The sequence below is a fragment of the Ambystoma mexicanum genome, chromosome 1q (genome assembly GCF_040938575.1).
Source record: "Ambystoma mexicanum isolate Mex_15411 chromosome 1q, UKY_AmexF1_1, whole genome shotgun sequence".
In the NCBI taxonomy this organism is placed as follows: domain Eukaryota; kingdom Metazoa; phylum Chordata; class Amphibia; order Caudata; family Ambystomatidae; genus Ambystoma; species Ambystoma mexicanum.
Genome location: NC_090922.1, coordinates 720,956,833 through 721,028,921, shown reverse-complemented (window position 1 = coordinate 721,028,921; position 72,089 = coordinate 720,956,833).

Below are 72,089 nucleotides of genomic sequence, written 5' to 3'. Positions count from 1 at the left end.
AAAGCCTGGTCCCGATTACCGGGTAATCCCATGGACTTTGATGACCCAGAGAAAGCATTTCTGTCAGCTCAATTGCTGCCATATGCAGTTGAAATTCTGCTTGGAGAGGAAGTCACCATCCCAGAACAGACCCAACAATTCAATTTACACTGAAAGTAAATATTAAAAGAGGACAGAAACTGCAAAATCCTGACACATATGTTCACCTCAATGCTCATTTCCAATAGCAAGGGTTGGGGTTAAACCCAACACCAGTAGTCAATACAGAACACAACACCATTCCAATAGAGGTGGATAACAGCGACCTTAGGAGTATCACTCTGGGCGCAGGCACCATTTTTAGAATGGTGGTTGATGACAAACAGTTTTCCATAGATTTAGGTAATGAACTGGTAGGACCAATCCCCAATGACTGTTTTGACAGTGATAGCGACAATAAAACAACACCAGACAGGATCTTCACCCGGCATAGGGGGAATTTCCTTGTGTACTCTTCCTGCCCTTATGATAAGGAAGAGGTGACCTGTGACTTCAGGAGGGATGAGGTGATCTTTCAATTCCACCAGGACTGCCTTCCCCACCTGTAGCCATCAGTCCAAGTCAGTACTTTAACCAGGGACTTCTCCACCCAGCCGGAGGAGGCCGCTGAGATAGCCAAACCAAAAGTATTTCCGGGCTTTAGGCAGATGGTTGAAGAGAGAGTCAACCTAGCTAATGCCTGTGAGAATCTGGAACAGAAGCAAAAGTTGAAACACGTTTTCTTAGATTTTCAGGATCTCTTTGCGGTGGACACATGTGACTGTGGTCGTACCTAAATCCATACAACAACAATTCCCATGGACCCTGGCATGACTCCAGTGTTTGTGAAGCAATATCGCTTGACTCTCGCATCAATGGAGTCCCTTATAAAAATAATTAAGAACCTTGAGTCCCGTGGGATAATTCGTCGAGTCCACAGCACCTTCAATAATCCGGTGCTGGGGATTTTGAAACCAAACAGCCAGTGGTGATTCTGTGCTGACCTAAGGGAGCTCAACAAACGGGTCCACACTTCCCAATTGCCTCTTCCCTAAATTGACCAAGGGATGGCCCAGATACAGGGGTCAAAGGTATACACTGCCATTGACCTGACCAATGGGTACTGGACTGTACCTGTCAGTAGGGATGACCAATACAAGCTGGCTTTACCTTCGGGGGGCAACAGTACACTTGACCCGGACTCCCTTGGGATACATCAACTCCGGCAATGAATTTAATATCTTTCTGCATAAGGCCATGCCCGACATGGGTGAAAGGGGTAACCTGGCCTATGTAGACAATGTGGTAATCAAAAGCTCAACTGTGGAGGAACACATAGCAGAGATCCGTTATGTTCTGACACAGTTGAGGGCTGCAGGAGCAAAACTATCTTTCCAAAAGGCACAGTGGTACGGGACCCGTGACAACTGCTTGGGGCATGAGATAACTCCTGAGGGTCTCTGTCCCCAGGAAAAGAAAGTAGAAGCACTCCAGAGACTAAAAGACCCCACAACTCTGCACGAACTAAGGAGGCTCCTTGGACTGACTAATTACAGTAGAAAGTTAATTGAGGATTACGCAGAGATCCCAAGGCCCCTGATCCATCTGTTGAAGGGGGGAGGTCAAGTGGGAGTGGGGTCCAGAACAAGCCGAGGCAGAAAGACAATTCAAAAGAAGCCTCTCACAAGCGCCTTGCCTAGTGCACCCGGTCAAAAACAAGGAGTTCTTCTTGGAGACAGGGTTCTCAAATACATGCTTGACTGCAGTATTATACCAAAAGCATGACAAGGTCAATACAGGTCATCTCCTATGTGAGTAAGACTTTAGCCTCTGTGGAGGAAAAATTCAACGACTGTGAGAAGGCACTCCTGGCAACGGTGTGGGCATTGAAGAATTACCGCCCGTTTATCCAGGGGGAACACATCATAGTGGAGACTCCACATCAGCCTCTGCAATATCTTCACAGTGACAGAATCCATCCCGGAAATGTGAGTAATTCCCGAATTACTTCCTGAATTCTGTCAATGCAAGGCTTTCCTGTGAAGGTCACATATGGCCAAAACAAGAAGAGTCCCCTCGCGCAAGGTCTGGCTGACTTGCATGATTGTGCCAGAGAAAACTGTCTCGAGGATGAGAGTCTTAAAATCAAGGACAACATGGAGGCTTACCTTAATTCCCCACAAAAGGTCTATGAAGAAGACAAGTGTGAGGGAATGCCCACTGTCTATGTAGAAGGGTACTCCTACCATGATGACAACAACGGGGAAAAGGAACTTGTGGCCGGTGTGGGGAATGCATGGGTGAATGATGCCCCAGAACCCTCCGCTGGGTACAAAATCGGTCCCCGTAGTAGTCAAGTGGCAGAGCTGATGTCTGTGCATCAAGCAATCCTCGCTGCTGTCAAACACCATCTCCACGAACTGGTCATAATCACTGATTCAGATTATGTACTGAACGGGTTCGTGGAGTACCTGGTTAATTGGAAAACCAGAGGCATGCTATGTGCTAACAATAAACAACTAAAACCTGGAATTTTAATACAGAATATTGATGATCTGGTCACCTTGAATGGGATGACCATCTACTGGAAAAAGATTAAGGGTCATTCTAAAGTAGAGGGACCAGACAAAGCTGGAAATGACCTAGCTGATCAGCTGGCCAAAACCGGAGCCATCCAAGGGTATCTACTTGAGATCGAGTCCCTGTTGGGGGAAATCCAGGTCACTGCTATCACTAGGTCCCAGACAAATGCTCACAATGAACTCTCAACTGCCCAATGAGTTAGGAGACCCCAGGTGCTGATTTGATTACGGCTCAAAACGGGGATCCAATAATTGGTACATTTTATCAACACATTGAGGACCCTGAGAACTTTCCCCTGACAGATACCAATTGCGTTGGGAAAGAGGACCTCAGAGTGTTGATGAAATGTCCAAAAATGTTCAGAATCCAAGACAGTTTGTTGGTGAGGAGATCCATATCTGGCCATGACCAGTGAGTGGTCCCTACTTCATTCCGAAGCCTGATGCTAAGTCACGCCCATGATGCGGCCACAGCCGTTCATCAGGGTTTCATATGACATTAGCAATCTTGCGAGAATTTGCATACTGGCCACACATGGGGCAGGACCTCGACCAATACTTGAAGGGGTGTCTTGTGTGTGCACAATTTCAGCCAACATCACTCACACACTGTGCTCCCCTTCAAAAGAGGGGGATGACACTGATTTGGTCAGATTTGCAAGTCGATTTTATCAGGCCCGTGATTCGCTCCTCTAAGGGGAACAAGTACATGTTGACCGTAACATGCTTGTTTAATAAATGGGTGGAATGTCTCCCTGCCCCAAATTGTAAGGCAGAAACTGCAGCTGCCCTGATGATCAATCACATGTTCTTGCGTTTTGGACTACCCAAAGGATTGAGTCAGACAGACGTAGTCACTTCACTAGCGAAGTGATGACAAAGATGTTGGAGATACTTGGGGTAAAAAGGAAACTACACATTGCCTACTAGTGTCCTCTAGTGGTGGAGTTAAGAGGTACAATAAAACTATTGTGAGCATATTAAAAATATTTGTGGCAGATTCTGGGCCAAGTTGGGACATTTGATTACCCCTTGTCCTGATGGCCATCAGATCTACCCCTTCATCTGCAACTAAAATGTCTCAATTTCAGCTGATGACTGGACGAAGGATGGTGCTACCCTGCATCTGCTCTACAGAACCCAAGAGCAGACCTTGATAAATGCCTCCAAAACTCATGAGTATGTTGAGAATCTGAGAAAACACCTTCAACATGCTTTTGTGTATGCTCAGCTGAATCTAGAAAGATCTGCAGACAGTATGAATACCCAGTATGACCTTAAGACAACTAAAAAGGAATATCAAGTAGGACACTGGGTCTACTTGTACAATTTCCAAAGGAACCAAGCCAAAGAGCGCAAATTCCTCCCAAGTTGGCGGGGTCCTTTTGAAATTGTGGACAGAATTTCACTAGTCGCATACAGAATCTGCATCCCCAAGGGCAGTTTGACAGAGGGGGAAGACAAGTGGGTCCACATAAACCAGCTAAAAAGTTGCCACCCCAGGCATACTTTGCGGCAGATAGAAGAGCTTACCGGAAACCCAGACGGGGAAAATCCAGACAGCTAGAAAAATTATTTAATATTCATTGAGTACACCTGAGAAAATGAGTAAATGATCACTGAATATTGATGGGGCATATTGCCAATTGTAGAGAATTCAAGTGTCTTCCCACTGCTGAGATCCCCCGAAGATGTGTGGGCACAGTAGTGGGAAAATGTTCATAACTGTCTTATGTTCTGTTTTCTAGTATTGGCATTAAAATCCCAAGACTCACCAAGGAGGACCACTCGGGGACCGGGAGGAAAAACCCAGGAATCCAGATTATCATCACATCCCAATCCCAACCGGCGGGGAGAGCATGTTGCCTCAATTGCTGACGGGAGAAGCAACTGAATTTCTCCACCTGGACAGAAAAGAACATCCCAATCGCCTGACTCCCCCTCGATTAAAAGTCAAAACGAACTTGAGAGGGGTGATTTGTGGGATGTATTGACCCACTCTGATATACTATGCAGTCTCACTCTTCTATCTATGGAGCAAGAAACAGTGAAATGTAGGCAAAACCATTGTGTGCACCAAAACCTCCAAAACCGCATTTTTCAACACCCAAAAAGATGGCTTCACAACCAGCCACCCATGGTGCATGTGTGGTGGAACAGAGCACACGCTGCAGAAAAAGTGCCAGTGGGCTCCATGACAAGTAAACATGGAGTACAGAGGGAGAAGCAGCGCTTTGCCAGTGAAACGCCAAAATTTGCCTATAAATGGCATTTACCTTGCTGCTGAAACTTCAAAATGCCTGTACATAACACTTTCCAACACTCCAAATCTCGCTTGGCGCTAAAATTAATTTAATCTAATGAAGCACTGTGAATTTACAAGGTCCTGAAATGTTAAGAGCAAAACATTTTCTCAGCAATACTGGATTGCCTGTGAATGACACTTCCTGTCACAAATCTGTGTGCAGCCACACTGGGCTACCTGAGAGTGACAGCCCCTGTCAAATGGGCTCTCCTTATTAAACCTTAAAGTTTTCTAAATCTAAAGATCTGCCGGATTAGCATATATAAAAGGACTGTTGCTGAAAGGAACACTGATCTCAGCTGTTTTGATTCCACAGGTTTAAATCTAAGAATGTAATTTATCTATGTCATCTGATGCAACAAGTTTGTTTGATGCTGGATTTCAAATCAAGAAATTAAGAAATTAACTTAGGCTGGCTGGGCCTGCAAGAGGTTGAAAAACAGGTTTCAAGCCAAAAGGAGGGCATTCCGCTCAGCAGATTGTCACTGACACATGATAATTGTGGGATAGGACAAACTTTTGTCTGCAGCCAGGGTCTGAACAATGGCAGATTCTCCAGGCTAGGAAATGGACATGTGAAAAAGTTGTAAACTGGGCTTGCAGAAGGAAATCCCAAAGGTGGGGGTTGCTCTTTGCCTCCAGTGACAGACAAAAGGCTGACCATTTGCTGCTAAGGAATATGTAATGAACATTTTTAGAGACTCATAACTCGCTATCAGAAGTGGTGAAAAATATGAAAAGGGCACATTTGTTACTCTAATTTTTGGCCCTACATTTCAAAACGTGGTGGAAAGCATATTCTGAACAGGAATGGCAATATATGTGGTTTTATGGGAACTGTATTTATGCTAGAATTGTTAGACTTTGCACACACATTCCTATGGTAAACATGCATATTTGTGGAAATTTTGAGGTGTGGAAAATGTTTTCAAGGAGAAATGGAGACAATGCTGCAAAAAGGCGAAACAAGGTCTACTAGTGGCTAGGGGAGGTTTCTAAGCATTGTAAAAATCAAACCATGAACTTGACATCATCTGGCTTTGATACAATCACTTGGATGCAAGGTGGAGATGAAGATCTGATTCAATACCAGTTCACAGGGGCAACTTTAGTTAAGCCAGCCCATACACCCATTTTTATGATGTCATTGGAAAGGATAAATAGAGACAGCTGACAACAAGTAGGACACTTGCTCTTCTGATTCCAGCGAAGCACTCTGATCCAGCATTCAACATCCAGCCTTTGACATCCTTCCAGATCCAGATGCCAATCACCAGGCCAAGCAGTAGCTGAACCGTTTTCATCTAGGCCTCAATCCTTAATAATGAATCCTCAACTAATCCTTACAACCCAGTGGAGTGCTGTGGTGTGGGGAAGCATCTTGAAACTATCTGGCTTGGTACCATATTGCTTGCCTGATGAACTCGCCATCCCACTGAACTGAAATATCCAGAAACAAGAAGGACAGATCCCGTACAATTCCGGAGACCAGTCTAGCTGTTCCTGTCCCGCGCCTGATGTGTTGTCCGTCCTTGATAGACCCGAATGATTGACCAGAATTTTGACGGGCCTAAAATCTTAAATCCCAGTGGATTGTGAGTATTAATAGGACGTTAGAGAACTATTGTATACTTTGCATTATCTTGTCCCACCCTACTCTCTGAACAATCCTTAATGTCATAACCAATAACATTGTCAAAATCTCAGTGCTATCGTATTCTGTCTATTTGCTAAAGCGTCATTTTCATAGTCATTTTTATTTGTGTAACTCTCATCTAAAAATCCCACCTCGAGTGTTTGGACTGGTTCCGCCGGGTAAGGTGCTCGGGATCTGTTACTGAAGTCATGAATTAGTCTAAGAGCTTACTTCGTCCCGACCTGGTTGTCTAGTCTGCATGCTCTAGCCTTGAGTAAAAGAATAAGCCATATTTTCTGATTTTGAACTGAAGATTTTGTCCAAACGTGTGTCTTCCGAAAAACACCTCTCACTAAAACCTCAATAACTCCGTCAGTTTTAAAAATAGAAACAAAATTTCAATTCCCACTGATACCTGACATCCTCAGCTATCCCCACAGCCCAAAACAGTGAAACAGTGTAGTTGACCCGTTTTTATCGAAAATCGCATAGTAAAAGTGTTCTGTGAATTTACATATTGCAATAGTTTTACACATGTGAATTGTCTTTAAATTATTTCCCATTTTGCCTTTGAGATTCCAAATGTTGTCTTTTGATTAAATCATTGCTTTGCTTGCGTGCCTCTGTTCAAAGTGGCTCCCATAGAAATGTATAATAATGTAAACATTTTTGGACACATTTAATGTTTTTGCTCAGCCAGTTTCAAAGCAATGCTGACAGTTGAAAAGTCAAATCCGTTTTTCTCTTGTGTTTAAGGGGGGAAGGTGGGAGTGATATTCTGTTTGATGTGTAGTATTCCTGAGTACCTGCTCTCTCCTCACATCTATTTAATTTGCCTCTTGGTGGGTTGAGGGGTGTTGCAGGGGGAACTTCTAACCACAGTGCTATCTGTTCCAAACCAACCCAAAAATATTATGTTCTGTGCTGCATTCTTTTGGTGTTCATTACCTGATTCCCAGTGCATTAAAGATATTAGTCATTGTTCTGGTCACCCATTGGTGAATTTTGTCACCTATTAAAAATATATTGTGATTTTAAATTATAAATAAATAAATAAATATTTATCGTTGCGCACTAGCCTGATTCCTGGTTCATTGTGATCAGGGGGGTATTTTGAGAAGGGTGTGATATGCGTGGTATATCATTCAGAATATTGAATTTATAGACAAAAATAAATAAGGGTTTCATTTGTGTTCTACATGCTGGGCGAGACTTGGATGTGTGCCTGATTGAAATCCCTTTACAGTACGTCCTTAATAACGCCCACATTTTTGCTTGTTCTTCCTCATTCCACGCGTTCCACCCCCTTTTTAGGTGGCTGCACAGACCGGTCAGCCGTTCTCTTGGAGCCTTGCAGAGAGCATTTGTTGGCTCACAGTGACATGGTGGACCGGCGTGGATTGCTCGCAAGTCCCGGGTAAGCCCTGCGCATTGTGTTCCATGAATCGACAAATGGATTTGTCGCGCATGTACCCTATTTTCAGCGCAGATTATTCCATGAATCGGGCTCTTAGTGTAGGGCTGATTTATTCTCTGGGACAGATGCTAATGAGCAGACGGTCCACAGCGTTTTGTATTGTTTGCAGTTTCCTTAGCTGAAATGCTGGTGGATCGAGATAGAGGCAGTTTGCAGAGTCTAAGTGGGGACGGATGTTGGAGATGCTGGCAGAACAATGGGGTGAATAGTTGAGGAATGGAAGATACACCTGAGGCTTCGTAGGTGGAAGAAACCAGTTCTGAATACACAGTTGATGTGTTGGGATTGGGACAAATCCATGTCAGTGTGCATCCAAGGTGGAAGATGAAGACCAGACGAGGGGGCTAGGGAGTGACCCAGGGAATAGGTTCGGAAAGGAGCACTGTTTTCTGGCAGACTAGGATTTCTGTTTTCCCAAGATTGAGGATGAGGTGGTTGCTTATCATCCATTACTCCATATCCGAGAGGCATGATGTCAGATCTGGATGGTTGGAACCTGGCGATTTCAGGATTTTAAGGATGATCTGCGTAGTTGTAGCAGATGATAATGAGGGAGCGGATGAGTTGCAGGGAGTGGGTTCTGATAGATGTTGAAGAGGAGGGTAGATAGGGATGCTCCCTGTGGGACCTCTTTTAGTACTGGTCCAGATGTAGAGGTGAAAAGTTGGAGGAGCCTTCATGCACAGAAATGATTGCTGTGTTTTACGCTTTCTTCTTCCCCTATATGTATATGTATCATATGATGTGAGTGAACCCTGAGGAAAGTAGTGCAAGAACATATGAGAAGGGTGCCATACACAAAGTTAGCCCCTTTTGAATTGTTACTTCCTGACTGGTAGTAAAGAAAAGCACCTGGCCTATTTATGTCAGTGAACAAAAAAAGTGGCAGCCACACATGTGATGTCTTCAGTGATGTCATCAATGCGATTTGTGATGTCATCTTTGATGTCATCGCTGTTAGTCCTTGCAGTGCACACTGGGGGCGTGAGTTATGTTTGTTTAGCTTACCATAACTCCGGAATTTTGTGGTTTTTTCGGTTTTACCTGTAACCATAACGTCCCTGTAAAAACATTTTTCCATAGAAATTCAAAGGTTTTTGCTAGTGCAACTTAACCATAACGTCCCTTTAACAATGTTTTCGTTAGCGAATTTCATAGATTTTTAGTAGGGCACTGTAACCACAACATTGCTTTAGCACAGTGTTTTCTGTAAAGATGATAGCTGTTTGGAACTGCAACGGAACCGTAACATCCTGTTAACAACGTTTTGTTGCTGATTCCTTGGCTGCCCTCATGATTAACGTGTGAAAAGGCCAAATTGCCTGGTGTATGTATCCATTTGCGCTACCCCTTCCTTTTCTGAATAGTGTGGGTGTATCTTAGCAATTATAGATGTACATGGTAAATGTTGATGAGTGTTTGAGTAGTTTCTCTTTTTGTGATAAAATTCCATGGTGAATCTGTGCCGCACAGTACTGGCCGAGATGAGTACATATGAGCAATATGGACGCTTCCTAAGGAGACTGTACCTGGTCGGCATATGTGCAATCACACTACAAGTATCCGTAGGACTCCATTGGTGGCCACATGTCCGCATCGTCTAATGCAGGTTTACGTAGTTGTGGAAGCACATGTGTATCTGTTCCACATAAATACCCATGCATGGGTCACCCACTGTGTGCTGGTCACACGGTCACCAGTCCTACGGATTCATACAGTAGGCTACCACATTTCAAATACTCCTGCTGACTACGTGGTAAACCTAGCATGCCTGACTGTATGACGCCCACTGGTAAACAAGGAACAGCAACCTGCAGTGTAACGTGGGCATGTTAAATGTTGCATTCATTTGATTGATGTGCTGTGTTAGGGAGAATTCTCACCCAAGTGCTAAATTACCTCCACCTTAGAGCCCTCCAGCTCTTTTGCTATATTTTGGGACTTTGAACTTTTCATTTTTAATGTGTTTTACTATTGTGTTCTTTGGATATTGAGTTTTAAAAAGACTCCATAGGCATCATCTTTTTCTTGTGTGTCACACAGCACCTTCAGTGCAGTGGCACAAGGGTGTCTTTCAGACTCCCCAAGGTTTAAATACCGTCTCTGGAACTGACTACTGTCTCCCAGAGCATGTAAAGTTAAAATGACTTTACAAGTCTTTTTTAAATGTACAGACCCAGCACACACTATCTTCCTATAGAGTGCTGGAGGGGTTGCCTAGCATCCCCTGAGTCTAAACCCTCATGTAACAGTCAAATGTTACTCTTTTCTACTTGAAATGGCTGGTGGCAGTGGTTCTTAACAAACTACCATGATGTTTCCCGACCGTGAACACCGGTAGCTAAAAATCGGGTCAGCCATGTTCTCCAATATGATGCCCAAGACATATCTGTAAAAACAGACTCCGGTCGACTTTTTTCGCCATTTCTTTTAGAAAAGGTTCTTCTTGTGTTTAACTCTGCGTACCAAACCAGGTTTGGTCCCTATGTTCGTTGGCCTTTGGCGTGCTTCAGTCCTGAAGCCCTCCTCTGGCACCTGAGTGTTTGGGGTGGACAGGATGTGAGGGAGGTGCCCGAAACTCCTTGTGCTTAGTCTCCTAGGAGACCTGAATGCACTTTGGCATGATTGGCTGACTGGCTGTCCAGCAAGGACAGCCACCCTGTTGTGTGAGTGACAGCCAGGCTGGAATAAATGGGGGAAAACTGTTTAAAAGCAGGCCTCCGGGACTTGGAATGGAGAGTCGACCACTGGAACGAAAGAACCGAAGACGAGCTGAAGGAAGACAACTGCTGCAACTCCTGGTCCAGTTTGTGGTCTTTAAGGCACTCATACCTTAAAACCGACGTTTTGCCAAGCTTGTGGCCTCTTCCCTGGGCAGTGCAGGAATCTCCCGACGTCCTCCTTCTTGTAACCATGACTGATGCTCAGGAACAGAGAGATCTGCAGGAACTGCCAGGAACAACTGCCTTAGCTACAGCTCTTCTTCATTTAAAAGGTACTGTGTAAGTGCGTTGCAGAATTCCCTTCGGCCGTGGTGAAAGTTTGTGAAACTTTCCCAACTTTGAAGGCTTGTCCTTCCCATAACCAACATCTAACTTTTCGTCTGACCAACTACTTCTAAAAAACGTGCCAAAGAATTAACTGTTTACTACCAGAACTGTGCTATCCTATACAAGACTCTGAACCATTGACTTTGGCCCAGGCCTATTGAATTGAATTGCTGGTTGTAGTGAAATTAAACTTGTTGCCCTACCTCTGAAAGTATTTTTGCTTTGATTCTTCTTAACCTTATCTTTTTACCCCTTTTAAAGTAACTGAAGTGCCATTTTGCTCCCACTTCAGGGGAGCTGAACTTGTTCAGAAACTGATTGGTTGTGTATTGTAGCATGTTAGATTGTGATATTGAGCTGCTCTTACTAGTGGAATGTTTCCCAGCTGACTGTGTAAATAAATGTATATTTTTTTACCAATAAACCTTGACTAAGTGTGTGTTTGAATCACTGTGATTGCTAGTCCTTTGTGTAACATCTTGTACTGCTCACTTGCTCTTGAGATAAGTCTAGCTGCTCAGCCACTGCTACAACACTACTGTGTAGTACAGGCTTGCACCAAAGGTGAAATTGTAATGACACGTGTAGGCTTAATTGTGTGTAGTGTTCCCAAAGGGTACTGCATGTGATTTTGCCTAACATGCTGCTTGCCTTTCCTATAACCCGTAAAAATAAACACATCTTGTTTGCACTGAGCAGTGTGATGGAAAGTGTCAAGAGGTTGCCTGCGGTTCGTACAGTTGAAGAAAGCATGTAACTGCAGGTGGGACAATTTTTAGTGAGACTGCAAAATGACAAACCTGCTGCAACTTGGTCACACACATACCAGTGCATGTAAAGGCAAGTAAGCAAACAGTACAATATGCATAGCACAAACAATCTTAGCGGTGGTTAGAAAAGTACTGTTGCTGAATGGGCCGCACACAATACATGGCTTCCTATTCCACATAATGAAGCTGTGTTTCGCCTTGTTGCAAACATTCTTGAATTCAACAATGTAAACATTTTGCGCGACACTTACTACAAAAATGTTTCCCTACTTTCAAGAAGGGCACCAAGGCAATTTGAATGGGGTGTGCAGATATCAGGATGGAAGGAATAGTAAAATGAATGGTATAGCTGGGGAAAACAGTTTGTACTGTGAAACGTCATATTCCCATGTGTGAAGTAGGCCATTGGGACATGTCGTACAAAGGCACAAATACACTTCTTCGCAATGTACCGCACTTTCTTCATTTGCGAATCAAATAGAAAATGACGTAGCCACCTCAGTGTTTGCAGAATGCGATAGAAAGTTATGCAAGAGGTGGGAAACAAACGCATGACCTGGGCAAGTGCCTCCTTCACCGCAAACGGCACTGAAACTCATGTAACATAATTTTCCCTCCACAATGAACAACAGTAATATCAGCATGATTGCGTGTCACCAAAGTGTCACACAGATAAACCAAAAACAGTCACTTCGTTGAAGGGACAGCATATCACTACACATCCACATGATAGATTCCAAAATGAGTAGCAACTGCACAGTGTTTTCCATTCATTTTCAGCCAATATATTTCAAACTCCCCTAAAACCTGCACGCTGTGGCTCGTGAAACACACAGCCATAACTGCACCCCCTGCATTTATGTTGAGAAATACACTGTGTACCACAGTCTGTGCATACACACCACGCCCACAAACCGTATTGACCAATCCCGTAGCCTGTACAGGCTCATTTGTATTGGCGCCATCTGCAAAAGGGGCGTATCTACCATGTGTCACCCTGCAACTGTCGTATTATTTGATGACTTTTCGTGCTGTGCGTGCCCGGGAGTGGGGGAATAACTTTCAACCAGGGTAGGGGACGTTTTTTAGTTGTGGCAGCTCTTAAAAGAGCCTTTGTTTGTTCTTTTTTTGTTTTTTTGAAGGTGCTTCCATAGAAACAACTTTGTTTGCATTTTTATAAGTATTTCTGTGTTTTCAATGTCAGCGCACATTCTTACAATAGGGTCTTCACTGCAGCCTGTAGATTGTGAAAGAAAATGTCATTACTACTGGTCGACAAAGACATGCCATGTCCATTGAAAAGGTGTATATATCGATAACAAATGTTGTCATTCCCACCGGAGAACATCCCATTAGCACTCAAGAAGTCACACATGCTTCTGTTGATGAGACCCCTTCCGACTTCCCGACTTCTGGCTGGCAACAGGAAGCATTGGAATAGTTCCACACTATTCTCGGGGGTATACATGAAAAAAGCACCCTGGCAGTGGAAAAAATGTGCTGCACAGCTTTCCTCATCTTCTTCAGTTGACGATACACAAGGGAACAAGGCATGGAACCCAAAAAGAAGACTCCAAAGTGCACGACCACAACATATACAGGTCCGTAACTGGCCATGCATTGATATTCTACAAGCACTCCGCCGAAACAGCACACTTCTACACTGCGCCACAAAGGTTCCACTCCCTCCAAACCGAAATTGCCAAGAAAGCCTTCTTGGAGGGCATTCACAACCAGATCTTCCACAAAGGCATCACCTACGACAAAAACTGTGTGTCCTGCCATGTTTGCCAGCCACACTACACGAAGTAATGGAAGAAATTAATGTTGCCCTTTCCTGTGATGTACACCCTGAGCACCTGATTGGCCAAAGGCCATAGTCCCATTTCCATTTGCCAGCATGGTGAGAAGCGCAAAATGTGGCAAGTGCCTTTCCCCAACTAGAGTGAGGGCCGCAGCCCTGGAAAGCTGGAGGATTCCTTCATCCTATTGGCACGCTTTCCTGTGATGCACACCCTGAACATCTGATAGGGTAATCCCTACAATACCATTTTGATAGGACAGCATGGTGAGAAGCGCCCAATGTGGCAAATGTAGTTCCCCAAGTATGGTGAGGGCCTTGCCCGAGTGAAGCAGGAGTCCTTCTTCCTATTGCCGCACACCCTAAGCAGCTGATTGGACAATCCCCACAGTCCCATTTCCACGACAGCCACCGGCAAAATCCCTGGATGTGGCTTTCGTGCTGCGTGCAGGCTTGGGGGAATAACTTGCAACCAGGGTAGGGGGAGATCGTGGTAAGGTGCGGCTCTTAAAAGAGTCTTTTCTTTTTAGATGCTTCTACAAAAACAACTTTTTTCATTTTTTATTTGCTAGTGTGTTTTCTTGTGCTCACATTAGTACAGTAAACTCTTCACCACATCGTGTAGAAGGGAAAACAAAACTGCATTGCCAATGGGTGACAACAAAATGTCATTTTTTTGCACAACTAATGAGGTCATTGTTGCAGAAGAAAATTGCACGAGCGGACAAAAAAGTAAACATGCTTCTGTTGATGAAACACCTTCCTGCGTCTGGCTCGGAACAACATCCATGAGCAGTGGCCCATACTCTTTGTGGTATTATGGATGAGAAAAGCACCTTGGCGGTGAGAAAAAGCATCTTCACGACATCCAGCAATCTCCTCAGTCTATGGAACAAATCTAAGCAAGGCAGGTAACCCATATGCATGCCGCAGTAGTGAATGACAATAACATCTACTGCTTGAAAAGTGGCTAGGACTTCGCAAAGTACATGCATATCGGTGAAATTGCACTCATACACAGTGTTCCACAATGCCTCCACTCCTTCCAAACCCTAATTGCTGTCAAAGTGTCTTTCCATGGCATAGTTGTGCAGATCTATGACAAAGGGATGACCTACAGTCAGCACAATGCGTTTTGCCATGTCAGCCACTCTCAGTATGCAGAGTATGATGTACAGCAGTTTCACCGCCCCTCCCTGTTAATCACACCCACAATACCTGATTGGCTAATCCCCACAGTGCCATGTCAATTGCGCAACATGGTGCGAAGGGCACATTCTGGCACGTGCGCCTCCCAAAGTACCACAAGGGCTGCACCCCTGCAAAGCTGAAGCAGTCCTTCTTCTCTGCAGCACTATCTCATTGGGTTACGTGTAAATAGGCACACACGCATCCACCAATGAAGCTGCCATCATCTAACACTGTCACTCCTGTACAACACTTCAAATGTACCATTACACATTTACAGTACAAGTGTTGTGCCATTCCAAAGCACGTCCACTACAAGGTTAAGTAAAAGTGTGCACGATTTCTCCATCCGCAGACATCCGCATGGCAACCCAGGATGTGGCACTTGTAATCCCCAAAGAACCACTGAACTTGCTAACTTTTCGTGATAGTGTTGGGATTTGGGGGGGTGGGGTTGGGGAGCCAGGCGGTGATGGGGTAAGTAATATCAAGATGGGTAAGTGATTGGTTCTTCCATCATAGATGTATAAAGGTATTTTTTTTAACGAGCCTGCAAGCAACTTTTTTTTGTTTTTTCTCTGTACATACATTTCTGTTTGCCTCTCCTCCCATTTTTACCACATTCTGGTCAATGCATCTTGCACAGTGTAAAAAAGAACTGCATTGCCAATGGCACTCAAATAAATGCCATTTCTACAGAACAACTGCATATTTTGCGTACGTACTCATAATCTCATAATGCCAGCAGTCTGCATGGAATCACGCATAATTCTGTTTATAACACACCTTCCGAACTCTGCCCGGGGACAAATTACACCGTCATGGGCCCATGCTCCTCTTGGTGTTATAACCACCCTGGCAGCAGTAGGCAAAATCTGCATCACTGTGTTCAGCAACCTCTTCAGGTGACTGATTAAAAGTCCACACGACATGTAACCCAAATGTAAACTTCCATAGTGCACCACGACAAAGTCAACGTTCGTGATGGACGCCATATATCTGCAAACGCAAACCATCCAGCCAAAACTGCTGTTGCCCTGACAGCCCCAGAAAGTGTCCACTCCTTCCAACCCAAAATTAACAGCAATGCCTCTTTGCACAAAACACCTGTGCAGATGGCACACAAAGGTATCATTGACGATAAGCACTGTGCGTCTCTCCATCTCCAAGAAACCTCACAACACAGTATTGGGACGAAATGGTACCGCCTCGGTCAACCACACCCTAAACACGTAATTGCCTATTTCCCACAATTCCATTTCCATGTCCACCATGATCATAATGGCAGAATGTGGCATGTGCGCTTTCCCATCTACACTGAGGGGAACGGCCCTGTAAAACACACACAGTACTTCTTCCCTTTGCACAGGCATTTTTGCAGCACTCCCCCACTGAGTGCTGTCAAATTTTCAAACACGCATGCTGCAATCACATACAAAACCTCTGCATTGCACACTATCATTTCTGTACACCACTCCATATGTACCATTAAACACTCTCAGTACACGTTCCGTTTGATTCCATAGCTCCTCCACCAGAAGCATCTGCTAAAGGATGCACTATTTCAGCATCCACAAAGATCCTGAGGCACACCCAGAACACCTTTGGCAATACACACAACAGTGCAGCCCTTTCCACACCCACCACAACACTATGGATCCATGAATGCGACCATGGGGGCACCTAACATTATGCACAAACGTACCATACGTAGCAGCACTTCTACCCAACACCCCCCACACCATAAGACACCCATTCATGAAAACGTGTCACAAATAGCAGAATCCACAAACATACCACTGCCTGCACCACCCCTACCCACTAGCATTCACCAAGTATTGTGTCACTGGCAACCTATGCACAACAGTTTCACAACATTGGTCCTGTGTCAATAGATCTGCACACAGCAGAGTAACCAAACACATACTAGCTGCACTTCAATACTCCAACCATACCCTCTTCCATTTTCACATTACGTCAACACTGCACACTGTGGCCACACTACACAACTTCTCACTGCTCCATCTAAAACCACACATGAAAAACTTTACCATGTTCTAACAGTCACCTGACCTGTGAAACCAAACATACACGCATGGCAGCTCGCTTCTGCTGCTCTATTGCCTTGGAAATATGCTCCACACCAATTCTGTACCGGTCACCACCCTCTTACTGATGCAGAGTAAAAAATGTATTACTGCCGTGGGTGTGCTCAAGCCCTAGTCTCTTGAGTGCATGGCTTATGGCACCCAATAGTCTAGGTCTTCTAAACACCCAACGCAACGTAATGACACCAGGCATGTCACAATGTCACCAACTACAAAAATCCACATACACAGCACTGCCACTAGGACTCCTACCCAATGTATGCACCGCCATGGAGCTATGCCAGAAAACATTGCAACAGTTACCATAATGTACAATTTAAACACTGTCTCCTGCACCCCTGTGCACTTTCATTCACATACTACGGCTGTGTCCACTTCCCTTCACAAAGTATTGTGTCACTACCAACCTACCCACATACTTTTCACAGCATTGGCTCTACTCCAAACAATCTGCACACACCACACTATGCATGCACCCTCCTCTACCGGATGCAGAGTCAGACATGCATTGCTGCCGTGAGTGAGCTGAAACCCTAGGCTCTTGAGTGCATGGCTTATGGCCTACAGCCTTCACTGCACCCAGTGCTCACATTGCATGACTTTTCACTGCACCATCACCAACCACACATCAAAAACGTTACCATGTTGTGACAGTCACCTGACCTGCAAAACCAAACATACACGCATAGAAGCTCACTTCTGCTGCTCTATTGCATCTAAATTATGCTCCACACCCATTCTGTGCAAGTCACCACCCTCTAACTGATGCAGAGTCAAAAATGCATTACTGCCATGGGTGTGCTGAAGCACTAGGCTCTTCAGTGCATGGACTACGGCCTACAGCCTTCGGCCATGCACCCAATAGTCTAGGCCATGTACACACCCACAGCAACGTAATGCCACAGTTCATGTCACCATGGCACCGACTATGACAATCCACATACACAGCACTGCCACCAGCACTCCTACCCAACCTGCACACCGCCATGGAGCTATGCAGGAAAAAATTGCAACAGTTACCATAATGTACAAATAAAACACTGTCTCCTGTACCCCTGTGCACTTTCATTCACATACTATGGCCGCACCCACTTCCATTCACAAAGTATTGTGTCACCAACCTACCCACATACTGTTCAAAACATTACCCCTACTCCAACCAATGTGCATACACCACACGATGCAAGCACCACGCTCTACCGGATACAGAGTCAGACATGCATTGCTATGGTGGGTGTGCTCAAGCCCTATGCTCTTGAGTGCATGCCTTGCGGTCTACGGCCTTCTGCCATTCACCCAATAGTCTAACTCTTCAACAGACCCACCGCAACTTCATGCACCCATTCATGCCACCATGTACCCAACTACCGCTATCCATCTGCAGAGCACAGCCACCCACGCTCCCGCCCAACCTATTCACATGTGCCATTCACTCCCCATCTGAAAATCACCTGCCACCACTCACCACTGAAAAAGGTCACCGCAAACAAGTTGCGGCAGAAACTATCGGGCTGTTACGAAAGCTGCCTCCAATCACCACACAAAGTAGTCGCCTGACTAGGTACCCGCGAATTGGCGCAATACACACGAATACTGCAGCCACTCCTCCGTTTTCTTCCACCTATTTACATATGCCATATGAAACACTTCTCACTTCCCCATCCTTTCCCTCCCTTCTTTCTGCCAACACATGGCATACAGTATATTTTGCAGACCCTTCCACCGGCGCACTGTCCTCTGATACACCATGGAGGAGTTTGCCAAAAAATTTGACGCAGAGCACGCTTCCCTCCAGCTAACCACCAACCGTGTCCAAAATTCTTCGGCAGCACGCCGTACTGCAAGCCACTAACACTTCTGTCCACGGATTGAACAGGGAAATGGCTCCTCGGAGTGGACCCAGATATCACAAATTTTTTGGGATGTACATTTCAGTCCTTTGCAACAAAAGTACTTATTTGATTTCCAGCAAACACACAAAAGCACACTTTCTGACTCAGGACCCCACTCCTGCCGCAAATTTGGTGTAAATCTGTCCAGCTGTTCCACCTGTAGGCATGCGCTGCTATTTTCCACATTCAGTCTATGGAATAAAAATGTTTTAGGACCCCCTTATAACTCCCCCCCCCTGCACGCAACCTCATTAAAGTTCACATCGGGCCATATACCTTTTTTGCAGTTTGGTGAGGATTCATCCAGGGTGAGCGAAGTTATAAGCCGCCCATAAAGTGTTCTTCTAATGGGTTTAGCAACTTAACCATAACTACACGGCCAATACCACAGGCCGTGTAATTATACGGCCTGTGGGCCATGTAGTTATGGTTAAGTTACTCATCCAACAGGAAGACCCATTTTTAGCCGACTTATAACTTTGCTCCCCCTGGATGAATTTGCATAAAACTTTGTCAAAAAAGTATGTGGCCCACTCTGATTTCTTTTGGGAAACTGGGTGAGGTTTCGTGGAGGGGAGGGGGGCAAAGTTATATGAGGACTCCCACAGTTTTTTTTCCATTGACTGAATTCGGGCCAGGACCGGCGGATTGGTTCCAAAAGCATGCTTTTGTAAATTTGGTGAAAATCCCTCCAGTGCTTTCTTTAGAAACAGTTGAAATGTACATCTCAAATAGTGATATCTGTTTTCACTCTGCGGTGCCATTTCCCTGTTCGCTCCCTGGTCAACAGTCTCATTGGCCTGGAGTGTGGCGTGATGTCGGCGAATATTGGATGCACCCAGTGGTTGGCTAGAGGGAAGCGTGATGTGCGTCACAATTATGGGAAACATCGCCATGTTGTATCAGAGGATAGTGCGGTGCCGAAAGGGGCTGCAAAACATGCTTTGTGGCATCTGGTGGTGGGAAGAGGGTGGTGGGAAGAGGGGACGAAAAGAGCATAAAGATGTTGTGTCTGACAGAGGCAGCAACTCTATGTCAAAGTATATGCAGGCTATGTGGAAGGAATGTGGGGTCACCTATATGTTTTCTTCCACCTACCACCCCCAGAACAATGGTCTGGTGGAAAGGTTAAACAGGAACTTGAAAAGTATGACTGGGGCTCTGGAAGAACCTCAAAGAAGAAAATGGGATCTTCTTTTACCATGCTTACTGTTTGCCTACAGAGAGGTACCACAAGAGGCTGTTGGCTTCAGCCCCTTTGAACTTCTGTTTTGTCACCCAGTACGGGGGCCATAGTAAAGGAGGGATGGGAGATGCCCACTCCCCCCATTACTACCAACGTAGTAGACTATGTGTTAGGGCACAGAAAAAGGATGGTACTCCTGATGGGTCTGGCTAGTGACAAGTTGAAGGCAGGACAAGCTCTGGTGAAACATTGGTATGACCAGAAAGCTTCCCTCATCAACTTTACACCTGGTCAGAAAGTCCTGATCATGAATCCCATAAGGCCTAGGGCTTTTCAGGATAAATGGTCAGGCCCTTACAAAGTGGTGGAGTCACTGGGTGAGGTCAACTATGTAGCGGACCTTGGATGGCCTGCACAGGCTCCAAAAGTGTACCATGTAAATAGGCTGAAGGCTTTCATCCCAAGAGTTGAAATCACAGCACTGCTATTGGCTTCAGATGTTGAGGAAGAGGAGTCTGAACCTCTTCCTGACCTATTCCAAAGCAGTCCTTCAGATAGCTCCATTGAGGGTGTCAGAGTGGCCCCTCACCTGACTTCTGATCAGCAGGATGAGGTGAAAAGTTTACTTTTCCCCCCTGTTTTCACAATGCCCTGGTTTGACACCTTGGTGCAAACATAACATAGATGCAGGAGACAGTGTACCTACCAAAAGTAGGGGATACAGAATGTCAGACAAAGTGCGGTCTTACATTAAGACAGAGGTCACAAAATGTTGGATCTTGGGGTGATTGAACCCTCTAGTAGTCCTTGGTCCAGCCCTGTGTTTCTGGTTCCAAAAGCAGGTACTTCTGAATTGAGGTTCTGTGTGGTTTACAGGGCTCTGAATGCTGTCACCAAGACAGATGCACACTGCTTGCCTAGAACAGATGAGCTGGTGGATACGTTGGGCGCCTCCAAGTACCTCAACACGTTTGACCTCACTGCAGGCTATTGGCAAATAGCCCTTGCAGAACATGCCAAGGAGAAGACATCTTCTCAACTCCAGAGGGCCTTTACCAGTTCAGGGTAATGCCTTTTGGGTTGAAGAATGCACCTGCCACCTTCCAGAGGCTTGTGAATCATGTGTTGAATGGATTGGACGAATTCTGTCTTGCATATCTGGATGATATAGAAGTTTTCAGTGCCACCTGGGAAGACCATGTGAAACACCTTGGGATTGTGTTACAGACTCTTCAGACGGCCCACTTGACCATAAAGGCCAGCAAGTGCCAGATTGGACAAGGCTCAGTGGTTTACCTTGGACATGAAGTAGATGCAGGGAGGATACAGCCTCTACCCAATAAAGTACAAGCAGTACAATACTGGCCTACCCCCACTAACCAGACCCAAGTGAGAGCCTTCTTAGGACTCACTGGGTATTACAGAAATTTCATGGCAGACTATGGCACCATAGCTGCCCCTTTGACTGCTCTCACTACTCCAAAGAAACCCAAGAAGGTAACTTGGATTGACGAGTGTGAGAAGGCCTTCAAGGGCTTAAAAGACTCCTTGTGCCAGGCCCCTGTGCTCAGGACCCCTGATTACCAAATACCTTTTATTGTGCAGATAGATGCCTCTGACACTGGGATTGGAGCTGTATTATCACAAGTAGATGAGAAGGTTAAGGAACACCCTATTGGTTTCATTAGTTGCCAGCTTAATGACAGAGAGCTCAGATGGTCCACAGTAGAGAAAGAACGTTTCTCTGTTGTGTGGGCCCTACAGAAGTTGAGGCCCTACCTCTATGGGACCCACTTCACTGTGCAAACTTACCATAAGCCCTTAAAGTGGCTAATGAACATGAAGGGAGATAATCCAAAGTTGCTTAGGTGGTCCATAAATCTGCAAGGCTTTGACTTCACTATTGAGCATAGACCAGGTGTCCAACATAGCAATGCTGATGGGTTGTCCAGAATGTTTAACCAACCTGAACAAGAAACTCATCCAGGGGTGGATTAGTTCCCCCTCTCTTTAGTCTGGGAGGGGTGAGTGTTAGGAAAGATTTCATATTCGAATGTAATTTTCCATCCATGTATCAACCCCCAAACTTTTTGCTGCTGTTCTACACCCTGATCTAACCTTTGCCAGAGAAGTGCAGCCCTCAGCCGCACTCCTCTGGGCTTTCACTCACTTCTTATGGGGAAACTGACATGCCCTTAAGACAGTCAGTACTGGGAGACTTTGTTTCCCTTAGTCCTTTCCTCATGTTGCAGCTTTGGTCCAACATGTAACAAGAGTGCAAAGTAACTTACTTTACCGCACCCCTGGGTCTCTAGTTATTCCAAAGTCCCTAGAAACTCTCGCTGGACTTTTTATGAAATGTGCAGATGTGTCACAGACAAGACTGGCGGCAGCTATCGTTTATCTTATGTTTTGAACCCTTTCTTGCCATGTTATCCGCGCTTACCACGTTTGGCATGAATAGGTGGCCTGGCTCCAAAATGGCCATGCCACGAGGTTCTTTGTCCTGTCCTTTGGCCACCTTGCCCCTTCGCGCTCCCCAGGTCGAGCCGACCCGGGTCAGTCCTTATTTGGTCATGCACTTTCCCGCGAAACCCCAAAGCTTTCACGGGCTTCTGCATGCCTTGTGTATGCCTCCAGGATGTGGGCTGGGATGTCTGTTCCCAATACACATCCTGGGTGCCAGAGAGTCTGGAGTGTCCTGAATGTCTGGGACCACCGTGGTCCGTGATTGGTCCACGTATGGAGTGAGTGTTTGTGAACAGATCTCCCATTGGGTCCTCTCCGTTCTGGCACAAAGGGAACTTTGGATAAGAGGAGGCCGAGAACACCACTACCATGTCGATCTCCCGAGTTCACACGAACAAAGGATAAGGAGCCAAGTATCCTGCAACAAGAAGCCGAGTCGAGGAACCGCTGGTGACCCGCTGGAAGGTTTGGCACCCTGAGCCTGCTGTCGTCCTGCGAGACCCCTCTGCATCTGATCATCCTAGAATGTCTGCGAAGGCACTTCGACCCATTGGAATAGTGGGACCAACTATTCTCGGCACCTTCATCAAACCCTGCAAATAAGCCTCTTCGGAAGTGTCCCTGGGCCATCCAGTGGGCTAACCAGTTTATGCAGGACGTTTGCTCTGTTACTGCCGTAGTTTTGAGGAAGCCCTTGAAACTTGGTATACTGCTTGCTCTGAGTCCACGGCACCCTCACACCAGATCTCGTACACTTGGATTTCCCAGGTCTGAAGTGAGACGAGTGCGCCCAGACCGGAGTAAAACACGGTTACCGTGTTGCCCTGCTGTGGCAACGACCTGTGCAAGTTCGCTGCACTTGTGACCCCCTTGACACTGAAGCCTGCTATCATGGAAACTACACAGTGTCGAGGCATCCTGATTGTCGCATTCGCACCTGCGAGCGAAGTGGACTGTACTGGCGAAGTCTGGGTCTGCCTGCGTCGGGGACCGGTGAGTAGTCCATACTTCAACCGGTGGCCCCTAGCGCAGGAGCCCATTTTTATCCACAAAGTGGCCCCCAAGGGCCCCTTTGCTTTCCACCGCTATTGCAAAATAGCAACTCCTTCCCGCACTCTGAACCTGCCTCTGCCCGAAAGTGGAGGTCCTGCTTGAAGAGTGGGGACTTGTTCTTCATCGACCTTATCCACCTTCCTGAGCTGCTAGTGACCCCTGAAGAGACCCTATTTTTGTCCATTGGCACAAGCGCGTGCATGTACTATTGAGCTTAAGGCTCATCTCTTCGTAGGGCTTGGACTGCCTCTTAGGTGTATTCTTGATGTGGAAGTGGGTCTAAAGATTACTTGCACTGCCTGTTTTCCTCCCCATCTAGGTGGTCTACATTATTTTGTGCTTCTTAATCCGTTAGACCCCTCTGGTCTTGTATATATATAGTGTTGATTGTGATGTGTTTATCTACTTTAGTATTATTGTGATTCTTTGCTATGGTCGATATTACAAAGGCCTTGTAATAAATGTGTCTATATTTTTAATATAACACCTGTCTGGAGTAATTTGTAAGTGTCCTTGCTTTGTGTGTTCATTGAGGTCTTTGAGTCACCCTCCCCCCTCTTGAGACTTAGTCTTGACCGCCTGCCATAGCTGCCCTGATTGGTCTGTCATGTCCACCTCATGTACAAACCCATACCTGCTGAGCTACTGAAAAGGAGAGAGCATGGGAAAAGTGTCAGAGAAAGCTTCACAATACTGAGAGTGACACTGAACAAACACCACAACACAACCTAGGGCCCAATTCATGGATTATCAGCACAGTTGAAAGTCAGTGCGCGCGGATATTTTTGCAGTACTAAATGACTTTGCACTGACTTTACACTGCAAAAATAAATTTTGCACAGTTCCATGATTCAGGGTTTGTGTCTGCAGTGCAAATTCATGTTTAAGCAGTGCAAAGTCAGTTTGAACCGTGCAAAATGTCAATGAATCGGGCTCCAAACTGACTAGAGACTGGCACACTTGCAGTGAAATCCTTTCTCCAACTCTACAAACTGCAGCCGACAACTTGACACTTTACCTCACGGTTTTCAGTGCAAAGACGGTGTGTCTGTTTCACTGGTCATGCAAGGGCAAAAAGCACATCAATCAAATTAATGGGCCATTTAACACACCCACCGTACACTGGAGGAGGCTGTTCCTTGCTCCCACTGGGCCTCAGGCAGCCAGCCCTGCTGCAGACATAAATCTGCAGGTTTTGACAGCAAAACCTGTAGGCAGTAGGACTGCTTGAAATGCGGTAGCCTACCGCATGAATCTGTAGGGTTGGTAAGTATCGTACTATTAGCTTTCTTTTGTCTACTTTTTGAGATGCGCAAACAAGGTGGTCAGCATTGCCATTCTGTGCAATTGTTATGTGTGCATCACTTGCACTAACTTTACGTCTGGGCGCGCCACAAGATCACCACACTCACCTTCATAACTGTCATTGTTGACAGTAGTTGCCCAGCGTAGCATAACCTGTCATGTGAGGAGCTAGGTCCGGAAACTAGCAACATAAACAGAAGCTAAAGCAGACATGCGCACACAGAGTGTACGGTTGTGGTCTTCTTCTATACAGTAGTTGCTCAGAGAACATGTGAATAATTTACGACAAACACTATGTACTGTTGCAAGTGGTTTTATTTTTCATAAAATGTTCACAAGAAAGTGTAAGATGCCTGCAACCACCGCTTTTTTTTCATTTTGCAGATAAATTCCAGTGTAGAATGCCAACTGTGCTTTTCTGTAGTTCTTTTGTTGTCTGGCAAAGTAGAAAAGGATTACTTTGTGGTTATTGGTAGTTTGTGAGGGAGAACACACTGTCTTTGTAATTTAGGAAAGGTACCAGCTGTTGTCTCTGTGATGCCTTACATCATAAAGGTTTACAGGTTGCTCCTTATTGCCGGAAATGCAAATGGACATACAAGGCCATAGGGGTCGTCCCAGATAACAATGAGTGAAAACACACTGCTTATGGTAATCTTGCAAAGATTGCTCCACTATCCATCTCTTGGCATGTGAAAGGAGTGGCACAGGCAGTAAGGTGCAAGTTATCTGCGAACAAATTGGAATAAGAATACATTTAAGTAGCCGTTATCAGTGGCAGCATAAAGGACAAGGGTGTGTGAGAAGGATGCTGTAAACGGGCAGTAGGTTGCTGGGTTATGGACCTCTGGGTGATCTACTGTGTGTTACTGAGTAGCGTCATATGTTCTCTCTGTTCTGTAGGTGCCACTCTCCATCTATGGCTACACACATGCCAATCATCTTTCACACATTGCCAAAAACATGTGTTTGCTTTTCATAATAAATGTCAGTGGCAGCGAGTGTCATCAGACCTACGCCACATTCTCTTTGTGTGTGTCCAAAGAAACATAAAAACAAGGAAATCTTCATAGGGGTCCCCTCCAATTGCAGGACTATGCAGGAGCTGTTTTGCCAAAACCTGCAAAACCTCAATATTACCTGTCGACGTTTGTGTGCCGGTCGCATGCTATATGGACCTACAGGCATTATTAATTAAAATACAATGAATTTGCGTACAACTCTTAAGTGTTTGAAAGGTCATTTTAAGGACAATACAGGCAATCTAGCAGCACACGATTGAGCATATGATGTGCTGTTTCAGTGCACAAGGTGCGTTCTCTTTCAGTGTTGTGCTTTATGTATATATTTGCATGGGCTGTTGAAGCGTGTCAAAAAAAACAAAGAACAGTCATATATGCCTTTACGCAGAATGGTGGAGACATGGCAATGTAATGTAACATGGCCACTGCTGTTACAAACCCCTGTACAGTGCACAAGGGCAAAGTCTGCAGTCTGGTAACTTCATAATTATGCATACAGAACTGTATACTAGTACATTTTAATCCCACTATGCATGTATCATAAAGTTGTACTTACATAACTTCTGCAAATTCCATGTTTCTACTGTGTGGATGGGAAATTGCTCGGTGCGGCGTGTTGAACAGTTGCAGACTAAGTTTGCGGAACATCTGCGCAGCCACTATACTGTACGTTATCTTTGATTTTTCGTTTACATTTCATACAATGTCTGCCTTTGGAGCAAATAAAGTGTCACACTCAAGGCTGTTTTACAATGAGCATTTCTCGTTTTGAGAGAGAGGTATGTTATGTTTCAATTTCCAGCAACCATGCCGTTCCAAAAAAATATTCAGGCAGCAACGTGTTTCGATTTCACTGTGCAAATTCCGAATGTCAGTAGTGTGCTTATGTTGAAGTTAGTATAACGTATGTGGAGAGATGATGGTACCTTACACATGTTGCACTGAATGCACAGATGACAAAATACATAATTGTAAATTTACAGGCCCTATGTACTATTTATATGTGCAGCGTGTTACGAAGCAATGGTGTACTATGGTAAATTGTGTGTGCGATAGCTCCACATACGTGGGTGGCAAGGCCATCTTACGCACTTTGGTGTCTTGTAGCACAAAGATATTTGGGGCTCTCATTTATCAAACAAAAGGAATTACTTAACACCTTCTTCAAACATTGTAAGGGGGGTATGGTTTTCAAATTGTGTCTCCTTTACACATTAAAAAAGAGAAGCAGAAGTTTGAAATTTTAGGGAGTACCGCACACTTTACAATATGGTTGCAGAGTTGTGCAGCATGTGCTGCACTCTATTCTGTGTTCTATATATTCCAGGGAAATAGTGTACATAAGAACAAAGATGAACTAATGCCCTAAACGGTGCCAGTGGAATGCGAGGAGGCAAATCTTACAACACATGGGGCAGTAACATAAGACATATGGGTGCATTAATTCTGTTTGGGTTGTTGTGAATGTGCACATTATTGGGTAGGTTACTGTACTGTAGTGCATTGAATGGGTCCACATATTACCGGCTTAGGTGAAGAGGGTATTCAGTAAAGAGGTTGTCCATTGTGTGGAAGTAATGTAATAACATGTGAACTGAAATGGCTAAGGGGTACGTGGCTGTGTTATGTGTTTGGTTTGTGGTAAGTGGATAGATGTTTCTATGTATGCTTGTACTGTGTTGTGGTAGTTGTGGCCAGGGTCTACAATATTGAGTGTATGGCTGGAGCATGTACAATGTACTGTGTGTAGTGAAGCATGTAGGCCGGGGTCACAAGCAACACAGTGTAATATATTTTACACATTTTGCAGATGACACACAACTGATTATGGAACTGTGCGGAAACCACACCCTGGATAATGACAAGCATTCAGCCATATTCAACTCCATTGAAATTTGGATGAAGTCCAACTGGATGTGCCTAAATGGCACAAAGACAGCGCTCCTGACATTCAGCTCTACCAAAGCCATAAATCAACTAGATCCCATGTATTCCTCCTTAATAAAAGAATCTGTGATTAAAGTTGCAGATAAAGTCAAAGCACTTAGAGTCTACTTACAATCTTCGCTCGGAGCAAAAGCTAAAATAGCTTACCTCAAACATAACTGTCAATATCATCAAAGGCCCTTAAGCCGAATCAGGCCACTATTGAGCAAACAGAATAGCATCATGATAGCTCAGGCTAGTATTCTATCGGGTCTTGATTACGGAAACACTCTGTTGTTAGGAGCCAAAGGCAAATGCATTAAACAATACTAAACAATCCAAAACAATGCCGTTAGAACTGTCACAGGCAAATCTAGAAGAGAGCACATCACGATCGATACAAAAGATCTACATTAGTTAGCAATAGAGGACCGCCATATTTTTAAATCCCTGACGCTAGTCTATCGCTGTCTATATGGAGCTTCCCCTGCTTGTCTAAAAAAGGAATTCATACTGTACAAACCTAGTCATAGCCTCAGATCGGAAAACCAGGGCCTGCTTAAGGTGGGCCCCTCTTGAAGAGCCATGGGTCTAGGCAGTGCTTTCTCCTCCAAAGCTATTTCAAGATGGAATGAGCTACCCAGCAATCTCAGACTCAAAACCAACTTTCTAAAGTTCAGGAAACTTTCCCTGAACACTTGACTCTCACCCCTTCTTTATTCTGACACCAGTGCCCTTCACTACTCATCCCATTTCCATCTAGTCCATGTGTGTATGTACGCATCCTGATGCTTGCGAGCTTTGGAATGTTATACATATATAAATAAATAAATACAAAATAAAATATAGCTCTACATTGAACATTGTGACATTGCTTTGTGGTTTGCAGAAATATGTGTACACATTACCCTTGGCAGATTATGAAGAAGTATGAGACCAATCATTTCATACTTACTATTTGTATTGTGGAGGGACTGCGCAGTTTTTTTGTGTATGGGTTGTGAAATGTTGTAGTAATCTTTGCTTCATTATCTGTACAAAAAAGAGAACATAATATGTTAGAGCCTGTATTTTGCCATTTTGCAATTTACATTACATTGCAAACATTTTTACACTTTGTGGACACTCATAATGAGTACTTCATAAGTACTATGCTTTAAGCAAGTGTACTGTGCAATGTATGCAGTTTCTGTGTTTCTTTGCATAATTGTTGAGTATGTGGGGAAAAAGAAAATCCATGCTGGATTTAAAAAAATAAACTTCCAAAAGTATTAGCTGTTACATTGGACAGTCAATTACAATAACGTTTGCAAGCATTATAGCAATGTTTATGGTACACTGTTGTAGTAGGAGGAATTGCAATGGTGTACGATTTCAGTTTTGTACATGTTGGTAGTATGGTTGCAGTTATATAACAGTTGGTGTATTGCAACTGTTTACCTGCTTCTTTTTGTTAGCACACTTTCTTTATGCTTTTGGTTGCTGTTGATGTTTTGCAAGTATTGTGCCATTGCAATGTGCTACTGCAGAATTGTGAGGGCAGTTACGTACCTGTTGGCGTACTGTAACTGGTCATACTTTGGAAGTGTTTGAGGATATGTTTGTAGCACAGTGGTTGCTGAATGTTGAGTTGGCCTGTTTCAATGCTGGATGTAATACTGCAGTATTCTGGTTGCAGTTGGGTACCAGTTGACATATTATAACTGTTTACAGTGTCCCATTTCTATAGGATATGTTTCGAAGCTTGTGCACCCCTGTTGGTAGTTTCACATCTTTCCACATTTTGAAGTGGTGGTGCACCATTATGGATTTAGTTACTGATGTTTGCGTATGAATTGAATTTGTATGGGCATTGTTAGACAGGTGGTGACACATTTGCATAGTTGGTGGTTTCAAAGTTTACTGAGGATAGTTTTGAACCCTCATACTACAGTAGTTTCTCTTTTACGTATGGTGTAGGAAACAATATTAGTGTCATTTTTGTACACTTATTGTTTCTCTGAGTGTAATCATTGGGTTCATTGGGGAACGAATTGTACAACAGACACATTGATGTATTTGTTGGATACTTACTGTATGCTAAGTTGTTCTAGTTCCATAGTGTAGAAGGTAATTCCTTTTTTTCTGCAAGTAAGTAGGTACTGGTGGGTGTTGGGGAGTGGGGTATTCTAATTTTGTACATTAGTGAGTACATTTTGGCTTCAAGAAGATTAAGTAGGCATTTGCAAGATTTGCAGGTGAAATCAGCTTTGGAATAACGGAAGTATCATTGCATTCCCATCATGAGCATTGCTTTCTAGTGTATGCAGTATAGTGGCCTGAGGTGGTTGTGTCACCTGTGTTGTAGATTATGGCTCCTGTTTTGAAAGTTTTCTTGCCAAGTGATACCTGTCCGTGTGTGAAGGTAGTAAGTTTGCAGTTATTTTTGGTTCCATTGGCATTTTATCTTAAAAGCATTAATATTACATATTGACTGTGTGATTGTATATGTAACGTCAAACGATTATCGGCAAGAAATACACAATATGGTTTGCATTTTTCACCAGTTGTTGAAATGGAATGGATTCACAGTTAGGCATTGATACATAGACAAAGTGCACGATAGGGACTTGTTCCTGAATGACATGGTTGCAGAGTGCATGCATGTTTCCACATGTAGGAAATCTGAAACATTTCATTTATGTGTATATTTTTGCTTTCCAGGATTTGTAGTAAGTACATTAGAAATTCCTGTGGATCTTCTTGCCTGTTTAACGTGAGTTTCACCATTACAGCACAGTAGTCCAATTTTTGCCTTATTCCAGAGACACTGTAAGTGTTGTCAGGATTATTTGCAGCATTTCTATGAAGGATTAGCATTTGTAAACTCAACTGGTCCGAGGCATGTAACTAAATGTTTCCCACAATTGCTGGCATTTGGAATAGAACATTCATTGCTACATTTGCATAGCAATTAACACCAGTTGTATTGGAAAATCTGAAGGGACCATGAAGTTCTGTGTCTGAGTACATTGATGGATGTGCATGTGCTTTCATTGAAGAAGTACTTCTCTTTGTGTGAGGAGTTGGGTGTGTTGTCCTTTTTAATCCATGGTAGTGTTGGGAAATCATTTAGAACTTCTGATTGCATGAGTTTTCTTTTAAAACATTTCAGTTTTTGAGGAACAGGGTACATTTTGAGATGGGGTGTGTAGACTGCATGTAGTCTATTGTACTCTATGATGCAAGGAATGTCAGCGCTGACTGCACTTGCATCAAAATTGACTAGATGTAGTCCTTCAAGTGTACGCAGGCGTGGCAGTTCTACATAACTCATGCCTTCTTTAGAGACAGTGCTGCCAATATCAATTAATGCTTGATCTTGATATTGTGATTCATGAATAGTCACTGCATAAGCTAGTGACAGAGAAAACTGTACTCTGTGTACATACATGTCTTTGTAAAGAAGGAATTGAGCTGTTGTGTGTCCTATCATTTTAACTTCTGAAAGTTTGTCAAACTGAATGCTGTTGTCATGTGGGTATGTCTGGAAGCCAACCACTGTTCCAAGTGCTCCATTAACTAGACCTTGCTTTACATCAATTTTACGTTTTAGCATTACTCTACAGTTAAAACATAACGTTAAAATGTTCTCCAAACCAGCTGTGTTGGAGATAGAGTTTTCTAAGGTATTTAGTCGTGCTATGGCTTGTTGGCACATAGGTATTGTCATACCATGTACGTCCAGTTTGTCTGTGGGGTGAATTTCCACTAGTGGTTGCATTTCTTTTTTCAGCATTGTTGCATTGAATTGTGCACAACTTGCTAGAGTTGGCATTAAGGACATACAGTTGCCATTTTTGTGAGCTAATTTTTCCATGACATCAGTAGAACAAGTGTGTATGGGAGGAAAGGTTGTTTAGGCCCCCTCCCCTCCATTCTCTCCCCACATGCACGCTATGCTTGTCCCACCGCTGCCCGTGCACCTGTGGCCAGAAGTAGATGATGGCCTCGGGACGACACATACGAGTGCAACATCCAGAAAAGGACTGATTACTGACTCCATTTTGTACTAAACCCTGACTACATTTTGTATATGCAAAAGCAGGCCCCACAGCAAAGCTAGCCTGCAGGCCTGCAGCTCTCCCCTGGTGCTGCACACAGTTAGCCAGCTACTCCCACCACCTCCTCCCCTCTGGTGTCCCTGCACCTGCTCTGTTCACACAGAAGACTGGGCAAGAACAGTTACAAGCTGAACACTGTATCTCTCGCCTTCCTCCATCCATCACTGACCTGTAAATGACCGGGCAAGAGCCAGGGCCTGGTAAACCAATTCATATCCACAAACATGCCTCTTCACTTGCAGACTCTACCCTTAAGATATATACCATGTATAACCCCCCCAACCTCACACCCCTTTTGATGTAACAGATGCATACCCACGACTCTGTGCCACCCTGTTTCCCCAATGATGCTAATCCCCTCTGTAAGGCTATACATTCCCTCCTGTGTTTGTGAATAAGGGGGCTGACTCTATGAGATGTAACAGAACGATCAATAATTAACCTATCTAAATCAATTGCAATGAATGTGATATCATGATCCACATGCGGTGTCCCATAATGTTGGTTACATATTGTACACTATTAAATAGTCCTGCAAATGTACGAGATGTTAGCTGACTCGTTTGTTATGATACAAAACACATGGTTCACATGCTCACTTGTTTTTCAGTATTGTGTACACTCGCAAATGTATTCAGATGTTATAAGATTTCCATGTACAATATAAATGTGCGGTCAGAAGACTAATGTAAATGTAAGCCATTCTGTGGCACATGTGACCACGGAATATGTGATAATAGTAAACATGATCGAACCTCATACCAATGGTTTACGTATAATTCCACTGATCAAACTAGGCCAAATTGAAAGAGCCAAAGGGCCGTCTCTCCCCTCTCCTGCAGAGCCGCACACGAAGGGCGCACAGCCCCCACCCGTTTCCCCCTTCCACATGACAGTGCTGCTGCCTGAGGCCCATGTCTCAATAATGCCTTAAATGCAACAACTGCATCTTCTCCTACTTCTACAAGGCCCACACAGAATGTCACCCCCCCTACCCCTTGACACAAGATGATCCCCCTACCTTCCCCCTTACAGGTGCACATGACACATGTTTGTATAGATAAGTGTGAAATATATGATTCCCCCCACTGTCAGAATGTCAATGATATTCTTTATGATTGTCCTTGTATTGCGTACTTTGAAGTGGTGTTTAGATCACCCCATCTATGGCCCCATAACCTTCACCTCACACTGACCAGTCCGGCTGAAGCACGTGATGTCTGCCTTACCACCAAGCAACTATCCAATCATCTGGAGGCAGCACCTGCACAACTATACTGGATTTGTGAATCTACCAATGAGAATGTAATTAATGTAACATGTGTAGTGACATCATCTGTGATGCTGTAACACTTTTTAAAATACTGTAAGAGTGATGTTGAGCAGAGCACTGTCGGAGTATGCAGAGTTCCCTGATTGTCCTATTTTGGTTTTAGATAAACTTTACTTTTACTTTCACCCGCACTTGGTCTTGGTCTCCTTCCCTCCTGGAGTGTGTCCATTATTGACACTTATTGGGGAGTTTTGATTGCATTTTGGGGGACTCTCACTTTCATTTGGTGACCCCAGGACTTGATTTTGTCCCTCTGCTCCTTCTGACACTGGATATCCCCACCCACAGCGGAGACCCACGGCGCGCCCCCTCAAAGAGCTGCCCGCCTACGGCCACCAGTACACCTGGATGTGCACACACAGTAGAGTGAGAGGGTACAGGTCCCGGCTTTGCAAAAACCCACCATACCACTCCCCGGAGCCGGGTGAGGCCATTGAGTGCAGGACAGCGCCTTGACAGACCGGGTCCAGAGGGTCTCGGATCAAGACGGACATGTGAGTATTAAGTGTGAGCAACATTAAAAGGAACAAGGGGGGGGTGGAAAAATAGTGTAAGGAGTCAGATAACATGATATTGGGGTTAGAAAGAAGGGAAACTGAATGGGAGAAGAGTTCACATACCAGAAAGAGAAATTTTGGGCTTAAATCTATTCTTTCTTCTTTCTGCATATGGCCATTAAGACAGTTAAGGTGATTGCGAGGTGAAAAGGGATACGGGAACCTAGCTCTGCAAGGGGGTGGAAGGTGGCGCCGCATAGTGCTATCTCGACAAGTACTGGGTATAACAACAAAAAGAAGTGGAAACAATAGGAGTCTTATACAAGGAGAAGACTCGGAATAGTATCTAGAAAGGCTTAATCTTTTTTCTTTTTTCTTTGGCAAAGGGGTAGTGCATAGCGGATTAAGATAGGGAACGGGTTGGCATATCAAGGGAAAATATTGTAAGGGCAAAGGGGGACAGGAAGGGAGGATTTATTTTAAGTGTTACATGTGATATGTCATTGTTGTGTAGTCGTCTTGTTATGTCTGTTGCATACAATGTACATGGATATGCAATGATTAAAAGCAATACTGCATAATTGTTTTTTCACACTCTGTCATAGTAGATGTGAGAGATTGTAGATTACCAAATACAGTGTCACGGAGGTGACATACGAAGAAGTGAAGAATTGAAGTATTGTGAATTGCATGGTATACTGACTCACAAGGTTGGAAAGGTATTGATAAGACAGGATGGGTGCAGAGCCACCATTGTCACATATTTGCCAAAGTTTGCCAGGATATGCAGACAGGATGAAAAAGTACCATGACCAATGGATTACAGAGTTGAAAGGGGAAGGTTTGCCCCAGGTATCGTCCAAAGCAGGTCGTTGGATAAGAATGTCCTAGACATTGTAGCAACCTGTTTGTTTGTGAAGTACAAAGGCAAACAACTCCAGAACAGATGAGAAATTCTAGATCTATGGAGGCTTTTCAAGGAAGTCCCTCCAAGCAAGGCAAAAGAACAGGGTGCATCTCCCCGGGCAGCAAATAGTAGTGGAAGGGACGGGGAAGAAAAGAAGGGTAAGATAGAGGTTGCACGATTATATCCCCTTCTGCCAAAACCAGTACAAGCAGAAGGGTATAGTGACCCAGTGTATGTGTCAAAGCCCACCTCTCCCTCTGCGCTCCAACCAGCAGCCCCAGCACCACCCCAATATGAGTGTCCAAGAACAAGTGGTGGACAGGTGAGTACCCCTGCAATAGATATCGAAAAGTTCATTCAAGATTTAGACTCACGATTAACAATGGTCCCGACAGAATTATCCTGATTAACCCTTTAAGTGCCAAGGGCGAGGTATCTCGTCCTCGACAGTGCACACGCAGTGCCAAGGACGAGATAGCTCGTCCTTTTCGGCACCTTGTTTTGAGCGATCCCTGCAAAGCTGTAATCGATCCCCCGGGCTATGTGAGGGGGAGGACCCCCCTCACTGCAGGGGGCTGGATTACCTTCAGTTTCACGTCGGCGTGCGTATGCAAATGGAGGTGGGGTGTACCTCACGCAGCCGTTTGTAGGAGGCCCAGGGAGGCCTGCATGAGGTGTCCCTGCCACCCATTTGGGGTGGGGGGGGAGAGGGCCACCACAAAAGGTTGGGCAGGACCCCCAATAGATGGGGCAGTAGGGTTTGGGCACCCTGGGGGCAGATTGCCACACTAATGTGGCCATCTGCACCAAGCAAAGTTCGGTAAACAAAAATAAAATACAAATTCATAGGCTGCTTTTTATGGGGGGCTGAGGGGCACCCTAAATTGGCAGCGAATGATGTACTGCAACGGGAGGTGGCCCTCAGCCCCCCCACCCCAAATGGAGGGCCCCACCTCATGCAACCCTTCCTGGCGGCAGATACTTTGCCTCTACACAGGTGACTCTTGTGGTAACAGCATTTTAGGAGGCATGGGGTATCAGAGAGCACACATAGCAGCTCTCATTAGTTGAAACCTCCCAACTTCACACCCCTTTTGATCTAACAGATGCATACCCCACGACTGTGTGCCACCCTGTTTCACCTATGATGCTAATCCCTTCTTTAAGGCTATAAATTCCCTCCTGTGTTTGTGTATAAGGGGGCTGACTCTATGAGATGTAACAGAACGATCAATAATCTAAATCAATTGCAATGAATATGATATCATGATCCACATGCTGGTATCCCATAATGTTGGTTACATATCGTTCACTATTAAATATCCCCGCAAATGTACGAGATGCTAGGTGACTTGTTTGTTATGATACAAAACACATGGTTCGCATGCTCACTTGTTTTTCAGTACTGTGTACACTCGCACATGTACACTCGCACTGCCTTCACATTTCCTGGCATACACCATGTAGTGCTTGTACATGTAGGTAGTGAGTGGCATACACATTTTCTGCACTGCGTAGACCCACTTCCATGGAAACTGCCACCTTTCAACAGGTCTGATCACAGAAGCTATTCAAAGTAGACCCAGCATGCATGCCAGGTCATATGTTGTGTGTCACATGTCTGCCTGATGCCTTTGCTGTCGGTGTGTGTGTGTTTCGTGTGCTTCTGACATGTGTATTGACCTTTTCCTCTCTATTTTTCAGGTGATGACGCAATGGAGGCAGAGGATGGTGTTGTCATGCCAGACACAGGGTTGGTAACGCCACATCAACCCGGCACTAGTGGGGGTCGTGGGGTGGTAGGCCACGAAAACCCCCAAGTGTTGCAGTCCATCTTTTCTCTGGCTGCCTATGAGTCCAGCCTTGATGACGACTCTGACGTCCATGTTGAGTTGGATGAGCATCAAGTCCATGTGTCAGGGGTGAGTGATTCTGATGTGGACACTCCTCTGTCTGCGACACCTGCACTGAGGGATCAGACAGTCTTGGTTCCTCCGCCCGTGGTGGATCGGGACACAGGGTCACCCTCCACACCAGTCACTGATGTGCCTGGGACATCACGTCGACGGGGGCATGTAGTCGTGCAGCCGCAGGCGGTGCCAACACAGCGAGGACCCCCGGTCCTTGGGTCCCGCAGGGGTCAAGCCCGGCAACGCGGTCGCAGCGCGCAACCGCTGTATACTGAGTGGGAGCAAGACATGACTGCCAATTCCGAAGGGCAGGGGGCAGCAATGGAGAACATCGCTGAGAGCATGGAGCGTGTGGCCCGATCCGTGCTCCCCCCTACTAGGCAGGTGCTTCTCCAGCAGCAGGCGGCACGGTCCACGGCCCGCTCGCTCAGGCTGGGCATGGTGGCCTCAGAGAGGGCACGCCAGGCTGAAAACTCGTCTCTGCGTCAAGCAATTGCTGCTCATGCAGAGGCGCACATGGATGCCCTGAGGGAGGAGTATGCTTCCCTCAGATCCACTCTGGGTGTCCTTATGATGTCCCAGAGGCAGCAGGCAGAGGAGAGGTTTGCACAGCTTGAGCGTACCATCTCGGCTGACCTACAGGCTTGCCGGGAGGTGCAGCGGTTGTCCAGCCAGGCCTTGCAGGAGGAACTCCGTGTTACACGTGCTACCTTGCAAGAGGAAGCACGTGTATCACGTGAGGTTCTGCATGCAGACCTACGTCACATCGCCACACAGAACCAGGCTCACCCATCTGGCAGACTTGCTGCCGACGAGGGGCAAGCTGCGGCTAGGCGTGGCCAGGCTACTGTGCCACGTCCTCCTTTCCAGGATGAGCCAGACTCGGACGACCATCTATCTCCCACATAGGTCGTGCTGTGCAGGCGTTGAGCCCATGGAGGATTTTTTTTTTTGGCTCAGCATCATTGCATGTGGATGTTGAGCAGCACCCTGTACCTCCCCCCTCCTGGGTGCCTCCCCTCCCCCCCGGGTCGTATGTGGCCATTTTTGATTTTTCTTTTAGTTTAGTTAGTTAAGTTTCTGTTTGATAGTTAGTTTAAATAGGTAATGTAGGTTTTCCATAGTTAGTGTAATTAGTTAATAGTTGAGTTAGTTTAAAATTGCTAGTCTATTGTGCTTTCATGTGACGGTGCGGTGCTGTGGCTTTTGAAGGCATCCACTGTCTGTTCCAGCTGGGCCCTTCATGGTTTTCTTGTGTATGTGTTTGCTGCTTGGGGTCCTTAACTCACATATGCCACTCCTGCCTCCCTTATCCATGGGCTCGCAAGGATGGTTCGGTGTTACAGCATTTTACACAAGGGCTTTGGACTGTCATATCTGTGGCATGTCTGGTGCTGTGTGACTTGCGTTGACACCCCTAGTGGGGATGATTTAGGTGTCATTGTCCACTATTCAGCTTTTGCTAGATGGGGTGTGTCATGATTAATGTGGACATTGATTGCTATGCATTGTGTAGTATGTTTCATATCTTTCCTGTACATGTGCTTGTTGCAATTCATGCTGTAGATAGTGTTCCGCACTTTGGAGGTGAAATTCGGACTGATGGTGTGATTTGTGATGTGACTCTCTGACATGGTCAAGTAATGAGATGCCTGATGAGACACACACAGATGACTTTGAAGCATTAATCATGTGTTTCATGCCCTTTCTGCAGGGGGATGAGCCTCCAGAGCACCTTTGCCAGCAGACATGGCCCATTGGACGACGGAATTCTGGACCCGTTTGTTGGTGCCCACATGCACATGTGTGCACAAGCACGGGCACAGTGATTGCAGACCCACATCCTAGAACTGCTGACATGTTCCAAGGAACTCCAAGCAAGGTGAGCATCACAGGGGGGCCACGACACCGCAAAGCTTGCACCAGGCGAGTTGCACATGCAGGCTTAGTCACAGCACTGAGGATGAGCTTAGACGAATATTGGTTTGAAGCACACAATGCAGCTCAGATGTGTTTGTGGACTGATGGCTGTTGATAGTAGGGTTGTCTGGGACACATGCAGGGGCAGTGGCACATACCCTCCGGTACACCAAGGTCCATTGAGGCCCTTGTATCAACCATGTAGCCTTCCGAGACATGGAAAGGGGCAGCTCACAGGGACATACAGCAAGGGACATACTCGGGTGCAGTGCATGTCTTTTCCACGTACTTCATGATAAATGCACTGCCAACTTTGTTTCGGTAATGGTGGTACGCAACTTGCTCTGTAGTCATGGCTTGCTATATGGGTCTGTCTGCTTAACCAGGGAACATTGCATGTTGTGTGAATTGTGACACATTGGTGTTCCATTTGCCACGCACCCACCAGCGGCTGACTTACTGCATTGACTGTGTATGACCCGTCACAGGGGTGATGTTATATATGGGTACGAAGCATCGACCACAGATTGTCTGTTTGTAGAGTAGTTTGTTGCTATGGGGCATGTTTGGTGTTGTGTTTTTGTGTAATTGGCACGTACAGCTTGTTGACTGTGGCTCTCTTTGCAGCATTGCAGTGCTCCTGTAACCAGACCTGAGAGTGCGCAGGCAGGAGGCCAGCACTCAAAACCAGAGCTAAGTGTCTTGTTGTTTTTCTTACGAACTGCTCTTCATAGGCTTGCTGGGGAGTGTACTGATGCATGGATGTATGTGTGGTTCAATTTGGTATGTTTTTTTCTCCCTTATCACCCGTGATCCTATGCAATTTTGAAACCTGTACCCTCTACCCGGTGTTCCTGCTTCCCGTGCCTATCCAAGCAACGTTCCCTGACCCTCTTTCCCCACTGGGGTTGCGGATGCCTGTGTAAGCCCCGAACTTGCAGGCGCCAAAACATTAGAGGGGGTGGTTGGTTCGTACCACTCCTGAGCCTGGACTACAGAAGGCCATGACAATGATGTCCAAGTTTGTTTGGATTGTGTATGTGTTCATGCAGGTTGTACATTTTCGTGCATTCCCTAGTTTCATGTGTCATTCCTCCTCCCCTCTCCTGCCACTCATTCGAGTCATCCAGTGTGTCAACACCTGTCCCGACTGCAATTCCCTGAACCTCATTCCCCACCAGGGTCTCAGGGGCCTGTGTGAGTTTGACCTTGCAGGCACCCGGGACATGGTGGGGGTGGTTGTTTCGTGACACTCCCGCGCCTGTACAGGGGACTTGTGACAGTACACATCCATTCATGGTGCATCATCCTATGTCATGTACCACACATGTCTCACATCCTGTCGTGACATTGTTTTGCTGTGCTACCTTGGTTGTTGCATCATTGTGGTAGTACTTGGCCTTTGTGAGGTACTGCTACGTCAAGTCATCTACTGGAGGGTGTTCGGGTTTGTTTTTATGCCTTGGATTTTGTGATTTTGGAAATGAGTGTGGATTCTGAGGGTTCAGGCATCTTTTTACACACAAGGTGGGAGATGGTGACGAAGGGTAAAGGTGATCCTGTGGCCAGGTGGAATTGAGGTTTGGAGGCTCCATGACCCAGGTGCAGTTGTTCAGTGGGTCATGGTCATTTGTGAGGGAGGGGGGGTTGTTGTTGATAGTTGCCTTGCCCTGCAGTGTGATGGGAACTCTGACATAGTAATGGTGGTATCCTACGTACATGTTGTGTTCTGCTGATCAATGCCTGTTCATGTGTTGTGTTTTCCTTTCAGGTGCGAGGGGATAGTTGTGGTTTGACATGCTGGGGTGTACACATGGTGGATGTTCACATCTGATGTGTAGGGAACACTGATGGTCACTTGAGTGCACATGCATATGTGGAGTGCATGTCCTTGCAGAACCACACACATGCACTCTGATGCACTACATGTACTCCCACCCTTGCATATCCACGTGTACACTGTTTGCCTTCTGGTGCCCACTGTGTCCCGGCAGCACATGTTCTGTGACCGATCATGGATCCAGTACATGCCTAATTTGATGTTTGACGTGGTCTGTCACTTAGATGTGATGCTCAGGGTGTGCATCACTCACAATGGCTGTTCACTGTGCTGTGCGCTGAGCAGTGTGATGCAGGAGTAGGACACTGCACACATGAGCTGCAGTGTTGATTTTGCAATGCATAATGTGCATGTAGACAGGCATTCATTTTGATGTTACGTCTACGACTGTTGTAATGCATTTGGAAATGACTTATTTTGGGTGGGAGATTTTGTTGGTCTGTCATTTCATCTGATTCCGAGTCAGGCAGCAGTGTCCGATGCCACTGTACATTTAGGACATGGCAATGTGTACCTTATCGTTACTGCATTGGTGTATGGGTATTGCTTGCCATGTCATGTTGATGTTTGGGAGGGTTTGAGTGACATGACAGTGATGGCCATGGCCTGTTTTGCAGGTGTGTGTGATGCACACCTTGCATGTCCGGGTCATCCGCTTCTCAGAGCAACTAGCTGGGGGTAGATTTCTCTCCGCAGCAGGGCCCTCCCCCTGGAACAGACTTCCGGCATGACTTGAACTTGAGGGGAACCATCTCCAGTTCTGGAAGCACCTCAAGACCTTCCTCTTTGCTTCTGCTTACTCTCTGCCTCTCCCTTGCAGAATTCTCCACTGGAACTGCACAGGAGCTGCAACTGGGCCACTCTCACCGACCTCGGTCCCTGGCCCAGCCACTCTCCACTTGCACTGCCTCCCTGGCAACCCCTGCACTGCAGTACTGTCTCTCGATCCCTACAGCCCCCCCTTCCCAGCACTTGTCTGCACTTACCTTTGTAGTTGCCACCAGGCGACCTATGTATTATTTTTTTGGGCTACTTCCCCTGTACTGGACTCCCCCCCACCCTTCCCCTTGCACTTTTCCCATTCCCCCTACCCCTGCACTTGCACGATCTCAATGACACCTGGCCTAGTAGTACTGTTCTCTGTGTTCCCTTGTTCCCCCCTCCCTGCCTCATTGCGCCTTGGAATACTTGTGTATGGCCCATATCATGTCATATGTCATATGTGTGCCTTTTGGTCACACAGGATAGCTTGTGTTTAAGTAGCTACGGATGCAGACGATGTGGCACTTCCATGGCAACTATCTCAGGGTGGTAGGGTTGTGACAGTTGACTGTCTCTTTGTCATCATCGATTGTCACCTGGTATGTGCCAGGCCTGTGTGCACTCCGCAGGGGTGGGAGTTTAGGTGAAAAATGTGGCCACAAGCTGGGTCCGGGCTTTCTCGCCACGTGCCCTGTCCCCTCCCATGGGCAGCGCCTGTGCCTGTGGTTGGGGATGTGGGGACACCACCATGTCCACCGGGACGCCCTGCCGTGTTGCAACATTGTGCAGGACACATGCTGCCACAATGATCCTGCACACTACTGGTGGTGCATAGAGTAGTTGCCCACCAGAGTGGTCAAGGGAGCGGAAACGTGACTTGAGCACTCCGAATGTGCGCTCCACTATGCCCCTGGTTGCAATATGGGCGGCGTTGTATCTTACCTGGGGTGGTGTGGTGGGGTTCCGGATTGGCGTCATCATGTGGTTGCTCAGAGGGTAGGCACTGTCCCCTGGGGAGGTGATAATAGTTGAGATTATTAGGGTTTGGATATTTGTCTGTGTGTGACTTGCATGCATGTGCAAGGGCATTTGTACTGACCTAGGAGCCATGTGTCGCCATGCTGCCCAGCTTTCAGGGCCCGGCTCAGGGCGGACATTCTGTATATGGTGGAGCCAGGGTAGTTTGCATAGACAGAGGTGATGATTTCCTTTGCATCACATACCACCTGTACATTGATGGAATGCCAGTGCTTGCGGTTTCGGTAGATGTGCTCAATGGCCCTAGGTGGACGTAGGGCCACATGGGTGCAATCTATATTGGCACCGAGCACTTTGGGGAAGTGTGCCACCCTGAACAAATCCAGGACAACGACCTGCCTTTCTGCTGGTGTTCTGGGCATGTATATGTGCCTGCGGACTGAGGGGCGCGCTGTCATGATTGCCAGTACCTGGTGTAGGCAGCTTGACTGCGTGGCCTGTGAGACCCCCCCCACTATGGCAGTGGTCCGCTGAAATGACCCAGTGGCCAAAAAATGCAGGACATTGAGCATCTTCTCCAAGGGGCTCAATGCTTGGGAGCAAAGGGTGGGGGATGTGAGGTCATCTTCCCACTCCCTGACCAGGTCTAGGATGATATGGGGTGGAAACCTATACCTGCCATAGACCTGGTCGTCAGGCATACCAAAAAGGCTTGTCCGTGGTGCGAAAATGCGTGCCCTGTCTATTCTCCTCCTCCTGCGGTGTCCCACGATCAGTGCAGCGACAAATGGGGCATTCATCGTAGCTGTATATACGCGTTTGTTGTTTGCACGCACTTTTATGCTGTGCGCGGGGATGGCTCCGCCTGCCTTCGTGTGGGCGGACGCGTTGACGCCTGTGCATGTCTTTTGCCGTGCGCGGGTTTCCCGTATTCGGATACGGTCCGAGTGTCATCGCGTGTGATCGGAGGGGAGTGAGCGTACATGCAATTGGCCTGGGTACGTGTGTTTCGGGGTGCGCGGGAAGTTCCACACACGATTAGCCTGGGTACGTGTGTTCCGGGGTGCCAGGAACTTTCACATGCGATTGGTGGAAATCCACGTGTGTTCTGTCATCACGTGCAATGAGGGAAACACCTGCGCGCATCACGTCATAGACGCGCTCACGCACTAAGGGCCTTTGGTCCAATGAAATCGCATATGCGTGCTGCCGTGCATACGCGCTAAGGGCCTTTCCTCGTATTACACGCGGACGTGCAGTTTTTCACGCGCGCTGAAATGCCCATGCATGTCTGTCACGTCACAGGGGCGCTTGCGCTTGAGGGGCCTTCTGTCCAATGAAAATGCACATGCGTGCAGACGCGCTTACGCGTTAAGGGCCTTTCCTCGAATTACACGCTGACTTGCAGATTTTTCACATGCCTAATCACTCCGTATCAAGCTGGCCAGGCGTAAGCACACGGAAGACCATGCTCCTGCCCAGAAGGCCGAACTACTGCCCCCCAGAGCCCCGAGCACGCTCCCACCTGCCATCTGCTGCTGCTTGACTGCCTGCTGCCCACGTGCCCTGCCATTTGCTGCCTGCACATCAGCCAGGGGTGCTGTTGCTGTGACCACCCCTGCTGGAACCGAAGACTCCCGACTGGGATTCCATCGCTCCACAGCCCAGCCCCAGGACCCAGTTGCCCACCCACTCCTGTCTCTGGGGTTGTCATGTCGGGGCAAACACCATCTGTGACCACTGACAACCCCCGGCCAGAGAGGCAGAGGGGCACCAGCTTCAGTGCCACCGAAGTTGGTGTCCTGGTGGAGCAAGTCCTGGGGCAGTATGATGCCCTCTTCGGAAGTTCCCGCGCCGACAAGGAAGGACGGACTCGGATCTGGACTGACATCGTGACTGCCATCAACGCGGAGGGGGTGGCAGTCCGCGACTTACAACATGTCAAGAAGCGCTGGGAGGACTTCAGGTCCAGGACCCTGAACAAGGCCCGGCGCCTCTTGAAGGCAGCGGATGCCAAGGGGCGCCGGGGCCACTTGTCGGAAGAACAGATGAGGGTCCTGGAACGCATATCCCCAGCGCTCCACGTCCAGGTCCTTGAGAAGCAGACCCGTCTGGAGTCAAGCGGTGAGTGTGCATGCATTCTGATTGTGAGCAGTGCGTGTGGTGATTATTCAGTAGTGTGCAGGTTGCACATCTGTTTGTATGGGGTCGAGTATGGGTGGGGGTGTACAGGTCCGTGGGGCTGACACATGCGAGGGCTGTAATGTGTGAGACATGGATGGTGCTTGTGTGTGTAGGATTGCATGCCAAATGCAGTTGTGTGGGCACACATGTTTGGATGAATGTGTATGTAAGTAGACATGTCCGTGATGTCACGCATGTATGTTTTTTTTGGCTGCATGTATCAGCACTGTGTACATGTGCATGTATGTGTATTTGACAAGGGTGCAACAGTGATGCAACATGGATGCATGTGACAGCGGTATATGGAAGCCTGATTGGCAGATGTGACATGGATGCCCATCTGAACACTGCGACACTTGGCAGAGGTGTACACATGCATGCAAGTGTGGTGGTGTGTGTACATGTGTGGTGCACTTCCTGTGTTGCATGTGATGTCTGGCTCACCTTTGGCTGCTCATGCTGTTGTATGTGTATGGATGGTGGTGGCAGTTGCGATATGGCTATGGTATGGCTCATGTGTGTGAGTTGTAATGACATGTGTGTTGGGGATTGTGATGACATGTCTGAGGTTTGCCAATGTCACTCATGTACAACTGTCATGTGTGTATGTGTCCATTGTACAGTGCCCTGATGCCTGTGTTTTGTTTCTCCCTGTCTGCAGCATCAACTGATGAAGAGGGCGGAGAAGGTGCTGTGGAGCACAGCGGCGGGGATCCCACAGCCAGCCGGAGACGCAAGGCCCGGCTCCCCTCCCATGTTGTCATCTCGTCGGGGAGTGAGGAGTCCGGTGCCGCGTCCCAGGCCGCAGCTGCCGGGGGAGGTCCAAGAGGCGGAGGTTGGAGTTGGACTCCTCGGCAGCAGAAGGGGTTGGTGGGGGTTTGGTGGAGGAGGAGGCCGTGCAAGCACCAGAGACGGGGTCTGGAGGTGGGATCCCGCTGGTGCTAGTGGTGCAGTGCAGGACCAGGGACAGGAGGCAGCACAGGCCGCCGCGGAGGTGCCTGTGTGCAATCCTGTCCCTGATCCTGTCCCTGCATCATCTTGCACCAGCAGGGATGCCTACGTCCAGACCCGTTTTCAGGCAGGGGATGAGCTCACGTCAACTGGCCTTCCTCTGCCTGCAGACGTGGCTATCCAGGTCCGGGTTGAGCCTGTCCTGGCTGGTGTGGCGTTGCATCAACGGGCCATGCGAGGTGACCTGCAGTCTTTTCATGAAGAGACTGCACGTCATCTCGAATGGCTCGTTGACCACGTCAGCCTGCTGGGACAGGTCACCCAGGCCGGATTCCTCTGTCTGATGGGGCTTGCTACGACCCCCTCCTCAACTGGACCCCCTACACGCCAGTCGTCCTCTGTGCCATCTTCCCACCCATCAGTCACCTGGGTGCCCTGTGGAGCTGCCTCTGACGGTGCGGCCAGGCTGGTGGAGGAGGCATCCCTGCCACAGTCGGGAGTCGGGCGTCCAGCAGGGGTGGCCACATCTACGACAGCACCCCAGCCGGCGGAGGATGTGCAGGCAGCAGGAGGCAGTGCACGGGCAGAGGCACAGCAGCAGCAGCAACGTGGTGGGAGCCATGAAGGCTCGGGGCCTTCAACATCGGAGGGGCAGGCATCGGCCGGAGGGCAGGAGGACCCAGGACAGAGAGTGTCTTCCGTGTCGCAGCGGTTGGGCCACGCCATAGTTGCGGAGCGGCAGCGGGCGGAAGAGGCACGGCTCACAATGGTCAGGGCAGAGAACTCCATGCGGAGGGCCCTGAGGCAGGCCGAGTGCCTCGAGGCAATCCGCAGGGGTTTGGAGGTGGAGATGTCGACGGCCCTGCGGACCCTCGGGGCCATGGAGGAGGACCGCCTCCGGGACATTGAGGAGGAGTTCGATGATGCCCTGGCCCGGGACATCCACAAGTGAGCCGTGAAACTAGCCCGCTGCCCTTGTACATAGTTATGTAGGTAGTGTTAGGTTTCATTTTTGTTTTCATTTTATTTGGACCTTTCGGACATTGGCCACATTTTTGTATATAGTTATTTTATTAGTTAGTGTAGTTAGATAGGTTTCCTTTTTATTTTGTTGGGATAATGGACCCTGGCTTGTTCCCATGTACATAGTTCACAGTTGGATTGTATTTTTTTTTCTTTTTCACTTTTTAACCATGGAGCAATGGCTTTCTTTTTTATTTCCCATTGGATTTTGTTTTGTGGACATTGGACTTTGGACAACATTACTTTGGAATTTTATTTTTGGTTTTGCTTTTTTTAACGGACATGCTTCTTTTCATTTTTGTACATTCACATTTCTGTTTCTTCATTTTTTATTCTATTTATGTTTCCTTTAATAAATATTTTTTTTGGTGAACTTCAATGTGTGGTATCTCATTGGTTTCATGCATTTCATGATATGTGTTTTGAGATTCACTGACACCCATTGGGTGTATGTGAGGGAAATGTGTTTGTTTCGGAACTTGCAATTGGTGTTCTGTGATGTAATTGCAAATTATGAGCGGGTGGATGCAATACTCGGGTGGGTGTTTTGCATTTTGAGGCTGACCATAGGGACCAGGGATCTAGATTGTGATGACATGTTGGCTGGGGAACATGAGTTGCACATGGGTGGGGGCCTGCTGGGGCCCCACAGTGCTGGGGGGTGGGGGTGGTGGGGAACATGAGTTGGACATGGGTGGGGGCCTGCTGGCAGGTGCCCCACAGTGCTGGGGGTGGGGGTGCTGGGAGACATGAGTTGGACATGGGTGGGGGCCTGCTGGCAGGTGCCCCACAGTGCTGGGGGGTGGGGGTGGTGGGGAACATGAGTTCGACATGGGTGGGGACTGCTGGCAGGTGCCCCACAGTGCTGGGGGGTGGGGTGCTGGGAGACATGAGTTGGACATGGGTGGGGGCCTGCTGGCAGGTGCCCCACAGTGCTGGAGGGTGGGAGTGGTGGGAGACATGGGTGGGGGCCTGGTGGAGGCTGCCCCTGCACTGCTGGGGGGTGGGGGTGGTGGGATACATGGGTGGGGGCCTGGTGGAGGCTGCCCCTGCACTGCTGGGGGGTGGGGGTGGTGGGAGACATGGGTGGGGGCCTGGTGGTGGCTGCCCCTGGTGACTGGGGGGTCGGGGGTGGTGGGAGACATGGGTGGGGGCCTGGTGGAGGCTGCCCCTGGTGGCTGGGGGTGGGGGTGGTGGGAGACATGGGTGGGGGCCTGGTGGAGGCTGCCCCTGCACTGCTGGGGGGTGGGGGTGGTGGGAGACATGGGTGGGGGCCTGGCGGAGGCTGTCCCTGGTGGCTGGGGGGTGGGGGTGCTGGGGGACATTGGTGGGGGCCTGGTGGAGGCTGCCCCTGGTGGCGGGGCGGTGGGGGTGCTGGGAGACATGGGTGGGGGCCTGGTGGAGGCTGCCCCTGGTGGCTGGGGGATGGGGGTGCTGGGAGACATGGGTGGGGGCCTGGTGGAGGCTGCCCCTGGTGGCTGGGGGGAGGGGGGGCTGGGAGACATGGGTGGGGGCCTGGTGGAGGCGGGCCCTGGTGGCTGGGGGGTGGGGGTGCTGGGAGACATGGGTGGGGGCCTGGTGGAGGTGGCTGGGGGGTGGGGGTGGTGGGAGACATGGGTGGGGGCCTGGTGGAGGCTGCCCCTACACTGCTGTGGGGTGGGGGTGGTGGGAGACATGGGTGGGGGCCTGGTGGAGGCTGCCCCTGGTGGCTGGGGGGTGGGGGTGCAGGGAGACATGGGTGGGGGCCTGGTGGAGGCTGCCCCTGGTGGCTGGAGGGTGGGGGTGCTGGGAGACATGGGTGGGGGCCTGGTGGTGGCTGCCCCTGCACTGCTGGGGGGTGGGGGTGCTGGGAGTCATGGGTGGAGGCCTGGTGGAAGCTGCCCCTGGTGGCTGGGGGGTGGGGGTGGTGGGAGACATGGGCGGGGGCTTGCTGGAGGCTGCCCCTGCACTGCTTGGGGGGTGGGGGTGGTGGGAGACATGGGTGGGGGCCTGGTGGAGGCTGCCCCTGGTGGCTGGGGGGTGGGGGTGCTGGGAGACATGGGTGGGGGCCTGCTGGCAGGTGCCCCACAGTGCTGGGGGGTGGGGGTGGTGGGGAACATGAGTTGGACATGGGTGGGGGCCTGCTGGCAGGTGCCCCACAGTGCTGGGGGGTGGGGGTGCTGGGAGACATGGGTTGGGGCATGGTGGAGGCTGCCACTGCACTGCTGGGGGGTGGGGGTGGTGGGAGACATGGGTGGGGGCCTGGTGGTGGGTGCCCCTGCACTGCTGGGGGGTGGGGGTGGTGGGAGACATGGGTGGGGGCCTGGTGGAGGCTGCCCCTGGTGACTGGAGGGTGGGGGTGGTGGGAGACATGGGTGGGGGCCTGGTGGAGGCTGCCCCTGCACTGCTGGGGGGTGTGGGTGGTGGGAGTCATGGGTGGGGGCCTGGTGGAGGCTGCCCCTGGTGGCTGGGGGGTGGGGGTGGTGGGAGACATGGGTGGGGGCCTGGTGGAGGCTGCCCCTGCACTGCTGGGGGGATGGGGTTGGTGGGAGACATGGGTGGGGGCCTGCTGGCAGGTGCCCCACAGTGCTGGGTGGTGGGGGTGGTGGGGAACATGAGTTGGGCAAGGGTGGGGGCCTGCTGGCAGGTGCCCCACAGTGCTGGGGGGTCGGGGTGGTGGAGAACATGAGTTGGACATGGGTGGGAGCCTGCTGGCAGGTGCCCCACAGTGCTGGGGGGTGGGGGTGCTGGGAGACATGGGTGGGGGCCTGGTGGAGGCTGCCCCTGGTGGCTGGGGGGGTGGGGGTGCTGGGAGACGTGGGTGGGGGCCTGGTGGTAGGTGCCTCACAGTGCTGGGGGGTAGGGGTGGTGGGGAACATGAGTTGGACATGGGTGGGGGCCTGCTGGCAGGTGCCCCACAGTGCTGGGGGGTGGGGGTGCTGGGAGACATGAGTTGGACATGGGTGGGGCCTGCTGGCAGGTGCCCCACAGTGCTGGGGGGTGGGGGTGGTGGGAGACATGGGTGGGGGCCTGGTGGAGGCGCCCCTGCACTGCTGGGGGGTGGGTGTGGTGGGAGACATGGGTGGGGGCCTGGTGGAGGCTGCCCCTGGTGGCTGGGGGGTGGGGGTGCTGGGAGACATGGGTGGGGGCCTGGTGGAGGCTGCCCCTGGTGGCTGGGGGGTGGGGGTGCTGGGAGACATGGGTGGGGGCCTGGTGGAGGCTGCCCCTGGTGACTGCGGGGGTGGGGGTGGTGGGAGACATGGGTGCGGGCCTGGTGGAGGCTGCCCCTGGTGGCTGGGGGGTGGGGGTGGTGGGAGACATGGGTGGGGGCCTGGTGGTGGGTGCCCCTGCACTGCTGGGGGGTGGGGGTGGTGGGGAACATGAGTTGGACATGGGTGGGGGCCTGGTGGAGGCTGCCCCTGGTGGCTGGGGGGTGGGGGTGGTGGGAGACATGGGTGGGGGCCTGGTGGTGGGTGCCCCTGCACTGCTGGGGGGTGGGGGTGGTGGGGAACATGAGTTGGACATGGGTTGGGGCCTTCTGGCAGGTGCCCCACAGTGCTGGGGGGTGGGGGTGGTGGGCGACATGGGTGGGGGCCTGGTGGAGGCTGCCCCTGGTGGCTGGGGGGTGGGGGTGGTGGGAGACATGGGTGGGGCCTGGTGGTGGGTGCCCCTGCACTGCTGGGGGTGGGGGTGGTGGGGAACATGAGTTGGACATGGGTGGGGGCCTGGTGGAGGCTGCCCCTGGTGGATGGGGGGTGGGGGTGGTGGGAGACATGGGTGGGGGCCTGGTGGTGGGTGCCCCTGCACTGCTGGGGGTGGGGGTGGTGGGGAACATGAGTTGGACATGGGTGGGGGCCTGCTGGCAGGTGCCCCACAGTGCTGGGCGGTGGGGGTGGTGGGAGACATGAGTTGGACATGGGTGGGGGCCTGCTGGCTGGTGCCCCACAGTGCTGGGGGGTGGGGGTGGTGGGGAACATGAGTTGGACATGGGTGGGGGCCTGCTGGCAGGTGCCCCACAGTGCTGGGGGGTGGGGTTGCTGGGAGACATGAGTTGGACATGGGTGGGGGCCTGCTGGCAGGTGCCCCACAGTGCTGGGGGGTGGGGGTGGTGGGAGACATGGGTGGGGGCCTGGTGGAGGCTGCCCCTGCACTGCTGGGGGGTGGGGGTGGTGGGAGACATGGGTGGGGGCCTGGTGGAGGCTGCCCCTGCACTGCTGGGGGGTGGGGGTGGTGGGAGACATGGGTGGGGCCCTGTTGGAGGCTGCCCCTGGTGACTGGGGGGGGTGGGGGTGGTGGGAGACATGGGTGGGGGCCTGGTGGTGGGTGCCCCTGCACTGCTGGGGGGTGGGGGTGGTGGGGAACATGAGTTAGACATGGGTGGGGGCCTGCTGGCAGGTGCCCCACAGTGCTGGGGGGTGGGGGTGGTGGGAGACATGAGTTGGACATGGGTGGGGGCCTGCTGGCAGGTGCCCCACAGTGCTGGGGGGTGGGGGTGGTGGGGAACATGAGTTGGACATGGGTGGGGGCCTGCTGGCAGGTGCCCCACAGTGCTGGGGGGTGGGGGTGCTGGGAGACATGGGTGGGGGCCTGGTGGAGGCTGCCCCTGCACTGCTGGGGGGTGGGGGTGCTGGGAGACGTAAGTGGGGGCCTGGTGGCGGGTGCCCCACAGTGCTGGGGGGGTGGGGGTGGTGGGAGACATGGGTGGGGGCCTGGTGGTGGGTGCCCCTGGTGGCTGGGGGTGCAGGGGGACATGCGTTGGTGGGCAGTAGTGCAAGTTGACATGTGGGTTGGCTGGTGGGCATGGCCATGGTGGATGGTGTGCCTGCAGGACATGTGCTGGGTAGGCCCCTGTGGTGTGAGCCACCTGCAGGGGCCGTGGAGGGTGTAGAGGGAACACCTGGGAGGACCCACACGTGCAATTCACGTGTGCTGCTCCCGGCGCACCCCTGTAATACACGTACCCTGACGAGATCGCGTGTGGAACTTCCCGCGCACCCCTGGAATACACATACCCCGCTCAATCGCGTGTGTAACTTCCTGCGCACCCCCGAAATACACGTACCCCGCTCAATCGCGTGTGTGACTTCCCGCGCACCCCCGAAATACAGGTACCCCGCTCAATCGCATGTGTAACTTCCCGCGCGCCCCTGAAATACACGTACCCCGCTCAATCGCGTGTGTAACTTCCCGCGCACCCCCGAAATACACGTACCCCGCTCAATCGCGTGTGTAACTTCCCACACGCCCCCGAAATACACTACCCCGCTCGCACAGGCCCAATTGCTGCAATTAATTGCCACTTTTGTGATGCATGGGACTCTACCGCCTGCCTTCGTGTGGCGGACGTGTTTCAGCTTGTGCGTGTCTTTGGCTGTGCGTGGCTTTGCCCTATTCGATTCCATGAATACGTGTGGTTCGAGTGCGTGTGGGCGTTCCGTCTGCTTCCCTGCAGTACATCCCCAGTTACTCCCTTATTTTCGTGCGTTGGTCCCCATTCTGCGCGTTACGCCCCGTGTCCCGCCCACTTTCTGGTGTATGCGCCGAGGTTGTGCGCTTTCACTGTGCGCGTCGCGCACGCCTTTCGGGATGTTGCAGTGACTTGTGCGCCATGCACGGGTTTGGCGCACATCCCGAGGTGTACACGCGCAGGGAATTCCATGAATCGCACATGTGCATGTGCGCCTGTTTTTTCCCGCTTGCGCCTGCTTGCGCGAAGATTTTCGGCGCACGTTTGCTCCATGAATCGGCCCCTTAATATCATGAACCCAGCACAAAAAGGCTAGTTGCAAAAGCAGTTAATTTTATTACATATTGTATATGGATAAAATTAGGGCACCAGTTGCCACAAACACAAAACATTGCATAATTAGACAATTCACCTTTTTTTTTAATAAAAAAACGTTTTTTATTAAAAGAAATTACATTGTGCATAATGCACACATAGTGCAAGGGGTACAAGCAACATAGAATCTATACATTTGGAGACACTTGTTTGCATCAATATCCCACAGATGATTCACATGGGTACCTTAGATAACTGTCGACATGTTTCGGCCATTTTGTATTTCAGAGACTATCTCTAGTGTCTTTAGTTATTTCTTTTTAGGCCATCTTCAGGACACAATTTCTTCCAGAGAGGTCAACAAAGACTCTATACCCCAAATGTTGATCAGCATGACTATTTCTACAGAAAACATATAAATACATATACAACGTGTGAAACCAATCCTAATTAATTTCATGAGTTCAAACGGTTAAAAAAGCACAAATCAAATTCTAAATATGCAAAATCAAGCATACAAACAAAACTGCCATAAAACACACAAACATCACTTTGAAGAACAGTGTGAACATGGGACAATGTAAGAAAAACTGTAATTACTCCAGCTCAATAAATTTACACAAAGCTCATTGATAGCAATGTCTACTTAATTTTGGAAATATTATACTGATTTCCTATTTAAGTGGCATGTTATGGCATATATAATTTATGACACCTTGTTATTAATTGCTTCTTAACAGCATGTGTATCATATTACACTTGTGTGTAGTCTAGACAGTGGGATTATTCTGGAACTACAAAGAAAACAATTCTTTCTAAAACTAAAAAAGGGGGGAAGGCTGCATCCCATGATGCAGAGTCTTCTTAATTGATGCAGTGTTTATATTAAGTCTCATTGAGAGTACTCAGAATTTGCAGGGAAGGGATTGCTAAAAGGAGAGGAAAAAGTTTTTTCCAGGAAACACATTTTTGCAACACGGGAAGAGATGTCTCTAAATACAAAATAGTAATAGGAAAACATGTAAGAATGTAGCATTACAGGGTACCAAACACTTATTATTTTTACTCGTATGCAGTTCGAATGATGTTCCAAAAAACATGCAGGAGACAGAGTGTATGACTTTTGGGTGACTCCTGATACATTGGGGGAAAGTGTACGCAGAAATCTGTGGAGTGGCTGCACACCTTGGGTTCCATAATGTGGATGTGGATGTGGTGTCCAACGGTGTCAGGGAGAATTCTCCAGAATGGCTAATTTCCCTTACCTACCGAATCCCTCGGCAGCTTTGCTGGATTTCTAGGATTTATTTTTTTCACCTGGTAAGAGTGTGAGCCTTTTTTCCCACTCTTACATGTGTTTTGCTGTGTGTGTTTTAACATGTTTGTGTTCATAGACTGTGGAGCCTCACCTACTCCACTGGCATCATCTTATTTTTAACTATGTGTTACACAGCACCTTCAGTGCAGTGACACAGGGTTGTCTTTTAGACTTCCCAACTCAGACTCCATTTTCTGGGACTTACTACTGTCTCCCAGAACATGTAAAGTTGCTATTGACTTTATTACTCTCTTTAAAATCCACAGACCCAGTACAAACCATCTTACATAGAGTATTGGAAAAGGTTAATACTTATCCTTTTTTGTCTGTTTCTCTTGGAACAATGTTTTGCTCCCTTTTCATCAAGACTTGGCTGGTGGCAGTGGTAATACCCTATTTTCCTACCGCGGTTATCTTAATTAACCTTGGTATTGTTTTAGGCTATCTTAGTAGCCTCGAACTTAAACCCGCTAGACCATATACGTTTTTATACGGTTCCTGCTGGGTTTATTTGCCATTTCTTTTTTAAAATGTCTTTCTCGTGTTTTTCTCTGCGCGCCAAACCAGGTTTGGTTCCTTTGTTCATCGTCTTTTTGCGGGCTTCCACACAGAAGCCCTCCTTAGGCGCCTAAAAGACTGGGTAGGCAGGGTGTGAGGGAGAGGTTTTAGGACCCCTGCCATGGGTTCTCTTGGTAACCCAAGTCACATTCCTGTTTGATTGGCTGGGTGACTGTCCTGCCAGGACAGCCACCCTGCTGTGTGATTGACAGCCAGGCTGGGGGAATCGGGGAAAACTGCATAAAAAGCAGGTCTCTGGGTCTGGAAAGGCAGACTCGCAACTAGAACGAAAGAACCGATGAGGAGCTGACAGAAGAGTACCCCAACAACGACTGAACCGTCCGGTGAAGCCCTGCAGCAGGTCCAATTCTTCAAACTCAAACGACATAGAAGATCCTCCAGGAATCTTCTTCCATTGAGCTGCTGGGACCAAACAGTTTGCCCAAACTGCTAGCCAGGACACCCTCCTCTGGTCGATTTCTCTGTACAGAGCTACAGTGGACTGGATAGCCAGGAAGGTCGGACCCTGCTTGGGTTTTAAGGAGCGCACCTTTTATTTGTTGCTTTGTCTGCTGCTGGTTTCTTCCCTGGGCTGTGCCTCACCAAGTTAGCTGGAGGCCCTGTGCTAATGGTTCCCCAGTTACCAGCTCTCATCCAGTGTATGATATGACTGTCAGAATACCTGCTAGTGTGCAGAGTGAAGTGCCTGGGAGATTCCTGTTGGGTAATGACCTGAAAACTCTTGTGTCCAGCACCCCCAGGCCTCCCAGAACGAGAAGGAAGGAGCTCACTAGGCCTGTAAGGGAGAGGACCTTAAAGGGATCTCCAGAGGAGTTGATAGAGAAAACTATTACTCCCAACCCACAGGTGTTGCTCCCAAAAAAACCTCAAGGAAAAAGTCAGACAGCACCCCTGTGCTACCAACAAGGACATCCCCAAGATTGTCCAAGATCACACCTGTGATCCCTCCACCTGCTGTGGCAGAGTGTGAGGTGCAACCTTGTGTGTTGGAGACAGTTTCTGAAGAATCAGACCTTGAGGAAGACACTGTTTTGGTTGGAGGGCAAAGAGAGTGTCCTACTCTCGAAGGTCTTTGACAACAGGCTGCTAACCAAATTGCTGGGCAAGAAGTTGGAAAGCATAGGTTAAGCTGGGAAGATGGCCTTTTCTACAGTGATCCAACTGAGTCTATCCCAGGGGACTGCAAAAGAATTGTAGTGACCCTTGCCAACAGACTCCAGTTCCTACAGTTCGCCCATGAGATACCTTTGGCTGGTCATTTGAGTTTCAAAAAGACCAAGGAAAGGCTCTCCTTATACTTCTACTGGCCTAAAATGGGTTCAGAAGTTGACACATTCTCTAGGAGCTGTCACACTTGCCAAACCTCTGGCAAGAGTGGAGTCAAGAATGTGGCACCCCTGGTGCCTCCCACACTGGTGGGAGTTCCTTTTGAGAGGGTGGGAATCAACATTTTTGGTCCCCTTGACCCTCCCACATCTTCAGGGAACAGGTTTATCCTGGTTGTAGTAGACCATAATACAAGATACCCAGAATCCATACCTATGAGAACTGTTAAGGCCCGGCTGTGGCTAAGGCTCTACTTTTTTTTTTACCAGAGTAGGGTTTTGTAAGGAAGGAAGTGATATCCGACAGGGGATCCAATTTTATGTCCCATTGCATGCAAGCCATGTGGAAAAACTGTGGTGTCACTTACAAGTTCTCTACAGCCTACCATCCTCAGACAAATGGACTGGTAGAGAGGTTTAATCATGCTATGAAGAGGATGATAGGTGCTTTAGAGGAACCCATTAAAAGAAAGTGGGACCATGCCTTCTCTTTGCTTATAGAGAAGTCCCTCAGAAGGGAGTTGGTTACAGACGCTTTGAACTTCTCTATGGTCATCCAGTCAAAAGTCCATTGGCCCTGATTAAGGAGGGGTTGGAGAGTGCTCCTCACCCCAAGACGGTCAGAGTGACTGACTATGTGATAGGTCTCCGGAGGAGAATGCCACGCATGATGACAGAAGCTAGTGATAAAACAAAAGCAGGTCAGGCTCTGGTCAAATATTGGCATGACCAGAAGGCCAGCATGTTTGAGTTTACTGAAGACCAGCTTGTATTAGTTATGGTGCCAACAAGGCAGAGGGCCTTGCAGTACAAATGGATAGGACCCTTCAAGGTTGTGGGCAAATTTAGAGAGGTGAACTATTTGTGGATTTAGGCAGACCTAAGGAGGCTCCCAGAGTCTTTCACACCAACTGTTTGAAGGCATATGTCTCGAGACCAGAAGTGTGAGCTATGCTTCTAGCTTCAGCTCAAGAGGAGGAGGAGAGTGAACCTCTACCTGACCTCCTAAGAGTCCAACTTTTAGATGAGAAAATAGAAGGAGTTAATCTATCTTCTCAACTGACATCTGAACAACAGGAGGAGTGCAAAATTCTGTTAAATTAGTTTGCTTCCCAGTTTTCAATTTCACTAGGCTTGTCCCCTTGGGCCAGCATGATATTCTCACTGGTGACTGTTTACCTGTGAAAATCAGAGGTTACAGAATGTCAGAACATGTGAGATCCCACATCAAAGGAGAGGTCAACAATATGCTTGATCTCAGGGTTCTAGAGCCCTCTACAAGTCCATGGGCTAGTCCAGTTGTTCTAGGTATAGGTGCAGTCCTTACTCAACTGGATGAGAAAGGTAGGGAGCACCCCATTTGCTTAATCAGTAGGAAACTGAAGGAACCATAAACAAGGTGGCAACAATAGAGCATGAATGCTTTGCCATTGTGTGGTCTCTGAAGAAATTTAGACCATACTTGTATGGATCTACTTTTGTGATTCAGTCAGACCACCAACTGTTGAGATGGTTAATGCAAATGAAAGGGGAAAACCCAAAACTTCTGAGATGGTCAATCTGCCTGCAAGGGTTTCATTTTACCATTGAGCACAGAGCAGGATGTCACCACCAAAATGCTGATGGTCTCTTTAGGATGTTTTTAACTGACTAGTTTTAGAGATTCATCCAGGAGTCGATTAAATCCTCCTGTCCCTTAGTCTGGCAGGGGCGAGTCTTAGGGAGAATTCTCCAGAATGGCTAATTTCCCGTACCTACTGAGTCCCTGAGCAGCTTTGCTGGATTTCTAGGATTTATTTTTTTCATCTGGTAAGAGTGTGAGCCTTGTTTCCCACTCTTCCATGTGTTTGCTGTTTGTGTTTGAACATTTTTGTGTTCATAGACTATGAAGCCTCATCTACTCCACTGGCATCATCTTTTTTTACTATGTGTTAAAAAGCACCTTCAGTGCAGTGACACATGGTTGTCTTTTAAACTTCCCAACTCAGACTCCATTTTCTGGGACAGACTACTGTCTCCCAGATCATGTAAAGTTGCCATTGACTTTATTAGTCTCTTTAAAATCCACAAACCTAGTACAAACCATCTTACATGGAGTACTGGAAAGGGTTAATATTTATCCCTTTTGCCTGTTTTTCTTGGAGCATTGTTTCACTCCCTTTTCATCAAGACTTGGCTGATGGCAGTGGAAACTACCCTATTTTTCCTACCGTGGTTATCTTAAATAACCTTGGTATTGTTTTAGGCTATCATGGTGGCCCCAAACAAACCTGCTAAACCATATAAGTTTTTATACGGTTCCTGCTGGGTTTATTCTCCATTTCTTTTTGAAAATGTCTTTCTCGTGTTCTTCTCTGCGCGCCAAACCAGGTTTGGTTCCTTTGTTCACCGTCTCTTTGCGGGCTTCCACACAGAAGCCATCCTTAGGCGCCTGAAAGTCTGCGTAGGCAGAATGTGAGGGAGGGTTTTTAAGACCCCTGCCATAGGTTCCCTTGGTAACCCAAGTCGCACTCCTGTTTGATTGGCTAGGTGACTGTCCTGCCAGAACAGCCACCCTGCTGTGTGATTGACAGCCAGGCTGTGTGAATGGGGGAAAACTGCATAAAAAGCAGGTCTCTGGGTCTGGAAAGGCAGAGTAGCCACTGGAATGAAAGAACCAATGAGAAGCTGACAGAAGAGGACCCCTACAATGACTGAACCACCCGGTGAAGCCCTGCTGCAGGTCTGAATCTTCAAACTCCAATGACAGAGAAGATCCTCCAGGAATCTTCTTTCACTGAGCTGGTGTGACCAACCAGTTCGCCCAAACTGCAAGCCAGGACTCCCTCCTCTGGTCGAATTCTCTGTACAGAGCTACAGTGGGCTGGATAGCCAGGAAGGTCGGACCCTGCTTAGGTTTTAAGGAGCGCACCTTTTATTTGTTGCTTTGCTCTGCTGTTGGTTTCTTCCCTGGGCAGTGCAGGACCCTCCAGTCTCCCTACTTTGTGTCAGTCCGACAGTCGCTTCAGGAACCGTGAGCCTGCAGGACCTGCCAGGAAAGTCCGCCTCAGCTACAGCGTTCTTCTCCATTTAAAGGCAATGTGCAAATCCGGTTGTTCGTTTCGTTCAGCCGCGGTGAAAATGTGTGAAATCTTTCTCCAATCCAAGGGCTTGTCCTTCTCTACTCTTTGAACAAACTTTTATGCTGACAAGATTCATCCGGAACTCTTGGCAAAGACTTAACCGCAAACTACCATGAACTGTGTGATCTTGAGCAAAAGACTTTTGTCCTTCTGACTTTGGCACTACACCTTTTTGATGTGATTCCATCACTGTAGTTCCTCTTTCTAGATTGCCTTGCTGACTTACCTGTTGGTGCTGCTCACTTTCTGCCTAACTTTGTCTTTCCCTCCCTTTTAAATTGCTAGAGTGCCATTTTTCTCCCACTTCATTTTGTGAGCTTAATATGGCTGGAAATTATTGGGAGTGTTGTGGTGTATTAAGAGTGTGATTTTTTTATCTGCTTTACTTTAGTGAAATGTTATCAAACTGATGTGTAAATAAATGTATATTCTTTTACTCAGAAACCTTGAGTCATTGTTTGTTTGAATCATAGTAATTGCTCTCCTTTGTATAACTATTGATACTGCTCACTTGCAATTGGGATAACTCTGGCTGCTCAGCCATCGCTACCACTTTTATTGTTTAGTACAGGCTTGTACCAAAGGTGAATTTGTACTGTCATTTGTAGTCTTAATTGTGTGTGGTGTTCCCAAAGGGTACTGCATATAATTCTGCCTTACAAATGGTAAGTCGTATGTGGGATGCAGTGGCTGCATGTGGCTCCTTTTTGTGCCACTTTGGTGATGCTCAATTATCCAGACATTATTATTATTATTCATTGTCGCAGGTACGGACATGTTACCGGAATCTCACTGCAGTTTGCGATGAAGGAGACACTTTGGCAAGTCATGGAAATGTTTCCAAAGTTGCAAGTCATTTTTTCCTGCATTACCCAGAGACAGTTGTGTGGCTGCATTCTTCCTCATTTGGGCCACAAAGAGAGAAAGTGAGGTGCAATGTCAGCAAGGCTTTTTGCACCTTTTTGCACGATGTTAGCATGGTCTCCTTCCACAATGAAGCCACCACTTCTTTTTGGGAATGCATGCAATGTTTGTGAGGGAGCCACACCTCGCATTTTTTGTCACGCTGTCCGCAGAGCTTATAGGCTGTGCGGTGACATGCATCGTTGCATTGGCATTCTATTTTTGAACTGTGAAAGGTGGCTCTGAAAAGAGCTTTTTTTCCCTTTCTGGTTGTGCTTGCTTTTCTATTGTTCCTATAGCGCACAACACAGAAGGAAAAGAAGGGAAGGGAAGGGAGGTTAGGGAAAGGGCACCAACCACAGGGATAAGAAAGGGCAAGTGGAGACAGGAAGATGTTTGGTGGTCCTTATTTAGCTAAGGGTTAATCCTTGTCATGCTCCCGGACCGGAGCCTCAAAAGCACTTTGAAGTTGCTCTCCCCTGCAGAGTACTGTGTCACAGTACATGCACAATACAGTGACCTCTGAAAAGTACAGGTCTGCTGCGGTGCGTATGGACTCAAGGCTGGTTTAGGGATCTTCTGCCCCACTGGAGAGTCCCTAGTGGTGGCAGGAGCAGATGCAGAAGATGCTGTATAGGAAATTAACCTACTGACTTGTTGGAAGGGGACAACCCTCCGAACTGCTGCCTTGTGGTTCGGTTTGAGGTGCCGCTGCATGGAGGTCGTGCCATAGCTGTACAAGCCAGGTGTTCCGTGACTGAGTACTGTTGCACTCAGTGCATCTCACCTGGTTCGCATGAGATCTGGGCACGTCTCCTACGATGGTAAATAGTTTCCACACTCACGACTCACGCTGGCTACAGGCAATGGGGAATTACTCTACTTTATCCTTGTTCTACTCTTGATCTCTATCTACATTACCACACATGTTCCCTTGTCCAGGCCCTTTGGAAGGAGGTGGTGGGGGTGGTGGTGAGGGTGAGGGTGTGGGTGCTGATGAGTTGGAGGCAATAGCAGCAGCCATGGTTGCTAGTAGTTGCAAAGGTAATATAGCAGAGCAGAATTGCTTGTAAAGCAAGTTGAGCACAACATTGAGCACTTCTGCTCTGCTCCAGAAAGCCAAACAGAGAATGAAGAGAACTTGACCTCTGGGTGTGGCCTTTTATAGGGCCTACTGTGCAGGACTTGCAACCGTAAAGTAGCCCTAACACTTTCCCCAAAAAAATTAGATCTACAAGGGCAGAGTGTAGGACCTATGTACGGGTGCACTTTCTTAGATACACTCCATAAATTGCAAAAAGAAAATACTTTTTCAATGTCCAGGGGCCAGGATCATGTTGGGCAAATAAGGGCCAACACACAGCGTTGGTGCGGTTCCATGGTGACATTGCAAATGTTCTCTTTTGGGATGGCTGTCCGCAGGGCATGTATTGGGTGGAATACTTTGTGTGCATCTGCATAGGTGACCAACGGATAACATTGGGATCCCCGGACTAATTCACAGTGCTACACACATGCGTCAAACATTTTGGAACAAGCTGGGTGTTCGTAGGGTACAGCAGGTGGGATGTTGAGGTGCCCAGCTACCTGTAGAACATGGGTGGCCGCCTCGAAGTACTAAAAGTATGTCACACGTGTCTTTGAAATTGTTGCACGGGACGGTGTTACCAGGACACAGAGGAAGAGATACGTATGCACGTACATGTGCAACAGACAAACGTGCGCTCCCACACCTAATTACAGGTGGTTCACAAGATGCAGACATGCAGCTTGAAGTGGCGTTCTATGAACGCCTTCATTGTGATTGAGGATAGGCCGGGCAGGTGCAGTGACACCTCCATTTTGCTTACTTGTGGTCATCGGGAGGATAGCTGAGGGGCAATGGAAGAAAGGGCATTGGAAGCAAGGCGACACGGAGCAACACAGATTCGATCCCCGGGTCTGCGCTCAGAAACCTCTGGTTATTGAGCTCATTATAAATAACCAATCATATCATATCCCCACCAGTACTGCGCCCCGCAGGGTCATAACAGGACTTTGAACATAAAGGAAAAACCACATGTACACTCAGCAACAATTTACATATGAACCTTTCAGAAACGGAAACATCTACAGGGTAATTGGGGATTTGTACAAGTTGGTCGTGACGGGAGGAAGGGATTGAGGTCTCATCATAACATCTCTGATGACACCGAATTTGCGGGGATGGTGAGTTTGGAAATGGGGAAGGGATACACATGCAGGTGGGGCAGGGGTATCTTATTTTCTCCATTATATGTCCTTGTACAAAATATTTTAAGGCGCCAAAATTAATCAGCAATTTGTCCATTTCGGCGTGTTAGCTGTCCAGTTTGCTTCACTTCCTGTGGCCGTATGCTGTTGTGGAAGAGGGGCCTCTTGTGGTGCATTGCTTTCCTTTCCAATATGGTCTGTTAAAGAAACAAAATGTGTTTGATGTACATGAAGTAATATATATTTTTTGTTTTATTTTCCACACTGCGGTGCCTACCAATTCTGTTAATGTTGTCACTCATTTCGTCATGAGGGATATTCCCTTCCAGTCACTCTAGGGTGCGTGCCATTGCTGCGTAAAAAAAAAGAAGAAAAATCATGCTTTTCTGCTATTGTACACTGCACGCACTGTGCAATTATAAGACAGACTTTACTGTACTTACCACGTTAAAGTGACGTTCTGCTCTCAGCACTTTGTTGTTCTTAGTCTGGCAGTTTGTTCTTCGTTCCTATGTAAAGCAGCTCTGCAGTAACATTGTTCAAAGCAGACGTTACTTCTCTTGTTGGTGCATTCCATTATGGTGTATACCCTATGCCTTTGCTCTGTTTCTTTTATAAGTACTCATTTGGCAGACCTACTCTATTTTCCCTTGCAATTTACGTACATGGTGCTGTTTGTACATGTCCCTTAACTTTGCTGCATGGTACCACTATGCAAAAGAACCTCTGCATTTCTGAGCAGGTTGGATGCTACCCGATGTCCGCGAACAGATGCATAGTCTGCAAACACTGTACCTATTAACATGGGGCCAGCGGGTTCAGTATGCTGTACGGTACATCAATGCAAACTAAAGGTATCCTGGTAAGAACCTATGAAATTCAGTGAAAAACATTGTTAAAGGGACATTATGGTTAAGTTGCACTATTAAAAACCTATCAAATTCAGTGAAAAAACTATGTTAAAGGAACATTATGGTTCAGCTGTCCTAATAAAAAGCTATCACATTCAGTTGAAAACTTTCTTAAAGGAACATTATAGTTACTTTGCACTAATAACAACCTATCCCTATTATGGTTACTAGTTAAACCGAAAACCCCCAGAAATGTGCCAGTTATTGTAAGCTAAGTAACCATAACTTATGCCACCACTGTGCACTGCAAGGACTACCACCTATGGCATCAAAGATGACATCACAAATGTCATTGATTATTACCGCCTGCAGTAACTGATGGAAGTCATTTTGACATTGTTGGATTTCAGATGTGTATGTGTCCAAATCAGGAGGAAAAGTGTAAACACTGATTTAAAGGTGAAATATTTGTTTGTAAACACTACCATTCCATAGGCCCTGGCCAAATTCATCCAGTATTGCATCACAAATAGGTCCCCTCTGTCTGAAAGAGCATGTGGTTGACAGCCATTTCCAGGACCTGGGGAAGTAATTTGTGACTTTTGCATTGACTCAAAGGAGAGTCATGAGATATAATCCCTAAAACCTTATATAGTTTCCCAAAGGAGTACAGGTCAGGCATTTGCAAGAGCCAACATAATTAAGGCATGCACCCAGTGTCTGACATCTAGTTAAGGCCTTCTATGGCAAGAAATGGCCTAATGACAGACCCTCAGCACAACACGGAGCATACAAGTTTAAATGTGTTCTGAAAAAGAAGGGTGGATGAGGAAAAGGGTAACATCCCATAAACCCTACTTCTCTACTTCTCTTGGTTCCAGTAAGCACTAACGCTCTGTACCTGGATGTATCTACCTAGTGTCTTTGTGTGTCTTTTCCAGTTGCCTTTTAGACATTTTTATGGCAATAGCAATTACTGTGCCTTCTGTTCCTACCCAGCCTTAGTAGGTGTTGTCAGACACATGTGGTGCAGCTATAAGCACACCAAACTGCTATAGATGTATGTTCCATCAGCACAAAATGATAGACTGGTTATTGAAAATAAACCATTGACAGCCCTGCAATGGCTCTAGATTCAGCCAGATTGTACTTTTATGTAACTCAAACAGTACTTCAAATAAACATTCCGCACCAAACCTTCCCATCCCTTGCAGAGGTCCCCATATGTGTAGGTTACGTTAGTCTTGGAATAAGTTCTTCAGGGTCTGCAGCCTAAAGAATGTGTGTTGCTTGTCCTGCACGAATTAAAAGAATGGGGCCCAGGTTTGAGAAAATCGAGTCATGCTCTCCATTATATGTGCAGTCAACTTTTCCATAGCCACTATTTCCCATATCTTAACCCACCAGTATGACAGGATTGGCCCCTCAGTTGTTTTCCAAAAACGTGCTTAATTTAGTTTAGCTGACAGTTATAGCTGTGTAATGAGCTCTGTCCTAAAACCTGATGTAAGGAAAGTACCATCATCGGACACATCTCCCAGATTGTACTTTTAAATATAACGCATCTGTCAGCAGAAAATCCCCAGCTGATGAACAAACTAGTGTGAAATCTCAAAGAGAACTAGCTTCATTTCAGGAAGGCCCAAAATAATAATGTTTACACCCAAGCTATCCCACATGCAACATTGACCTTTAGCGTTACATTTAGATTCAATAGGCTAATCCCTTGACTAGTTCAACAAGTTATTAAAATCCATCAAGAATCCACTGTGGTAGATCAGAAACTCTGAGACAGACAAGGTGGCATTGTTTCCCAACTTTTCTGTATTGCTAATTCACCGGAAATCTGAAGATATCCCTATTTCTAAGCTTGCTGGACCTATTCTAAAAGGAAGCATGTAAAAATTGTGCTTTTCAAGATGTTTGTTACAAAAATTCAAGTCTGCCTTCTGGAATCCCATGCTACCTGCTTTCTGGCCCTTCCACTTCTGCTACTTAAAAAATATTTACATATATACGCAACACAAATATAGTTGGTCCTAGGCACTAAGAAGGTGACTGGTGGTTGGCTTCTGACCGACCAGCTTTGTATGTCGTTTTCAGTACAGGCTGCTCTCCCCAGAGTACATTATAAGCCAGAAGCTTGACTCAGTCCTCCAGCTTTTCTCTCCTGTTTTGTTTAAGTCAATCTGATAAAGTGTCTCTTTTGCCATGTCTTAAGGCCTGGTTTATCTCACCCGGTCTTGGAGTCTCTAGTCTCTCACTCTGTCTTGTGGGTTTGTTTCTTTTATCCATTGCTTAGGTCTTAGGTTTCTCTCTCTGCCTTTAAGTTTTGGGCCTAATGATCGATTTCTCACTCCACCTTGGAGCCCTGTCTCTTCTTTCCCACCCTGTGGCCTCAGTTTTTTCACCCCACCTAGTTGTTTTGTTTCTTCAACCCTACCTTAAGGTATTGGGTTTCAAACCCCACCTTGGAATGTATTCTCTTCTAGCCCACCCTGGTGTCTCTCTTATTGTATCCCACCTTTGGGTCTTGTTTCCTCTTCCACACGCTGGGGTCTCTGGTTTATCACGAGGGTTTGGGGTCGGTCTGCTCCAAGCATTGCATACTGGGCCGGGATTTCCCTTTTCTCTGTCAGACCTCTGGCGGTCCATGGTTTTGGCCTCACTTTATGCCTGTTCTCCAATTCTCTGGTGGTCACACTCTTGCTTGTTCTTTTGCATGGGTCCTCTCCGGCTCCTGGCCACTACTCTCATTGCCATACCTGGTGCATGTGACTCATGATGTGTCCACACCTCACAGGAGGCTTGTGGGATGTTTTACCCATGCAACCGAGCCCTACCACAAAAACTGTGCATTACTGGCATTGAAAACATCATGATGGCCAGAACTCCCCAGAAAATGCACAGGGAAAACATGAAGAATAGGCTGTCACCCATTTTTGCCTATGTTGTGAGCACAGGAGGGCACTGCCTAAAACCACCATTGGGCTACACACACAGTAGCCTGAAACCATTGGGAATGGCAAGGCCAAAAGCAACCCAGAGCTGTTAGGAATTCATTTTCTTGATGTCAAAAAGTTGCTAAAATCATGGGCACAAGACCACTCTAAAGATTCAACCTTCCTGTGGGGGGTTCCACATCACCACTCTACTGTAAGGACTCTCATCAAAATAATGTTGAGCAAGGATTATATACTATCAAGTAAAATCCCCTTTTTGAATGCATTAATTCAAGACAGATCCCAAAAATGGGTGCAGTACCAGCTTTGTCCACAAACCGGCGCTAGCGGTCTAAACTCTTACAGGAGAGCTGTCTTGCAGAACTGTGCATTGATCAGAAAGAGTCTTAGTTAATTAAAAGTTCAAAGAGTCTCTGTTCATGGGAGGCATTCACACCAGCCTTGAGCAGCAACAGCCCAGGAAATCACAGGTCTCTGTTAATCAAATGCAGAGTGGCCCCCCTGGTCTGTTGACCTCAGCCTGCTGGACCGAACACAATAGACCCTTGCAATTGAATGGGGTATGTTGATTTTCAGTGTGGACTGTAAACAGAGCCCTGCCTGGAAGGAGAGACATGTGTTTCCTGACTTACCCAGTTTCTGGGGGTGGGCTCAGACACTTTTGTGGAATCATATTGCAGAAAATATATGTTTAAGTTAAATGCTTCTAAAATATTGTTTTAAGCTAACAAAAATGCGCAATTTGGAGAACCTTAATCTAAGAAATGTACCCACAATTCAAGACTTGATTCAACTCTGTACCATGTTCTAGGACCAAACCCCGCTAATTACTAATACTGCACACACTGTGCTTATGCTAGAGACCTAGTAAATTACTGGAATGTGTGTAGAAGGGGGTTGTACATTTGTGTAATTTTTGATACAGATTTAACATTGGTAAACCAACTAAAAACGAAAATAAGTTGTCATTTTTTAATGCAAGCTCTTAGGAAGATCAGAGTTGAACAAGCATGGACCATAAGTAATCTGTAATATGTACATGTAATGTCAAACAATTGTGTATCTGGGAAATATGTGTAGTTATGAAAAATGATTTTCTAAGCAAAAGTAAAGGGGCGTTTCTTCAATAGATCTTAAATGGCTGACATCACTCTGACACACTATCCTTTCTCAAATCAGGGACCAAAGAATCCTTTGGCCTATCAAATCTTGAGAGGGTTGGGCATGCAGAATTAGCCGACCCACCCACTTTCTAAACACATAAAAAGAGCCACTGGAAGCCAGATAGGACTTTCTTTTTCACTTTCTGCAGAGCATTTTGACAGACAACTCCACATCCAGACTTCAGACTTCACATCCAGAACATAGAATTTAACTCCAGAACTTGTAGCAGAGGGGCCAACCCACCACCTAAATCCCATCAGCAGGCCTTCAGAACCTAGCAACCCAAACCAAACTATTCAACAGCCGGGCAAGCTGTTTGAATACTTTGCCAAGAACTTTTGCCAGAATAAGAGACCAGACGCTGTAAGCAGAACCGCCAGAAGTCCCGTTCAACCTGTTGACCCGATCCGTGACGAAGTTGCATTTCTGTCCAAAATCTAGTGTGAGTACCCAGCTAGCACTGTGCCAAAACCAATCTCTTAGTTTAAAATAATCTAATTCAAACTATTTTAACCTATTGAGAACTGCATTAAAGCTAAGATTCTGGGCTTTCCAACGAACCCAAAACCGACTTTCTATTCATTATACTTTTTCCGTAATCGCGCTCAACGCACTCGGAAAAATTGCAGCAAATTGCGATTTGGCTCAATTTCTTCACTTGGCAAAATAGCAGCTCCTTGCTTTCCTTTGCTGAAATTTGTAGCCACCTGACAATCATTCATAGAGCATTGCTAAAGTGATCCTGAACTAATACAAAGTAGCTGTCACCCACCCTGAACCTCTAGAGGGAATTAAAATCATTTTAGCATATTTTTCACTTCTTTGCATAACACCTTTAAAGTACTTTGCCTGTGTTTAAAATCATCCCTGTTGATCTAAGCTTGCTAGGGGGGAACTGAATTGGGATTGTACTGTGATTGTATTCCTGAAGACTGTATGTGTCACTTCCACCTCCTTACATTGCATAGAGGGGGGGGTGAATTGCCAAAAGGGGAAAAGTGATTATATTATGTTTTGCTGAAATCATATCAAGTTTATTCCCGTGTTGCTTCTTTTCCACCTTGCATTTCCTTGTACCATATAAAGCATTCTCAGCTACCTTATCCTCTATACTACTCCTAAGTGATTACCCAGTGTGCTAGTATCACATCATCCATTGTTGATCACTCACTGTCATATGTCTAAGTGTGATATCAATTATTAATTTATTATAAAAGTCTGATATATATATATATATATATATATATATATATATATATATATATATATATTGTTTAATTCCCAAATAAACCTTTTAAATTTGCAAAACAAACTTACTTCTTGGCTCAGTGCGGTCAGGGGGATTCTAAGAGAGTGGTGTTATATAAGGGTTGTCATCCAGAGTACACAAACTGAACATAAAAATATATAAATAAGGGCTTGAGCAATCCCAGACAAGGCACTGACTTAGTGGGACTGCTTTATTGGAGTCTTTAACAAAGTGGGGGCTCGGAGCCGGGAGATTCTGGGTTAGCTTTACCACTTGTGCAGCTGAATACAGTGTGCCAACTGACCGGATACACATATTCGGTTAGATCACCACGCTGTGTTACACTGTAAAGCACTCCTCAAAGGAACGCTCTAAGGAAACGGTCTGTTTTGCAAAATAAAATACAAACTTCTGTAAGTCAGGAAGGAACTCAAATTCCAGAATGACGACACTGGTAGACATCAAAATAGCCAGAGAGCACTTCTTACATAAGCTATTTGTGATAGGTGAATGGACTGAGCAGGGCCGGGATGCGTGGTTGCAGGCAATCACACAACAGGTCACTGCAACTGGGTTAGATATCTGGAGAGATCAGGGTCCCTTACATGTGGCCCTGAGTGAACTATACATGGCTCCTAAAGCTAAAGATGAACACGACAAGATGGTTAGGATAGCGGCATATTTGTATCTATATATGGGAGCAATGCAGGACAAATGTGCTGAAGGCCAAGATCTGGCAAATAGGCAACAGATCGCGTTAGAGAAGGCCCAATCTGACCTGGTCTCTTCTGGGCAGAGGATGCACAGAAGCCAGGAGTCAGAAAATGAGAGCAGACAGTATCTCATTAAAATCAAAGAGGACATGTGTATCCTGCAACAGGAAAAGTCTGACCAGGATACCAGATTTCTGGCCTTGCAGAAGGAGTATCAAGAAGGTTTGGACTCCCTACTGCAGAGCCAGAAAAAGCTGGAGCAACAATTAGATTTCAATAGGGCATGTGCTGAGCAGGTAGTTACCCTGCAAAGCCACCTAGATATGGAAAAGGCAGAGAGCAATAAACTGATCCTGAAAGACCTGGATACCCAGGCAGAGTTTGATCAGGAGCGCCAGAAAGCTGGTGCCTTTCAAAGGCAAAGGGACGACCTGGCGGCACAGATGCAGACTCTTAGTCAGGAAAGGGACACCTTAGGCCAGGAAGTCTGCCATTTAAAAAGAAAAACTGAAGAAAATCACTTGGCCCTTCAGGGGCTGGGTGACCTCAAAAAAGAGCATCAGAACTTGTTAGAGCACACCAGGAGGGTGGAAGAGGCTATGGCAAGAAAGGAGCAAGCCAGTAGGGATGGGACTCAGGAGGTAACCTTCCTGCAGCAAAGACTGGCCCAGTACTCCAGGACCAATCAGGAGGCACAGAGAGAGAATGAGGCTCTCTGCCAGCGCAATGATAAGCTCCAGCAACAGGTAGCCATGCAGGAGAGACTGATAGAGTCTAGTAAGGCCTTAACTGAGGAACTGAAAGCGCAGGCTCTTGCATTGCAACAGGGAGCAGGGACTGATAGAGATGAGGTTCGCTGGGAAAGGGAAACGCCTGAGCATAACCTCAGGAGCCCTAGTACCAGAGGCCTTCATCTCTCCCAGTCCCTGGACTCTGCCACCCCCACGTCCCCTGGCGCACATGAGCACAGGGCCACAGGGATGGCAGATTACTATCCAGCCAAAGGTATGGGGCTCATAGGCCAGTACCACCCAGGAATGGATGGGCGGGCATCCGGGTATGGGTACCTAAGTACAGTGCAATTTAGTGGGGAACCCCAGGGGAGTAGGCCCACTAAGGGCATCCTGAAAACCTCTTCCCAGTTAGGGGTACCCATCAAATCCTGGTAGCAAGGAGGGATCTGAAGACTCCTCTGAGCGTGACAGGACACAGGAGACCAGGTCCCCACATTCTGCCAGCTATTCCCAGGCTCGCAGAATCCGGGAACACCTGGAAGATCAGACGGGCACCTCTGGGAGAAGTGCTTCTGAATCAGAGGATGAATGGACCAGGGTTACCCGAACCAAAAAGGCCAATAAGGTGAAAAGGGCCTTGTTTAAGGACCCCTTAAAACAGATTAAGGCAATCAGGAGTGTCATCACGCCTTATCATGAGAACGCCAAGTATTCTGTTTGGGAACACTTGGAGCTCTATGAGCAAATGATGGAGACTTTCCATTTGAAGGACAGCAGTAGCTGCATCCAGTACGTCAAATGGACATTCTCCCCTGAATACTCCAGTTTCTTTGCGGGGCTGGAGGACCGAAACCATTCAAGATGGTCCACATGTAGGGCGGCCATCTTGAAACATTTTTCTGTACATAGAAATCCCCAAGAGGCTCGCAAGGCAGCCTACACTTTGAAATGTGGGGAGGATCAGGCCCCACAAGAATGTGTGCAAGAATTGAAGCGTGCCTTTGCGCAGACCACCAGAAGGGTGCGCACGGACAGCAGAGAATTCATCAACACATTTTTCCATGCTCTTCCCAAGTACATAATGACCCAGATCGTGAGAGATTTTCACGAGAAAAGATCTTTAGACTGGGTCATTGAGCAAGCCATCCGGATCTATGAGGTGCAGAAGCCCATAGAAAATAAAAGTAATGCGCAGAAAAACCCCAAAACCAACAGCACCCCTGCCGCTGCCAAGGTGGCGGAGGTAAAGGTTGCCCCCGTTTTAGATTTGGAGATTGGGGGGCCTAAAAACCTGCCTGCGCAGAACAACTCTAACACCAGAAGGCCCTCAGGCCAGTCACAGATGGGGAGTCAAGGAGGTAGTCCCACAAATGGGGTCCCTCACTCCCCTGATTATGTAAGTCCCCGCTACAAGGGAAACCGACCCATCCTGGGTTATGTGTGGACTCCTCCAGCCCAAGGGGGGGGGTCCAGTCAAGCACCTAACCCAGAGAACTTCCCTCCAAACTTCCCACAGGAGGGCAGAAATTCACCAAACCCTGGGCCGAACTTTTTTCCCCAGTTATCCACAAGGTTTCCAGCCCCAAAACCACCCATCCTTCTTTCCCCAATTCCCTGAGCCCAGAGAACCTAATCCGGGAGAGGGGAGGCCAAGGGTGGAGGGGTACCCAAATCTTCCCAACCCAGGGTATTACCAGAGAAGTGATAGCTACCCTTCCCGGGATCAGCCCAGGGGAGAAAACCGGACCCCGTATCAGCCTGAGCGGGTTTTCCAGTTAGAGTGCCAGGTTCAGAACATGACACATGATTTGGGCCGCATGCTGAGGGCCCAACAGAACCCTCAGATGAGCATGCCAGCGCAGAATGCCCCAAACTCTGGTCCTGGTGCTCCAGAACAATGACGGGGGCAGCACCCCGATAACCCACCGGTTCCCAGGGAGGAGGCACAAGGGGAAGGGGGGTGTAAAGCCTTGGAGGAAGCTTCCTTCCCAACTTGTAAACAGCCCCTGGAAAACCAGGAACCGGAAACAAAATCTCCTACCCCTGAAAGTCTGCCACCCAAGGAGCAGAGAGGAGGTAGGAGAAACAAAAGACCCAAACAGATCCATTTTGTGGAGGAGGAACAGGTCTTCCAATTTGAGGGAGAGGGATCCTCAGAGGATCCTGGGAAAAGTATTTTCTCCTTCAGAGATGGGGGAACTCCTCCCAAGGAAAAATGGGTCCCAAGAGATTCCAATCCAGACTGGGTAGATGTGGGGATTGAGCTGTCGCCGCCCATCATCCTATCTCAGAACCAACAAGACCGAAAACCCCTGGTTCAAACCCATCCTGGTGACTGCCTCCAAAAGGGGGGGGGCGGCCCAGAACTGGAACCAGGGGAACCCAAAACCATATCAAATTGCCAAATTTTTCTTTCAGATTCCCGAGACTCTCCACAGAATTCTGCCCAAATCTCTTCTCTCTCAATGTCCAAAACTAAAAAATTGGCCCACCAGTTGTCCAAAAATGTACATTATCTGTGCCCCCTTGAGGAGAAGGAGGGAAGATATTATGCCCCGGTACAAGTACAGGGGCAGGGTACAATCTTGGCGCTGGTGGCCACTGGATCTCAAGCTACCCTTCTGTCCAGAAGGGCCTTTGATGAACTGAATTCAGGTAGGGGGGAGAAGTACCAAATTCCCCTCACCTCTCTTCCTGGACAACTTCAGAACTTTGACAGGAAGGAAATTCCCGTCGAGGGGACTGCAGAGTTGGACATTAAAATTGGGCGACACAAGGTGAAACACCCGGTCATAGTAGTGACTCCAGAGGGCACCCCTTGTTTACTAGGGAATGACCTCCTGAGAAGGTTGACACCCCTAATAGATTGCATAAACAAGGTCCTCTGGACCCAGACTAGCCACCAATAAAATTAAAATAGAGTGTCAACCATGTTAGTTTAAACGGCACATGCCACATGGTTGAACAAAAATCTGACCA